The sequence below is a fragment of the Dama dama genome, chromosome 7 (genome assembly GCF_033118175.1).
Source record: "Dama dama isolate Ldn47 chromosome 7, ASM3311817v1, whole genome shotgun sequence".
Lineage (NCBI taxonomy): Eukaryota > Metazoa > Chordata > Mammalia > Artiodactyla > Cervidae > Dama > Dama dama.
The window spans coordinates 31,675,680-31,747,768 of NC_083687.1; the positions used below are offsets into that span (position 1 = coordinate 31,675,680).

General features: G+C 35.5%; 3 protein-coding genes and 1 pseudogene across 3 annotated transcripts; all 4 read left to right on the top strand.

Moving 5' to 3' along the window:
• Nucleotides 1–9,456: 9,456 nt before the first annotated feature.
• LOC133059135 (olfactory receptor 2W1-like) lies at nt 9,457–10,419 on the top strand. Its single transcript, XM_061146169.1, has one exon. It carries the CDS (start codon nt 9,457–9,459, stop codon nt 10,417–10,419), a length of 963 nt encoding a protein of 320 aa, XP_061002152.1.
• A 13,701-nt stretch (nt 10,420–24,120) lies between these two features.
• On the top strand, nt 24,121–25,083 carry LOC133059136 (olfactory receptor 2W1). The gene has a single exon (XM_061146170.1). The coding sequence runs from the start codon at nt 24,121–24,123 to the stop codon at nt 25,081–25,083; it is 963 nt and encodes a 320-aa protein (XP_061002153.1).
• A 16,012-nt stretch (nt 25,084–41,095) lies between these two features.
• Nucleotides 41,096–42,052, top strand: LOC133059297 (putative olfactory receptor 2W6). The gene has a single exon (XM_061146286.1). It carries the CDS (start codon nt 41,096–41,098, stop codon nt 42,050–42,052), a length of 957 nt encoding a protein of 318 aa, XP_061002269.1.
• A 2,710-nt stretch (nt 42,053–44,762) lies between these two features.
• Nucleotides 44,763–52,199, top strand: LOC133059298 (olfactory receptor 2J1-like; annotated as a pseudogene).
• The last annotated feature ends 19,890 nt before the right edge of the window (nt 52,200–72,089 follow it).

Consider the following 72,089-nt stretch of genomic DNA (forward strand, 5'->3'; position numbering starts at 1 on the left):
GGCAGCAAAAGCAGTCTAAGAAGGATAAACAGAAATATTAAGAAAAATAAAAGATCTACATAAACAACTTAACATTGCACATCAAAGAAATAGAAAAGAACAAACTAAGTCAAAAGTTAACAAGATGATGACCTAGAGGGGTGGAATGGGGGCATGGAAAGGAGGTTTAGGAGGGAGGGGATATATGTATACTTACAGCTGATTCACATTGTTGTACAGAAGAAACTAACACAATATTGTAAAGAAATTATCCCCCAATTAAAAATTTAAAATTAATTAATGAATTAAAATAGCAGGAAAAGAAGTTAACAAGGAAGGATGTCAAAGATCAGAGCAGAAATAAAATAGAGACAAAAATGGAAAAGATCAATAAAACCAAGAGCTGGTTCTTTTAAAAGATAAACAAAACTGATAAACTTTTAACTGGGCTCATCAAGTAGAAAATGGAAAAGACCCCAATAATCAAAATAACCAATGCCACAGAGATACAAAAAATTCATAAGAGAATACTATGAGCAGTATTTGCCAACAATTAGACAACCTAGAAGAAATGCACAAATCTTTAGAACATACAATCTCCCAAGACTGAACCAGGAAGAAATAGTAAATATGAATAGATCAAGTACCAGTAATAAAATGGAATCAATAATTTGAAAACTCAAACAAACAAAAAACCAGGGCCAAATGGCTTCATGAGTGAATTCTACCATACATTTAGAGAAGAATTAATGCTTATCCTTCTGAAACTATTCCAAAAAAACTGAAGAGGAAGGAACACTTCCAGACTTATTCCATGAGGCTACCATCACCCTAATACCAAAACTAGACAAAGACATGACCCCCCCCCCAAAAAAAAAGTAACTTACCGGACAATATCACAGATGAACATGGATGCAAAAATCCTCAACAAAATACAAGCAAATAAAAAATATATATATAAGCAAATCAAATTCAACAATACATTGAGAGGGTCATACACTATGATCATGTGGGATTTATTATAGGGATGTAAGGATTTTTCAATACCCATAAATCAATCAATGTTATACATATGAACAAAAAAGAATGAAAACCATATGATCATCTCAATAGATCCAGAAAGAACTTTTGATAAAATTCAACATCCGTTTATGAATTTTAAAAAACTCTTTAGAAAGAGGGCGTAGAGGACACATACCTCAACACTATAAAGGGCATATATAACAAATCCACAGCTAACATCATACTCAATGGTGAAAAGCTGAACACATCCCCTCTATGATCAGGAACAAGACAAGGATGCCCACTTTTACCAATTTTATTCAACACAGTTTTGGGAGTCCTATAACAGCCATAAGAGAGGAAAAAGAAATAAAAGGAATCTAAATTAAGAAGGAAGAAATAAAACTGTCACTGCAGATAACATGATACTTTATACAGAAAAACCTAAAGATGCTACAAGAAAAGAAAAAGATGTTTAGCAGAAAACTACTAAAGCTCATCAGTGAATTTGGTAAACTTGCCAAATTTCTGTACACTAACAAACTCTCAGAAAGAGAAATTAAGGAAACAATCCCATTTACCATCACATCAAAAAGAATAAAATACCTAGGAACTGTTGTTGCTCAGTCCCTAAGTCATGTCCTACTCTTTGCAACCCCAAATACTCTGATTGCAGCACACCAGGCTCCCCTTTCCTTCACTATCTTCCAGAGTTCACTCAGATTCATGTCCAATGAGTTGGTGATGCTATCTAACCATCTCATCCTCTGTTGCCCCCTTCTCCTTTTGCCTTCAATCTTTCCCAGCATCAGGGTCTTTTCCAGTGAGTCAGCTCTTTGCATCAGGTGGCTAAAGTATTGAAGTTTCAGCTTCACCATCAGTCCTTCCAATGAATATTCAGGGTTGATTTCCTTTAGGATTGACTGGCTTGGTCTTCTTGCAGTCTCAGGGACTCTCAAAGTCCAGCACCACAATTTGAAATAATCAGTTCTTCAACTCTCACAGCTGTACATGACTACTGGAAAAACCATGCTCAGTTGTGTCTGACTCTTTGTGACCCCATGGACTATAGCACACCAGGCTCCTTTGTCCATGGAATTTTTCAGGCAAGAATAGTGGAGAGGGTTGCCATTTCCTCCTCCAGGGGATCTCCCCACCCAGGGATCTAACCCATGTCTCTTGTACTTCCTGCATTGGCAGGCAGATTCTCTACCTGCCAGGAAAAATCATAGCTTTGACTATATGGACCTTTGTCAGCAAAGTGATGTCTCTGCTTTTTAATATGCTGTCTGGGTTTGTTACAACTTTCCTTCCAAAGAACTAGGATCTTTTAATTTCATGGCTATAATTACCATTTGCAGTGATTTTGGAACCCAGGAAAATAGAATCTGTCACTGCTTTCACTTTTTCCCCTTCTATTTGCCATGAAGTAATGGGATCAATGCTAAGATCTTAGCTTGTTTAATGTTGAGTTTTAAGCCAGCTTTTGCACTCTCCTCTTTCACCCACATCAAGAAGCTCTTTAGTTCCTCTTCACTTTCTGCCCTTAGAATGGTATCATCTGCACATCTGAAGTTGTTGATAATTTTCCCACCAGTCATGATTCCAGCTTGTGAGTCATCCAGTCCAGCATTTCACATGATGTGCTCTGCATAGAAGTTAAATAAGCAGGGTGATACTATACAGTCTTGTCATACTCCTTACTCAATTTTGATCCAGTCAGCTGTTTCCTATTCTAACTGTTGTTTCTTGGCCTGCATACAGGTTTCTCAGGAGACAGGTAAGATGGTCTGGTATACCCATCTCTCTAAGAATTTTTCCGTAGTTTCTTGTGATCCACACAGTCAAAGGCTTTAGCATAGTCAACAAAGCAGATGTTTTCCTGAAATTCCCTTCCTTTCTCTATGATCCAACAAGTGCTGGCAATTTGCTCTCTAGTTCTTCTGCTTCTTCTAAACCCAGCTTGTACCTCTGTAAGTTCTCAGTTCACATACTGCTGAAGCCTAAATTGAAGGATTTTGAGTATACTGTTAATAGCGTGTAGAATGAGCACAATTACTCAATATCTTGAACATTCTTTGGCACTGCTCTTCTTTGGGATTGGAATGAAAACTGACCAGATCCCACATGCCACAAATAAGACCTGATGCAGCCAAATAAATAAATAAATAGATATTAAAAAAAAAAAAAAGACTGACCTCTATGAACCAGGATGCAGATCTTCACCAGATACTAAATCTGCCAGCATTTTGATCTTGGCATTCCCAGCCTCTAGAATTATAAGAAATAAATGTTTGTCTTTTAAGCCACCCAAACAGCCTAAGACAATATATTAAAAAAGCAAAATGTGTAGACTGTTGAGGAAAAATATGAAAACATGATAGAGAAAACTGGGGTGGGGAGGATCTTTGTTTAGATAATCAAGAAAGCCCTCATTGAATAGATGACAGCTGGAAAAGTGAAAATAAGGAGCACAATTTGGGGACAGAATATTACAGGTAAATGGGATAGTGCAAAGGGCTTCTAAATGCTTGCATTCCTGGAGAAACACAGGGATGGAGGGAATGGGAGAAAGTGGGTAGAATAACAGAGGTTAGGTCTTGAAGCAATTGATAGGTCATGGTAAGGAAGGAGTCTGAACTTTATTTCAAGGTCATAACGAGTCTTGAAAGATTTCAAACATGTAAATGAAAAAAAAAATTAAGAACACTTCTGGCTGCCACGTGGAGAATGGATTGAAAGGAAAAAAAGCTAGAGCAGGGAATATTTGGAAGTCATTGGATAATGCACGGGGCCAGGGTCGGGGAGAGACAGTGCCTCAGTGTTTGGCAGTAGAAGTAGAAATGGAGAAAAGAAGTTAAAACTTGAAATGTTCAAATTTTCAGGGAGAGGAGGGCAGGGAAGTAATTAAGGATGACTTAGGTTTCTGGCCAGTGACAGGTAGATGTTTGTACCATTTACTATGATGAGGAACACTGCAGTGATATCAGATTTGATGCAGTGGGAATCAAGGGTTCTATTTTAGCCATGTTTAGATTCATATTTTTGTTAAACACCCAAAAATGGGTAAAATTAGGCAGCTGGAAATATAAGTTTGATGCTCAATGGAGAAGATTAGAAATACAAATTTGAAAGCCATCAATATGAAAATGACATTTAAGCCTTGGAACTATATAATATTATCCAGAGAGGTAGTAAAAACAGAGAAGACTAGAACCCCTGGTGAGGCCATAAGATTCAGACTCTGTATTTGTAAAATTTCCACATATCCCAGTTATTCTGAAATGCAGCCAAATGAGGAAGTACTGCTAACAATTTCATTTTAAATGGCTCCCATAAGTAAAGGACTAAAGCAAGAAAGGGAGAAAAATTAAATAAAAAGCAAACAAAAAAACACATCTTAATTTAGTCAAGTGGGTTCAAAAAGACATTGTATTGTATGTCTAAGCCAAACTCTGGATTTACCAATTCCTGAAAAACCACTAGGAAACTTTTAAAAACTAAAGAACCTAGGGACTTCCCTGCTGGTCTAGGGGTTAAGAGTCCACCTTGCAGTGCAGGGGACATGAGTTCAATTCCTGGTCAGGGAACTAAGATCCCACATGCCTCATAGTAACTAAGCCTGCATGCTGTGAAGGTGCAAGTGGAGAGCCTGTGTGCCACAAGCCAATGCAGCCAATAAATAGAAATAAATATTTTTTAAAATTTTATTTAAAGAAAGTAGATGATTTCTCTGTAATTTTGCCAAAGTACCAAACTCATGGAATATACTTACAGAATATGGAGCGAGGGACTAGGGAATAGTCAGTTCAGTAATATAGTCAGTTCAGTAATACAGTCAGTTCAGTAATACAATCAAAATAGACACATATACATGACAATTTATATACAACAAAAAGGAGAGTGACAGAAATCTTACTAAAAGAGAGGAGAAAAAATTAGTGAACTTGAGATCTTTAGTCAAAGTGAGCAATTTCAAGTTTCCATATGTTTAAAATTTTAATAGGCAAAAATGTACCATTGATTGATTTTACATTTCTTTCTATCATTATTAATAGAGAATATACACATACACTATATGTATATAGTCCTAAAAGAACTGGTTGAAAAAGGGAAGGTGTTCACCAAATGTTTTGTCAAATACCTGTTTGAGATCTATAAAAACTGATAAAAATGAATATTTTTACAGCATCAGTTCAGTCACTTAGTCATGTCCAACTCTTTGCAACCCCATGGGCTGCAGCACTCCAGGCTTCCCTGTCCATCACCAACTCCCGGAGCTGCCTCAAACTCGTGTCCATCATGGTGGTGATGCCATCCAACCATCTCATCCTCTGTCATCCCCTTCTCCTCCCACGTTCAATCTTTCCCAGCCTCAGGGTATTTTCCAATGAGTCAGTCTTCACATCAGGTGGCCAAAGTACTGGAGTTTCAGCTTCAGCATCAGTTCTTCCAATGAATATTCAGGACTGATTTCCTTTAGGATTGACTGGTTTGATCTCCTTGCAGTCCAAGGAGCATACTTCCCCCTGAATTGACTGAAGTAGTAATAGCTAATACTTGTTTGAATGCTTATCATGTGTTAACCAGTTTTATAATATTTTACATACACTAAATTTACCTAATCCTCATACTAACCCTTTAAAGTATGTATTACTATCTCTCTGTTATAGGTAAGAAATCTGATCACCAAAAAGTTAAGCAATTCCCACAAGTTCACACAGTTGATAACTAGAAACACAGGGTTTCAGTCCAGAACACCTGACTCCATATGCTTTACACTACACTGTGTTTCAAATATAGAATATAAAGATTACTATCATACAGAGGCAGATAATTTAAATTGTTTTATGACTCAGAGATGAGAATCATAACATTTAAACATGTACATATCATGAGGCAATCAATTTTTGCTTATATATTTTATTAAAGTAATCATTGGTGATATGTAATTTTAATTCAAGGGAGTTCTTACAGTTTAAGACCATGAGCCAACTCATTTTAAAATGCTCTAAATACTACTCAATCCAGAATCAAAGGTTTGAATAGTGACCTCCAAGACGTAAGCAGAATCATTATGCTGAAATATTTTAATTACTTATCATGGTCATCAAGACAAAGACACATTAGAGTTGAACAAAAATATAGATCTTATGAAACTCAACTTACTGTTTAGGGCTTTGCAAATTGAATATCTTCTCTTTTACAGATTACTTTGGGCATTAGATAACTATTTAAAGTCATTTAAATGATATCTGCTGCAGTAATTTTATTTCCAAATCAATATGTACTAGTAATGGTTAAGATTAATACATGTTATAATTTGAGTGTTAGAAATGCATGTTATTTAACAGCAAAGTTTATTTGTAGTATGTTCACTACCTAGAGAAAAAATATATCTAAATAAACATTTTCCTCATTTCTCATCTTACGGTTTTTTTCATAGCGAATAACTTTTGTGTTTATTAAATTTCTCCTAATAAAATACCAGAGTATTTTCTAATTCTGAAACTGTTTTATTTACAGGCTTTTTCTATGATACTTTACTGAAGTCAGTTGGATGTAGTGTGGATGGCTTAGAAAATCTTGATGATCTAGGTTTTCAGGCAACATTGGGAACTTTGTCCAATACGTTCACAATAATGAACTAATAGCTGCTTTTTATAAAGTTTCTCTAGGGCAAAGACCTATTTGCATGTTGTTTTAAAGTCAGAAAAAGTAGTAAGAATTTCTGACAAGTTTCATCCCCTTACCTGAAGTCACATATTCAAGGGGGAGGAGTCCTGTTGAGAATCTATACCTTAACACATATCAGGGAAAACAGAATTCACAGTGGCACTGCAGGGAAAACATGAGTAAGCTGCAGCCCTGGAGAGCAAATGTCCACAGGATCTATATATTGTCCACAGTGTGGGCTCCACGCTGCTGAAAAAAGGAGAATATCTGAGGAACTCTCTCTGGATCACAGTAATGTTCATCTTTAATATCTCTTGGAAAATAGTGTGCCTGAAAAACAACTTGTGGGAAGTAAAAGAGAATTTAGATCTGTAAGTTCTGATCCTTCTTTCCTTCAGAATGTTTAGAACAAATAGATATTGTAAATCTCTGTAAAGAAATTCTCCTTTTTAATCTCTATTATGAAGAAAAGATTAAATTTATTCTCTATTATAAATTGAGGACATGATGTTATTGCTTTTTTTGAAGTATGGTTGATATACAATACGATACATTCCAGGTGTAGAACATAATGATTCACAATTTTGGAAGGTTGTAATCCTGATACTGTTTTTGATTTGTGATATCAGACATTTTGCTCCAGTATCAAAAAAAAAAGAGAGGGAAGTGTAGATTAAATTGATAATGAAGACTTGAAATACACTATTTTAAATATGAAGACTGTAGAGCTAGAAAGGACTCAGATTTTTTATCCATTTCTAAATTTCATCATGTTCATGAAAAATTATCTGAAGATCTCCTATGTCAGATTTTTAATAGGTAGAAGGATGTTTTCCCCTCCTAAATTAATCTTTGGAGGCTAGAATAATAATGGAAATAGTTAAGAAATTAACTGCATGGCATTGTCTTTAATTTTTTTAATATTTATTTATTCGGCTGTGCCCGGTCTTAGTTGTGGCATACAGAATCTTCAATGTTCATTGTGGCATTTGGGATATTCTAGTTGTGTCATGTAATCTAGTTCCCTAACCAGGGATCAAATCCAGGCCCCCCTGCATTGGCAGCCTAGAGTCTTAGCCAATGAACCACTAGGAAAGTCCTTCACTGTCTTTAATTTTTAAAGAATTTTCATTTGTTATCCATATATTTTAACTGAAGTTCTGCCTTATTCAGAGTTTGGGCATAATTACATAAACAACATCTGTCAAGAAAATAAGCATTAATTGCTGATTCATCCCCCTAATCAGACATTATAGAATTCAAATAGTATGTGAAGACTTGCAATACATTTCAGTTAATTTTTTTCTTACTGTCCAACTTGGTCAACGGCAAAACCTAGACTCAAATGATTCTTGGGAAGCTAATTCTGAAGAAATCACCAAATGACTCTCTCGAAACAACTATCTCAACTAGCCTACCAGTTAGTGTCCTGCATGTGTCCACTTGTGAATCATGGCCACAGTCTGAAGCAATTTCTTCAAAATATTCAGGAAATATATTTGAAATGAACAGCGCAACTTGTTGTTCTATACAAAAAGTTTGATCTTTAACTGTTAATTTTCATTAATGTATTTCTCTAAGTTTTGTACCTTTTTATTCAACTTTTTTAAAGAGAAGTTTCAAGTTTATAGCAAAACTGAGAGAAAGGTACAGATATTTCCCATACATGGCCTCCCTACTCATACGTACAACCTTCTCATTGTGAATATCATTCATCAGAGTGGTACTTTTTTGAATTAGAATAGTGATAGAGGACATTTTTTAAAGTGAGAGAATGGTTAACAGATACTTTTGTATGAACAATGTACCAGTTTTGGTGCTATATTAGGTATTGAAATAAGAAAAATAAAGATACTAAGGATAAATGCCAGATCTACTACATAATATACTGGGGGAAAAAGGTATAAATCAAATTAGTAAACAAGATACGGAAATAGGACCACTCCTTCATTCCAACATAAGCCAAATAATTATGTGTTACAAATAAATCCACTGACTCAATTAGGAGTAAGTTTTCCATATCACACTAGTGATATTTTAGATGTGACATCATAGAGTCACATCATCTTAGAAATAGTTCTAGTTCAGACTCCAAATTAACATGTGAGAAACTTCAGACCTTGATTTTAAAAGTGAACTCCCCAAGGTCATATAGATAAAAATATAATATTAAATTTATTTATTAAATATAATATTAAATTTATTTATTTGGGGGGAGATTCAAGAGGGAGGGGATGTAGGTATACCTATGGCTGATTCATGTTGATGTTTGGCAGAAACCAACACAATACTGTAAAGCAATTCTCTTTCAATTAAAAATAAATAAATTTAATTATAAAAATATAGATGTATTTATTTTTAATGTATATTAAAATATAATATTAAATTTAACATAACATTAAATTTATTATCTAGTTAACATTAAGTTTATCATAATATTTAAATTATATTGTTAATATATAACAAATATTTATTAAATATAATGTTAAATGCCATTTATTATTGATATAATATTAATTTTAAATTTATTTATTTATAAAAGAAACTACCACAAATACCAGGTTAGTTGGCAACACTTTTACCATTAATTTTTTCAATTATTAATTAAAATGAATACTCTCCCTTTGTTTACTCCTGTATTTCATTAATTTACTTAGTCTGTGCTGACCAATTTCCTTCTTCTTTTCTTCTTCCTCTTCTCTCCACCACCACCACTTCCTTCAACCGTTTCCTCTCTCTCCTTCTCCACTCCCCTCTTTCTCTTGCTCTTCTCATTCTAGGATTTGACACTGAAGGACCATGGACCAAAGAAATTATACTTCTCTACGTGGCTTCATTCTGCTTGGATTCTCTGACCGTCCCAAACTGGAGATGGTCCTGTCAGGAGTTGTCACTGTCTTCTACTTAATTACCTTGGTCGGTAACACAGCCATCATTCTTGCATCTCTCCTGGATTCCCATCTCCACACACCAATGTACTTTTTCCTCCGGAATTTATCTCTCCTAGATCTATGTTTCACAACCAGCATCGTCCCCCAGATGCTGGTTAACTTGTGGGGACATGATAAGACCATCAGCTATGTGGGCTGTGTCATTCAGCTCTATGTTTACATGTGGTTTGGCTCCATTGAGTGCCTTCTCCTCGCTGTTATGTCCTATGATCGTTTTACAGCTATTTGTAAGCCCTTGCATTATTTGGTCATCATGAACCCACATTTATGCCTCAAGATGGTTATCATAGTCTGGAGTATTAGTCTGGCCAATTCTGTGGTATTATGTACACTCACCCTGAATTTGCCTAGATGTGGAAACAACCTTCTGGATCATTTCTTGTGTGAGTTGCCAGCTATGGTCAAGATAGCTTGCATAGACACCACAGCAGTTGAAATGTCTGTTTTTGCTTTAGGCATTGTTATTGTGCTTACACCACTCATCCTTATTCTTATATCCTATGGCTACATTGCCAAAGCTGTGCTGAGAATGAAGTCAAAAGCAGGCCAGAGAAAAGCAGTTAATACCTGTGGATCTCATCTCACTGTAGTGTCCATCTTCTATGGAGCTATTATCTACCTATACCTGCAACCAGGTAACAATGCCTCCAAAGAGCAGGGTAAGTTCCTCACTCTTTTTTACACCATCATCACTCCAAGTCTCAACCCTCTCATTTACACCTTAAGAAATAAGGACATGAAAGATGCACTGAAGAAGCTGATGAGAGTTGACCACAAACCGACAACACTGAAGAGAAACTGGAAGTCATAGGGAAAAAATTAGCGTGGATAAGGCAATAAAATGCTTTCTAATTGCCTTTCACTTTAAGTGAGGCAAGGAATCCCTAGATCACAGAGGTCAATTAACATATTAATTCTTGTAGGCAGACATTTTGTGGATGCAAACAATATTATAATCATCCTACTTTTTATGCCTCTGATTATGACATTATTATCATCATCTTGAGTAAAAGGTCTTTGTAACTTAAGTCTATTACCTCTTTATCATGATACAGAAGAGCGAGAAGACACAAATTAAGGGATTTTAAAGGTGACAACAAATTTTTATTCATTTTTCATTCATTCATGAAAGATTTATTTCATGACTGTCTTTATCTCACTGAAAAGAAAATATGACACCTTTGAGATTAGGTAGGCTTTTAACATAGATCTATAGAATCATGGAATTTATGTAAATTTTGAGAAATGTAATATTTGTATGTAGTGGAATTTCATAAAATGAATAATATTTTAGTTTTAATTTAGTATGATACAGTATTTAATATTTTATGGGAAATGCAATGACTTTTGAGTTAAATTTTGATATTTTCTATTATTTGATACCTATCTCTAAAGGATACCATTATTTAGTAATTATAATCTTTATTTAATAATTATAATCTAGATAGATTTGGAAGGATACATTGCCATATTCTAAGTAACATAATATTTTCTCCTATATCATTTCATAATTCTTAAAATGTGAAAAGGGAAGAGTCACTGGATAATTTTTACTTTCTCAGTGAGGACAGTAATGACTTGCGAGCATGCATGCTCAGTCACTTCACTCGTGTCCAACTCTTTGCAACCCTATAAACTAAAGCTGCCAGGTTCCTCAGTCCATGGGATTCTCCAGGCAAGAATAGTGGAGTGGGTTGCCATGCCCTCCTCCAGGGCATCCAGGGATCAAAGCTGGGTCTCCCACATTGCAGGTGGATTCTCAACTGCTGAGCTACCGGGGAAGCCACCAGTGATTCACATAAAATACACTTAATATGATTTAGAATAGTGTAGATATTCTTGTTGTCCACATAATACCTTTTTACAGTTGACTTCAGAAACAGTTCACTAGCTCATAAAAAATTTTCACAGAGAGAATTTAAGTTCTATGGTAAGTTTGCTCTTAACTTAGTACAGTTTATAGTTAGTAGCATTAAGAAATACATTCTTTGCTATCTTCAATTATCTAAGTACACAAAAAAATATAATAGTAATGGACTCAGCAGAAAATTACATGTTATGTTATGATTGTTTGTTTTCTTATTTAACTACTTTTTTTTTTCCAGTGGGTTTTGTCATACATTGACATGAATCAGCCATAGATTTACACGTATTAAACTACTTTTATTTTCTTCTTAAATCCCTTCTGCATTTGGGTTGCAAATTAAAGCAAAATTTCAAATACTTAATCTCCCTTTTATTTCTCAATAATAAATGTGGATATACTTGGAATTTACATTAAATTACAATAAATCCTTTAGGTACACTGAGTTTCTATAAACTAACCAGAATTTTTATAATTTAGTAAGCCTGACCTCACATTTGTACACTAATATGTTCCTTGAAAATGTAACTGATCAGTGTAATTAACATTAATAATAAGAAAATGTAATTAAATTTGAACAAGGGTTACTTTCCTAACCAAGTCTCACATCAATACTTACAAGAATTTACCACATATGGTCTAGTCATCTAACTTAAGTACTCTTCTAGCACAGTGTCAATATTTTTGAAGTAATATGAAAGGTTAATTGGAGGAAAAAATGTATGATACAAACATTAGACTAGGACTCAGAAGACTACATACACCTAATCTCAAAATTACCTTGAGAAAAAAATTAATGTTTCTAAGTCTTAGTTTTCTTAAATCTAAAATCGATATTATAATGAGCTCCCTATTTTCCTGTCACTTCTTTCACTGATTTACTAAATTTAGCTTCACTATCTTCATCTCAGCATAAAACAAACAGTAGTGGATATCCCTGGTGTGTAGGGGGTGGGGAGTTTTTCCAAAATAGGACAGTGCTGGGTACCAGGCTCTCACTTGAAGCCAGAAAACTTCTTAAGGTAAACAAATGATGAATCTGACAGAATTGATTTTGTGCTTCCTGATCCCTGTATTATAAATTAAAATGGAGAATTATGCATATAAGCAAAAATGACACCATCTTATCTGTTTGAGAAAACAACATTACATAATATAATTAGAGGATATCTATACCCAAATTACTTAAGTTTAAGTGTTAAACTGCTTAACATAGATGGTTAGTACAAAGGCTCTCAGGAAAGTAATGGATAAGTCTGATTAGGAGGAAATGGAAATATATTTATGAAGTAGATGGCACTAGAGTTAAACTCTAAAAATTCTGTAATATCTGAATATAGCAGAAAACATTCAAGTGAAAATGGTGTGATAAAGTATGGAGGCTAAAAACCAGCATGGATGGTTTTTAGAATGAAGTGTATAAGTAAACAGCCTTTAAGGAGATCAAAAGTGTATTGGTAAACAGAAACCAGATTAAACAATCAATAAGAAAATATGTATGAAATGCTTACTGTGTGAAAGGCACTATAAGAAAAAACCTCATGTGTTTGAATATTATATGGTTAACATTTAGGAACCACTGTTTTTGCCTCAGCAAATAAATATAATAGATAAAGAAAATGTGGGGGGGGTGGTGTATACACAATGGAATATTATTTAGCCATTAAAAAAGAAGATTCTGCCACTTGCAAAAAAAAAAAAAAAAATGGATGGAACTTGAAGGCATTATGCTAGGAGAAATAAATCACGCAGAGAAAGATAGTGTATGGCTTCACTTACATGTAGAATCTAAAAAAACTGAACATATAGATACAGAAAACAGATTAGTGGTTGCCAAAGGCTGGGCACAGGGGGAAAAGGATAACGGGAGACTGGCAAAACAGGTAAAGGTGGTCAGAAAGTGCAAACATCCTGTTATAAGTTCTGTAGTATAATGGACAGCATAGTGACTATAGTTGACAATGCTATACAGTGTACTCTATATTTGAGAGTTGCCCAGAGAGTAAATCTTAAAGATTCCCATCACAAGGAAAAAAAACTTGTAGTTGTATCTGGTGATAAAAAGTTAACTAACTTATTATGGTAATAGGTAATATGGTAATAGGATTACCATAATAAGTTAGCTAACTTTTAGGTTGCAAAACTAATACAGTGTTATATGTCAATTATATCTCAACAAAAAAAATAATAAAGAATAATATCATTTTTAAAAGAATATATTAACATTTCTAAAAAATACTCCTCCATTAACATCATTCACTAATCAAGTACCTCTACCTGAAGCGAGTCCAGAAAAGAAAATCATTAAATCAATGACCCTTCAACACCATTGAATCCAAACACCCATGTGAAACTTAGTTTATGTAATTTGTTATTATATAAATACACAAAATGATGGACTGCCATAAATTTTCAAGCATGCCTAGTGTTTTGATTTTGAAAAGAAAGACAAATATGTCTGCATAGTAGATATATTAACTAGAAATACATATCACATTGATCAAGCATCAGAATATTTAGACCTAAAAAAAAGAATATTTAAACATATTAAATTTCAATTAAATTACCTTAAGTATGAAACATTATGCCTGTCAGACATTATGATGGATTGGAAATATAAATTTTAAGAAAAATTCTTTCTGTACTATTCCAAGTTAACAAAAGATTTACGTATATGAAAAACAAAAAAACCTGCACTACCACACACAAAATTTCCCTTTTCTCTACATCCTCACCAACACTTGTATTTCTTGCCTTCCAAATGCTAGCCATTCTAACAAGGTGGATGGTGATACGTCATGATGGTTTTGATTTGCATTTAAGTTTTGTCTCAAGTATATGTCATAGGTTGGATGAAGCTTAATAAATTAATAAAATTAATCACCTTAATAAATGGTAATGATTATAAAATGTAAAAAAACTCAAAATGGCAATAATATACCAGATATGCAATAGAGAGAAACTGTAGACATTGTGAGCAGAATTCTTTCTTACAGAGTGGCTTGTGTGATTTTCCCAGTTCCCTGGATGTTAAAGAGAAAAACTACAGACTCAAAATGGCAGTCCTTGTGCTAAAGCCCATGATACCAAACCTAGATTTAATACCTAACCTAATTGCAGTTACAACCTTCACCACAAATGTAATCTTAATCAACCAGTATGGAACTTTGTTGTCAGCAAGAATGAAGTAATCTGTCACACAGCCCGTCTTCATTCTCCCAGAGGAAGAAAAGGCAATCTGCATGATAAAACCCTTGCCATTTTCTTCCTCCCAAAAACATTTCTGGCCTAAAAATAATCCTTACTTTTCTTTCCTAATAGCTGCCTTACCACATCCTTCTTCCTATAAAAATCTTCCTGGTACTTCCTTAGTGGTCCCATGATTGAGAATTCACCTCACAGTGCAGGGGACCTGGGTCCAGTCCCTGGTCAGGAAACTAAGATCCCCCATGTCACAGAGCAACTAAGCCTGCTGGCTGCAACTATAAAGCCCACATGCCCCAACTAGAGTCTGTACTGCAAAGAAAGATCACTCATGACACGAAAAAGATCCTACTTGCTGCAACTAACATGCAATGAAGCCAATAAATAAATACTTGAAAAGAAAAAAAACTTCCTTTTTGTTCAACCCCTTGTAATGCCTTTCTGATTAGATGAGATGCTGCTCAGTTCACAATTCACCTAATAAAATCAATTAGAACTTAAAATTAGTCAGTTAAATTTTGTTTTTTAACACCTAAGTAGATTCCTAAGGAATCATCTCATGAATTGTCATTAAAACAACTGGAAATAGAGGACATATAGATGTATTATCAAATATTAATATATTGAGCTATAAAGTTCTGGGGCGAAATAAAGGAGCTCCTATCCTAATCTCTTCAGACACATATTAACAAATCTCTGGAAGAGTGGACCAGAATAATGGCAAAGTAGACCATCTTAACTAAATGTTTGGATATGACACCAAAAGCACAAGTAACAAAACCAAAACGCAACAAGTGGAACTACATCAAACTAAAAAGCAAAAGAGAAAATTTACAAAATAAAAAGGCAACCTACAGAATGGGAGAAATTTTGCAAATCATATATCTGAGAAGTGGCTAGTATCCAAAGTTTATGTGATAATGCAAATTGATACAGCCACTATGGAGAACAGTATGGAGATTCCTTAAAAATAAACTAGGAATAAATCTATCATATGACCCAACAACCCCACTACTGGGTATATACCCTGAGGAAATCATAACTGAAAAAGACACATGCACTCCAGAGTTGATTGCAGCACTATTTACAATAGCTAGAACATGGAAGCAACCTAGATGTCTATCAACAGATGAACAGATAAAGAACTTGTGGTACATATACACAATGGAATATTATTCAGCCACAAAAAGGAACACACTTGACTCAGTTCTAATAAGGTGGATGAACCTAGAGCCTATTATACAGAGTGAAGTAAGTCAGAAAGAGAAAGACAAATATCATGTATTAATGCAAATATATGGAATCTAGAAAGATGGTACTGATGAATCTATTTGCAGAGCAGCAATGGAGACACAGACATAGAGAAAAGACTGGTGGGCACAGGGGAGAAAGGAGAGGGTGAGACAAATTGAGAGCGTAGCATTGAAACATATATATTAACATATGTAAAATTAGATAACCAGTGGAAATTTACACTATGACGCAGGGAGTTCAAATCTGGTGCTCTGTGATAATCTAGAGGGGTGGGAGGGGTAGGAGGTGGGAGTAAGGGTTCAAGAGGGAGGGGACATACATATACCTACGGCTGATTCATGTTGATATATGGCAGAAACCAACACAATGTTGTAAAGCAATCATCCTTCAATTAAAAATAATTAATTTGTTTAAAAAAAAACTCACACAACTCAATAGCAAAAAAAAAAAAAATTCAATTTCAAAATGGACAAAAGAACTGAATAGAAAATTTTTCAAAGAAGGCACACAAATGGCAAACATGTAAATGAGGAAGCGCTCAATGTCAGTAATCATCAAGGAAATGCAAATGAAAGCCATAATGACAAAGCACCTTACACCTGTTAGAATGACCAGTATCTGGACGGCAAGAAATACAAGTGTTGTGCACCACAACTAGAGAGTCTATGCACTGGAAAGAAAGACCAGATGCAGCCAAATAAATAAAGTTCAGAAAAACAAAAGACTGTGTCTCAATTAGTCCTCCCCATTACAAGTATTTTCACACTCATCCAATGTGTAGAAGTTACACAAGATGTCTCTGGATTTCTTTCAGAGGGAATTGCTCTATGTGCTGCTGTACAATGGATGTGTCCATAGGAAGAGTGGAGATCAGGAACTTGCTTTGTTTTAATTTTGGTTGACTCCTATCTCAAGGAGTCCACATTATGTTCTAAGTAAATAGCAGTCTTGAAAGATTTCAGACAAGTAAATGAAAATATTTTATTTAGATTTTTTTAAGAATAATTTTGGCTGTCATATAGAGAATGGATTTAGCAGGGAGAAAGATAAGAGGCAATTGAGTAACCCAGGAGGGAAAAAAAGACAGATGCTCAGTGTAAGTAACAGTAGAAATGGGGAGAACAGGCAAAGTTTGAAATAGTTCAGACTTTCAAAGTGAGGGCAGGGAAGTAATTAAGGATGACAGGTTTCTGGCCATTGACAGGTAGATGTTTATACCATTTACTATGTCTAGGAAGACTGAGGTACTATCAGATCTGGTGCAGTGGGATCAAGAGTTCTATTATAGCCATGCATGCCGTGCACGTGCTCAGCAGTGTCCGACTCTTTGTGACCCTATGAACCGCAGCTGGCTAGCAGCCAACCAGGCTCCTCTGTCCACAAGATTTGCCTGGCAAGAATATTGGAGTTGGTTGCCATTTCCTCCTCCAAGGAAGCCCATTTTAGCCATGTTAGGTTCATAGTCTTATTAGACATTCAAATTTGAACAAAATTAGGTGGTGGGCATTACAAGTTTCATGCTCAATAGAGAAGACTGGAAATAAAATTTGAAAGCCATCAACATGTAGATGGCATTTAAAGCCCTGAAACTATATTATCCAGAGAAGCAGTAGAAACAGAGAATAATATAGCCTCTGGTGAGGGCATAAGAGTCTCAGATTTTGTATTTCTAAAATTTCCACATACCCAAGTTATTCTGAAATGCGGCCAAAGGGGGAAGCTAATAATCTCATTCTAAATGGATCCTATTAGTAAAGGGCTAAAGAAAGCAAGGAAAAAATGGGGAAATAGAAAGTGATCAGAAAAACATCTTGATTTAGTCAAGGGGTTCAAAAAGACAGTATATTGTCTATCTAACACAAAAACACCTGCTTCACAATCTGAATCTACCCATTCCTGGAAAACCAATGAGAAAATTTTCAAACACTAAAGAATCCAGATGATTTCTCTGTAATTTCTCCAGAGTAGCAAACCCATAGGAAGTAATCACAGAATAAGGAGCAAGGCAACCTCGTGCTCTGTGACAATCTAGAAGGGTAGGAAGGGGTCCGGCATGTGAGAGAGGCTCAAGAGGGAGGGGACATATATATACTTACAGTTGATTCGTGTTGGTATATGGCAGAAGCCAATACAACATTGAAGCAATTATCCTCCAAGTAAAAATAAATTTAAAAAAAAGAACAAAGAGCAGGAGACTAGGAAAGTTACTGTGCAAGAATGGAATTAAGTATATATGACATATATATGACAATTCATATACATTTTTGTTTTCAAACAAAAAAATGAGCATTTTTGATGTTTGGGCTCCAATTATAAAGTTAAATTACAGCTTTAAAGAACTTTTTTTAAAGAAAAAAGAGAACTATATAAAATAAAAAGGGAGAAATGAAAATACATGTTTAAAATTGAGATCTTTAGTCAAAGTGAATATTTTCAACTATATGTTTAGAATTTTGATAGACAAAAAAATCCCAATTAATTGATTTTGTTTCTTATTATCCTTATTTAAAACAATATATAATAATATATATACAAAATACATATGCAGTATGTCTTTAATTCTAAAGGAAGTGGCCAAAACAGGGAATATGCTTACCAAACATTTTATCAAGAATCTGTATTAGCTCTCCCAAAATTGATTAAAATGAACATTGTTATAACATACAGACTCCCTAAATTGATTAAAATAGTAATAGCTTATTTATTTGAATGTTTACTGTGTGTCAACCAACACTGTAACATTTTACAAATGGTTAATTCATTTAACCATGGTTCCAAATAGGAAAAGGAGTACGTCAAGGCTGTATATTGTCACCCTGCTTATTTAACTTATATGCAGAGTACATCATGAGAAACGGTAGGCTGGATGAAGCACAAGCTGGAATCAAGATTGCCAGAAGAAATACCAATAACCTCAGATATGCAGATGACACCACACTTATGGCAGAAAACGAAGAAGAACTAAACAGCCTCTGATGAAAGTGAAAGAGGAGAGTGAAAAAGTTGGCTTAAAGCTCAACATTCAGAAAACTAAGATCATGGCATCTGGTCCCATCACTTCATGGCAAGTAGATGGGGAAACAGTGGAAACAGTGACTGACTTTATTTTTTTAGGCTCCAAAATCACTGCAGATGGTGATTGCAGCCAAGAAATTAAAGACACTTACTCGTTGGAAGGAAAGTGATGACCAACCTAGACAGCATATTAAAAAGCAGAGACATTACTTTGTCAACAAAGGTCCGTCTAGTCAAGGCTATAGTTTTTCCAGTAGCCATGTATGGATGTGAGAGTTGGACCATAAAGAAAGCTGAGCGCTGAAGAATTGATGCTCTTGAACTGTAGTGTTGGAGAAGACTCTTGAGAGTCCCTTGGACTGCAAGGAGATCCAACCAGTTGAACCTAAAGGACATCAGTCCTGAGTGTTCATTGGAAGGACTGATGTTGACGCTGAAACTCCAATACTCTGGCCACCTGATATGAAGAGCTGACTCATTTGAAAAGACCCTGATGCTGGGAAAGATTGAAGGTAGGAGGAGAAGGGGATGACAGAGGATGAGATGGTTGGATGGCATCACCGACTCAATGGACATGAGTTTCGGTAGACTCCAGGAGTTGGTGATGGACAGGAAGGCCTGGCATGCTGCAGTCAATGGGGTCACAAAGAGTTGGACAAGGCTGAGCAACTGAACTGAACTCAATTTATTTAAACTCATACTAACCCTCTAAGTATGTATTGTTACTATCTTCCTATTATCGATAAGAGCTCTGAGGCACCAGAATGTTAAGTAATTTTCCCAGGTTTACACAGCTAATAACTGGAATCCCTGGAATTTCAGTCCAAAACATCTACTCCATCTACTTCACACTATACTATGTCTTAAATATAGAATATAGTGATTACTATCATACAGAAATGGATAGTTAAAATTGTTTTATTGCTCAGTGATGAGAAGTCATCACTATTAAACAGGTATCATGAGGCAGTCAATTTGTGTTCATATATTTTATTAAAGCAATTATTGATGGTATGTACTTCTAATTAAAAGGAGCTCTTATAACTTAGGATCAATCATAAGCCAACTTATAAAAAGTTCATTCCATAATCTAGGACTTAAATAGTGACCTCTGAGACATTGAATTGTCATGAACACTGAAGTATCTGAATTACTTACCATGGCTATTAAGTCAAAGGCACATTAGGACTCTTTAATAAAAATATAAATCTTATGATCTTCAACTTATTGTTTTAGAGCTTTGGAAACAACATTCTCTTCCACAGATAACTGTTTTGACTTTGGATATCAGAGGCAATTACTAGAGACACTTTATTTAAATGATATCTGCTCAGAAAAAAATTATTTCAAAAATCCATAGGTGTACTATTAATGGTAAGATGATTTTACAGAGTTACATGCTATAATTTGAATATTGAAAATGCATATTACTTGAAAGCAATTTTTATTTAAAATACATTCTCTACCTAGAGAAAAAATTCTAAAAATACTTTTTCTCATTTCCCTGTACTGATAGCTTTTCTTTATACTAAGTAACTTTTACATCTGTTAAATTTCTTCAGGTGACACATCAGGATATTGACTAATTCTCCCACTCTCTCTTTTACAGGATTTATCTGTGGCACTCTACTAAAGTCAATCAGATATGGTCTGAATGGTTTAGCAAACTTTTCTGAATGATCTAGGTTTTCTAGGAACACTGGAAATTTTGTTCAAATTGTTCAGAATAGTGAATTAATAGTTGCTTTTTAATGCTTCTCTAGGGCAAAGACCTATTTGCAGGTTGATTTAAAGTCAGAAAAAGCAGTAAGAATTTCTGACGAGTTTCATCCCCTCACCTGAAGTCACATGTTCAAGAGGGAGGAGTCCCGTCGAGAATCTATACCTTAGTATATATCAGGAAAAGCAGGATTCACAGTGGCACTGCAGAGAAAACATGAGCAAGCTGCAGCCCTGCAAAGCAAATGTCCACAGGATCGATTGTCCACAGTGTGGGCTCCACATTGGTCAAAAAGCAGAACATCAGTGGAACTCTCTCTGGATCACAGTAATGTTAATCTTTAATATCTCTTGGAAAATAGTGTGCCTGAGTTGGTAAAACAACTTGTGGGAAGTAGAGAGAGAACTTGGACCTACAAAGACTGATTCCTCTGATTTTCTTTCAGGATGTTTAGAATAAATATTATAAATCTCTGTATAGAAATTCTCCTTTTTATCTTTATTATGAAGGAAATATTACTTTATTTTCTACCATAGTAAAGAGGAGGACATGAAGTTATGTCTCAATTCGTGATTTCAGACATTTTCATCCAGAAGAAATAAAAGAGGGAAATGTAGATTAAATTAAAAATAAAGAACTGAAATGTAATATTTTATTCATTAAGACTTTGAAGCTAGGAAAGAGACAATTTTGTTCCATTTCTAAACCTCATAGATGCATGAAAAATAATTTGAAGTTTCCCTATGTTGAGATTTTAATAGGTAGAAGGATTTTTTTTACCTTCCTGAATTAATCTTTGGAGGCTACAGTGATATTGCAACAAGTTAAGAAATTAACTTGTGGCATTGACTTAATTTTTTAATTTTTAGATTTTCTTTTCTTATAATTTTAACTGAAGCTCTGTTTTATTCAGAATTTAGGCTCAGTTACACACACAGACCTGTCTGTCAAAATAAGTATTAATTAGTTATTCATCCCTGTGCTTAGACATTATATTGCTCTAATGGTGTGTGACAGCTTGCAATACATTTCAGAGTTATTTTTTTCTTTCTATGCAGGTAGGTCAATGATAGAACCCAGGCTCAAATCATGATTCTTGGAGAGCTATTTCTGAGAAAATTACCAAATGACTCTCTCAAAACAGCTATCTTAACCAGTATACTCAATTACTCTTCTAAATATGTCCACTTTTGAATCATGGCCACAGTTTTAAGTAATTTCTTCCTAATATTCAAGAAATATATTTGAAATGTATAGCAAACAAAGAAAGCACAACTTTTTCTACTACATCTATACAGAGAGAGAGAGGTAAATAAGTGTGTTATTTAACTTGTTTTTCAATCATGTGTTTTCTTTCAGTCATTTTTAATGGAAGAGTTCTGGATGTTATTTGTTGAGAAGTGATCTTTTTATACTCAGTGATAGGGGAAAACGTAGGTGGACTATTGATAATCTTCAACTGTTAAAAGTTTTGACAGTTCTGATACACTCATGCATGTCTAAAGGAACTCTATCTGTATCACACTACTAAATCATGATGAGTTTACTATTCCTTTGATTGGAAACTAATATTTTCAATTATTTTTCACCAAAATAAATAAATGTTATTTGCAACTATATAGATTAAATGAAAATCTTTTCCATTCATCTGCCACCTTCTATCATCCTATTTAGACAATCATAAAATAGCAGCCTAAGTCTTTGTCGCTTAAAAAGAAAAAGTACTTACTAACAAAGTGATTGAATCCACCTGCCAATGCAGGAGAGTTGAGTTCAATCCCTGAGTCAGGAATATCCCCTGGAGTAGAAAATAGCAACCCACTCCAATATTCTTGCCTGGCAAATTCCATGGACAGAGGAGTCTGGAAGGCTCACTAAGAGTAGGACATGACTGAGCAACTAACACTTTCACTTCACTTTCACTTTCAGTGAAGTGAAATCACTTTCAGTGATTTTTCATCATTATTCATAGTGTGAAAATTTTTATTCAAAAATTATGCATATATAAGGGGATATACATATATATAAACATATACATACTTAGGTGAAATGCATTAGGTATTATAGACCACAGTGTAGATGGGGGGAGTTGTTAAACATTTATCCACATGGTGCATGATTATAATTTCTTCTTAGAATAACTGTAGTAACTAATGATTATTGAGACATCCTACATTTCAAGCATTGTTCTAAGAACTTTACACTCATTCAGTCTTCACCCCAACTCCAAATGATTTTTGTCCCCATTTTTACAGATGAGAAAACTGAGCCCAGAAGTGTGATGTAACTTGTCTGAGATTGCACAGCTAAATAATTTGCAGAAATATAAACAAAATCTCTCTGCCTATGCTGTCATACTCCACGCTACACTGGCCCTCTGTAAATCTCTCTGTACTTGATATAAGATATCAAACAAAAAAAGATTATGAGTTCAGGCAATCCCTCTTTAAACAATGAACATTCAGGAGGTAGTTAAAAGAATGAGCAGAACTTGCAGAATAAATAGGAGTCCAGAAAAGGAGAAGGGTTCCCAGGGCTTTAGACAGGAATGAATCTGACTTGTCAAAGTGAGAGAAGGCTAGTAGTCAATATGTGTAAAGTGATCTGTGAAATGAGAATGAGGTCTTGTGCAGGTTCATCTAGGCCATCTTAAAAAATTAGAATATTTCCTAAATGTAATGGAAAATGACTGGCTAGGTTTGGGCACATGGATAATGTAATTTTACTTAATCTTGTAAAAATGTAAAGGCATAAAACTAGATGTAAGGAATAAAGATTATTGCCAGAATCTAGAATATAGATGACAGTGATTTGGACTAGGGCACTGATCATGTAAGTTTTTAGAGTGAGAGGACAATTAAAATATATTTTTGCATTAAAACTTACAAGTTCTGGTGATGTTAGGTATTGGGGATGAGAGAGATAAACGTGCCAAGGATAAATGCCAGATCTCCTGCATAACGAACTGGAAGACCAAAGGTGCTATTCACCAGGATATGCAAAAAAAGGAATATTCTTCCTCGTTCTAACATTAGCCAAATAATTATATCATATAGGTGAATTCACTGACCAAGTAAAAGAGCATGTTCACTGTACATAGTCAATGAAAATTATAAATAATCATAGGAGCAAATCTATTCCAAAGTTTCAAATTTACACATGAGAAAATTCAGACCCTTAGTAAAACTCCCTAAGTTTAATATAAAAATATATGAAACTCATCACCATAAAAGAACCTACAACAAATATCAGATTACTTGGCTGTAATTTTTACTAGTAACATAAACTTGCTACCTTTGTTTAGTTGTATATTTCTTTAAATTATTCAGATAGTCCTTGTTGACAAGTTTCTCCCCTTCCTTTCCCTTCTCCTTTTCTTCCTCCTCCTCCCATTCATCTTCATCTTCCTTCACCTTCTCCACCTGCTCTTCTCTTGGATTTGACACTGAAGGACCATGGACCAAAGAAATTATACTTCTCTACGTGGCTTCATTCTGCTTGGATTCTCTGACCGTCCCAAACTGGAGATGGTCCTGTCAGGAGTTGTCACTGTCTTCTACTTAATTACCTTGGTCGGTAACACAGCCATCATTCTTGCATCTCTCCTGGATTCCCATCTCCACACACCAATGTACTTTTTCCTCCGGAATTTATCTCTCCTAGATCTATGTTTCACAACCAGCATCGTCCCCCAGATGCTGGTTAACTTGTGGGGACATGATAAGACCATCAGCTATGTGGGCTGTGTCATTCAGCTCTATGTTTACATGTGGTTTGGCTCCATTGAGTGCCTTCTCCTCGCTGTTATGTCCTATGATCGTTTTACAGCTATTTGTAAGCCCTTGCATTATTTGGTCATCATGAACCCACATTTATGCCTCAAGATGGTTATCATAGTCTGGAGTATTAGTCTGGCCAATTCTGTGGTATTATGTACACTCACCCTGAATTTGCCTAGATGTGGAAACAACCTTCTGGATCATTTCTTGTGTGAGTTGCCAGCTATGGTCAAGATAGCTTGCATAGACACCACAGCAGTTGAAATGTCTGTTTTTGCTTTAGGCATTGTTATTGTGCTTACACCACTCATCCTTATTCTTATATCCTATGGCTACATTGCCAGAGCTGTGCTGAGAATGAAGTCAAAAGCAGGCCAGAGAAAAGCAGTTAATACCTGTGGATCTCATCTCACTGTAGTGTCCATCTTCTATGGAACTATTATTTACATGTACCTGCAACCAGGTAACAATGCCTCCAAAGAGCAGGGTAAGTTCCTCACTCTTTTTTACACCATCATCACTCCAAGTCTCAACCCTCTCATTTATACCTTAAGGAATAAGGACATGAAGGACGCACTGAAGAAGCTGATGAGAGTTGACCACAAACCTACAAAATCAAGGAGAAACTGGAAGTCATAGGAAAAAAATTAGTGTGGATAAGGCAATAAAATATTTTCTAGTTGCCTTTCATTTTTAGTGAGGCAAGTAATTCCTAGATCACAAAGGTCAATTAATAAAATAATTTTTGTATACAAACATTTTTTGGATACAAACAATATTACAACCATCCTACTTAGCTCTTTCACGCCTCTATATGCATGCTCAGTCACATTGACTCTTTGCAACTCCGCAGACTGCAGTCTGGCAGGCTCCTGTGTCCATGGAATTCTCCAGGCAGGAACACTGAAGTGGGTTGCCTTTTCCTATTCCAGGGGATCTTCCCAACCCAAGGATTTCGAACCCTGGCAGGCAGATTTTTTTTAACCACTGAGCCATTTAAAAAGCCCTTTATGCCTCTAATCTTTGGCATATCTTCAAGAAAAACAAGTCATAGAAATTGTATTTTTGCTTGTAATATAACACAGAGGGAATGTAAACATAAACTTGAATGCATTTAATTTATTGGGGTCACAAAGAGTTGGACATGACTGAGATGACAACTGAACTGAACTGAAGCCCCATTAAAAACTGTTCTGGTTATCTAGCTATGTATTTTCAATGCTAATGCTTAGATCTTCAGAAATACAGACCTGAATGAATAGCTTTATATATGTTATGAGTTATATATAAAATAATAATATGCTAATGGTTTTCTGCATTAAATCTCTTATGATGCCATTCAAACATATATACTTCTTTTGTGCAGACAATGCAATCTACAAGGTAGTAATTTGTCATAAGCACCACTTGAAACAATTCACTTTTCTTCAATGAAATTTGATCATCAACAGCATGAGTAAAAGATCTCTGTTTTTTAAGTCTGTTACATCTTTATAATGATAAGAGGAAGTGAGAAGACACCAAAAAATTATTTTAAAGATGACAACACAGTCATATTCACTTCTTATTCATTTATAAAACATTTTGTTCATGATTATCCATCTCAATGGAAAGAAGAGTATGGCTAGTTTGAGATTAGTTAGGCTTTTGGGGAGATCTGTGGACAGTAGAATTTATGTGATTTTTTAGAAATATAGATTTGTAAATTTGTATGTAGTAGAGTTTCATACAATGAATAAATATCTTCACTTATCTTGATATAGCTTTTTAGTTTTATATATATTATGAAACTTATTGTGAAACTATTGTGATACTTTTGAATTAAATTTTGATATTTTCTATGCAATACCTTTCTCTAACAGACTCCATAATTTAAAATTTTAATCAATCTAAATACATAGTATTTCCTCCTCTATCACTTCATAATTCTTGAACTGTAGAAAGAAAGGAGTCACCAGATAATTTTACTTTCCCAGGCAGAACATGATGACTCACATAAAATATATTTAATATGATAGAGGATATTGTCAGTGTTCTTATTGTCCATCTACTACATGTTTTAGAGTTACCTTCAAAAACAGTTCACTAGCCTATAAAAAAGTTCACCAGTACACAAATGTAAACTATGTGATCCTGATTTATATAGTCTGGCCACCCCACCCATTACATTTAACAAGAGGAAAAAAAGTAAACCAAAATAGCAGGCAGAAACATAAGGGAAAAATAAACAATAGAGATACAGAGCAAGCAGAAAATAAAAAATAAAACAGCAGTACTGAATCCTCATTTATCAATAATCACCCTAAATATAAACGGATTGAATTCACCAATCAAAAGACACAGAGCATCTTGAGGGATTACAAAATAGGACCTAACTATATGATGCCTCCAGGAGATTCACCTCAGCCCTAAAAACAAATATAGACTCAAAGTGAAGGGATGAAGGATGATACTGTAAACAAATGGCAGTCAAAAGAAAGCAATGTAGCCATAAATATGACATCAGATAAAATAGACTTCAGGCAAAAAAAAAAAAAAAAAAACAAGAGACAGAGATCAACATCATAGAATGATAAAGGGGACGATTTACAAGAAGACATGATAGTTACTTATATATATGAACCTAACATAGCAACACCAAAATACAAAAGGCAATTATTAACAGACTTATAGGGAGAAATTGATAGGACTACAATAATAGTAGGGAACATTAACATCCCACTTAAGCCATGGGTAGATCATCCAGATGAAAGAAAATAGGGAAAGGGCAGCCTTAAATGAAATGTTAGACCTGTTGATTCAATAGATTTATACAGAACATTTAATCCAAATTCAGAATAATATACATTCTTTTCAGGTGTACATGGAAAATGCTTAAGAATAGACCATATGCTGTGATGCAAGTCTCAATAAATTAAGAAGACTGAAATCATATCAAGCATCTTTTGTGATCATAATGGTATGAAACTGGAAACACTACAAGAAGAAAGCTGAAAATATCACACAAATATGTGGAGACTGAAAAACATGCTACTGAACAACTACCTGGTCAATAAAGAAATCAAAGAAGAAAGCAAAAAATATCTGAAGACACACAAAAATGAAAATATGACATGTCAAAATCACTGGGATACAGCAAAAGTAGTTTTGAGAGGGAAGTTTATGGCAATATAGGCCTACCTTAAGAAATAATAAAAATCTCAAATAAAAAAGATAATCTCTTCAATAAATGGTTCTGGGCACTCAGCCATAAAAAAGAATGAAATGATGCTATTTGCAACAACATGGATAAACCTAGAGATTACCATAATAAGCAAAGTCAGACAGAAAAAGACAAACTCCATAAAATAGTACTTATATGTGGAAGCTACAACAAGATACAGATGAACTTATTTACAAAACAGAAACAGACTCACAGACAAAGAAAACAAACTTTGGCTACCAAAGGGGAAAGGGAATGGGAGAGGGATAAACTACAAGTTTGGAATTAGCAGAAAGAAACTAGTATATATAAAACAGATAAACAACAAGGTCCTACTGTATAGCACAGAGAACTATTTTCAATATTCTGTAATAAAACAAAATGGAAAAGAATACGTATGTGTGTGTGTGTATATATATATATTCTGAATTGCTTTGCTGTATATCAGAAACTAACACAAAATTGTAAATCAACTATATTTCAATAAATAAATGAATAAATATTTTTTTAATTTAAAAAATAAATGTTGTTGGGAAAACTGCACATCAACATGCAAAGAAAGAAACTAGACCACTATCTTACACCATATAAAAAAATCAACTCAAAATGACTTAAAGAGTCAACGTAACACCAGAAATCATAAAACTACTAGAAGAAAGCATAGGCAGTATGTTCTGTAACATTGGTCTTAGCAATATTTTTCTGGATATGTGACCTCAGGCAAGGAAAACAAAAGTGAAAGCAAAGATGTGACTACATCAAACCAAAAACATTCTGCACAGCAAAGGAAATCAACTAAAGTAAAAGACAACCTGGCAAATGGAAGAAGATTTTTGCAAATCACATATATATTTGCAAAATATATAAAGAACTCATACAACTCAACAACAAAAAAACCTGATTAAAAAATTGTCAGAGTACCAGTGCAAGTTTGATCCATGAAGCAGGGCACTCAAAGCTGGTGCTCTGGGACAAGACAGAGGGATGGGGAGGGAGATGGGAGGGGGGTTCAGGATGGAGGGACACATGTGCACTCATGGCTGATCCATGTCGACGTTTGGGAAAAACCACCACAATATTGTAAAGTAATTAGCCTCCAATTAAAATATATAAAAAAATTTTTAAAAGGTCAGAGTATCTGAATAGACATTTTTTCCGAAGAAGACAAACAGGTGGCCAATAGGTACAAGAAAAGATGTTTAACATCACTAGTTATCAGAGAAATGCAAATAAAGACCACAATGAGATATCATCTCATAGCCATTAGTGTGCATATTATCGAAAAGGCCATAAGTAACAAGTATTGGAGAGGATGTGGAGAAAAGGAAACCCCCATATATTGTTGGTGAGAATATAAATTGGTGCAGCCACTATGGAAAACAGTATGGAGATTCCTTTTAAAATTAAGAATAGAAATACCATATGATTCAGCTATTCAACTTCTGAATATTTATCTGCGAATATTAAAATAGTAATTTGAGAAGATATATGCACCCCTCTGTTCATCACAGCATTATTTACAATAGTCAAGATACACAAACAAGGGATGAATGGATAAAGAAAATGTATAAATATATGACTGAATACTACTTAGCCATAAAAAAGATGAAATCTTGCCACTTGCAACAATATGAATGGACCTTAAAGGTGTAATGCTAAGTAAAATAACTCAAATGTTGAAAAACCTATACTGTAAGATTTCCACATATGTGGAGTAAAAAAATGAATAAATAAATAAAAATAAATGAAGAAACCAAACCAAACAAAAATATACACATAGATACAAAGAATAGAGTGGTGGTTACCAGAAGGGAAAAGTAAAATGGGTAAAGTGGTATCAACTGTATGATGAATAGAAATTACACTTTTGTAGTGTATATAAAAGTCAAAATGTAATATGGTACACATGAAACTTATATGTTATAAACCAATGTTACCTCAAAAAATAAAAATTTTTAAATAAAACAAAAATACTGATTAATCAATTCACTTAATATGATAATATTGTGGGTTTCTCTTAACATACCACAAGACAGTCATATGATGATAATTTTTAAAACTAGATGATGGATCCATGGTGTCATAGTATTTTTCACTCTATTTTTGTACATATTAGAAAGTATCTATAATAAAAGGATTTTAAAAGTCTTAAAAATCTTTTGAATATATTAACAAGCTCTTCAACAGTTGGAAATTTCTTCTTGAAGCCATATTTCCATTGCTCTTCTCATTCAGAATTTTACAGTAATGTATTATATTTGTTCCTTTGCAAGTCTTTTGACTATTATTCCTCTCAGCAACAAGTACATAAATTAATTGAAATTATTTTTTAAATTTCCTGTGATCATAAATCTTTCAGTATTCAAATTTTTCTTCTGGATTAACTTTTCAGCATTCATTTAGATGATTGATTTTTTTTTAATGAAGGACAAAATGAGATAAACAGACTATGCCAAGCTTTCGCAGAACACATCCTAGGAAATTTCTGAATGCCTCACCTTGACCTGCATCATAATGATGTTTAATTACTTTTGTAGGTCACCAATCCTCAGGGCCTTAAAAATACTTAGAAATCAAGTTACCAACTTTCTTAGATATCATACACATGAACTATCTTTTACCCATCACACTTCTCTTTTTGTAAGTTTAACAAATACCTAAAATATGCACAATAAAAACATAATTTCTAACCTCAATTATTCTCAGGGTGGAAAGACAGAACACAATATAATAGCTTTTATTCCATAGTCCCTTTTCCTAAGATCATCTCCATATTTTTCTCTGATTGGATCTAATTAACTACCCAGGCAGTTTATAATGGCTGGTTCAGACCAGGAAATTCATAGTGACTTAATGTTCCAAATAAAAGCAACCCTACTAACTAAACTAATCATTGCAACTTGAGGAGTGGTGGACTAAGAAAGCCAAGTGGGAAAAAGATATTAAGTTCTTCACTCAGCAGATAAGTGATTAATTCTTTCAACATCTCTCTTTTCATAAGACTGTAATCTAAACATACATCTTTCAAATTCAGAGATTCACAAACATAAAGGGAAGATGAAATGTCATCTTGACTATGATTGGTTTCATTTAAAATCATTCTTGGAATTCTCTGGCAGGCCAGTGGTTAAGAGTCTGCACTTTCATTGCTGTGGGTGTGGGTTCGATCCCTGGTTGGGGGACTAGGATCCCACAAGCTGCCCAATGTAGCCAAATAAATAAATAAATAATTTTCTTAAATAACTGAGTGAAGTGAAAGTCATTAAATCGTGTCCAACTCTTTGCGACCCCATGGATTATACAGTCTGTGGAATTCTCCAGGCCAGAATACTGAAGTGGGTAGCCTTTCCCTTCTCCAGGGGTCCTTCTTAGCCCAGGCATCAACCTGGGGTCTCCTGCATTGCAGGTGGATTCTTTACCAACTGCACATTCCCTCATTTGTTGAACAAAAACCATATCATAAATAGATTAAATTTGAAGATGCTGTGATATTCAATACTTGAATAGTGATAGATTTTATAGAGTAATAGTTACTGCAAGTCAAATACACATATACACGCTTTGTCCAATATCAAGCCCATTGAAAAAAAATTATATTCTTGTTTATCTTTGCAGTATATGCATAGATTTGCCTATCTTTCAGTGAATATTTTCTATATTTTTTAATTAATTTATTTACTTTAATTGGAGGCTAATTACTTTACAATATTGTAGTGGTTTTTCCCATACATTGACATGAATCAGCCATGGATGTACATGTGTCCCCCATCCTGAACCCCCCTCCCACCTCCCTCCCAATCCCATCCCTCAGGGTCATCCCAGTGCACTGGCCCTGAGTGTCCGGTCTCATGCATCGAACCTGGACTGGTGATCTATTTCACATATGATAATATACATGTTTCAAAGCATTTCTTTCAAATCATCCCACCGTCACCTTCTCCCACAGAGTCCAAAAGTCTGTTCTTTATCTCTGTGTCTCTTTTGCTGTCTCACATATAGGGTTGTCATTACCGTCTTTCTAAATTCCATATATATGCGTTAATATACTGTATTGGTGTTTTTCTTTTTTACTTACTTCACTCTGTATAATAGGGTCCAGTTTCATCCACCTCATTAGAACTGATTCAAATGCATTCTTTTTAATAGCTGAGTAATATTCCACTGTATATATTCGACAGCTTTCTAATCCATTCGACTGTCCATGGACATCTAGGTTGCTTCCATGTCTTGGCTATTATAAACAGTGCTGCGATGAACATTGGGGTGCACGTGTCTCTTTCAGATCTGGTTTCCTCAGTGTATATGCCCAGAAGTGGGATTGCTGGGTCATATGGCAGTTCTATTTCCAGTTTTTTAAGGAATCTCCACAGTGTTCTCCATAGCGGCTGTACTAGTTTGCATTCCCACCAACAGTGTAAGAGGGTTCCCTTTTCTCCAGCATTTATTGTTTGTAGACTTTTCTCATAGCAGCCATTCTGACTGGTGTGAGATGGTAGCTCACTGTGGTTTTGATTTGCATTTCTCTGATAATGAGTGATGTTGAACATCTTTTCATGTGCTTGTTAGTCATCTGTATATAATTAATACTAGAAAATATGCAATTACAGTCTTCAACAAATATTAAGTAAGTCCCTACATTTTGTCACTACTAAAATAGATACTGGAGGTACAGCAGAGAACAAAAATCTGCTGACAGATTTTACAGAAATATCATTCAGTTCAGTTCAGTCACTCAGTCGTGTCCGACTCTTTGTGACCCCATGAATCGCAGCACGCCAGGACTCCCTGTCCATCACCAACTCCTGGAGTTTACTCAAACCCATGTCCATCAAGTTGGTGATGCCATCCAACCATCTCATCCTCTGTCATCCCCTTCTCCTCCTGCCCCCAATCCCTCCCAGCATCAGGGCTTTTTCCAATGAAATATCATTAGATGAATCAATAAACAATTTTCCTAACTTGGAAGAAATTCTTTTTTAATTTCATGCTACAGAGTAGGTTTTTGATATGCTAATTGCTGATCTATAATTAAATGTATAGATAAATGGTTGAAAAATCAGGAAATTATAATCTGAGAATCTCTTATGTTTAAGAGAAAAAGGTGTCTCTAAGAAGGTAAAACCATTTTATCAACAAATTCATTTTCTCATAGCAAGATTTATTCTGATGTCATTTTTAAAGGATGATATATAATGGAATCATCTATAGGATTTTTTTAAGCCACACAGCTATGCCACCTCCCACAGAAATGAATTTTATTTGCCTAAAGACTAGTGCTCAGCCAAGATTGAAAACAAATGCCCTATAAAATTAGAAAATCTAGAATAGAATGTTCAGAAATTTGGGTCAATCCATCATTTCATGTACTGTTTATATTTTTGTGGGTTAACATCTTGTAGTGTAGTGCCAAAATTGCAGGTGCAAAGAAAGAAATAGATATAATGACTCTGATGGAAGCAAAGATGTTGAAAGTAACATTTTTACTTTAAAAAAGTAAAAAAGATATTTTAAGTATGGGCCGTGAAATGCCCACTGAAAGTCTGCAATAAAAAAAACTCACTAGCAAATAATCCTATGTCCAAATAAATTGTCTCTTATATATGAAAGAAACAGAAATTTTCTGATATGAAATAGCTCAGATAGTAGACAATTCATGTAATTCCTTAAATTTTTCAGAATTAATGCAGTCAAGCAAAAGATCGATGAAAGTGTCAAATATCCAAGAACCAATAGACTAAAGAAAAATTGTTACCAGTATGTGAAATGTATTGTTGATTCATACTCAGAATCCCCTTTAGCGTCCCACTGTCTGGTTTCCTGTACTATAAGGGCTAAAAAGTGAAAACTATTAGATATATTCATGTACGAATTTAAAGGGGGAGGCAGGTAGAGACCATTCTCTGCAGTGTTCTTTTCTAGAAAGTGAAGATGTAAAGATACCAGTATTTCATCTCTAGATTAATGGTTGTCAAGATGCAGATTGGATGGAAGTATCAGCCAGATTTTCTGTTTCAGTGTCCTTAATTAATTTAGTAAAGACTAGTTACAAAAAAAACCTTGAACTAACACTATGTTTAATAATGAAATAATGAATATTTTCCTCCTGAATTCAGGAACAAGGTAAACACAAATTCAATTTAAAACTGTAGTAGAGACTGTAACAAGAATTAATAAGTGAAGTTGAATGGTGGCTCGATGCATGGTGAAAATTTAAACCGAATTCTATTTCTATATGAGCAATAAACAATTGAAAGTTGAAAGTGTAAAATAATGGCAGTTACAATAGCATTTTAAACAGAATAAATTTAAATGAATGATGTACAAGACCTCTACTTTGAAAACTACTAAACATCACTAAGAGAACTCAGAGAAGGCCTAAATAAATATGGAGCTAGACCATGTTCATGGATTGGAAGACATAATATTGTCATAATGTCAATTTTCCCCAATCTGATCTCCAGATTGAAAACATCTCCAACTAAGTAGGAAGAATAATGGCTCCCCCAGAGAGGTCCTCATTCTATCCCTTTGAACTTGTGAATATATTATGTGATGCAGTAAGAAAGAGTTAAAGTTTCAGATGGAATTACAGCTGCTAATCAGAAACCTTAAAATAGGGAAAGTGTTCTGAACTATATGGATGGACCCAATACAACCACAGGCATCCTTAAATGAAGGAAAAAGGATGCAGAAGCGTCAATGTCAGAGTGGTCAATGTGAGAAAGGCTAGACTGGCCATTCCTAGCTTAAAGAGGGAAGGATCGATACACCAATGACCATGGCAGCCCCTAGAAACTGGAAAATGCAAGAAAATGAATTCTTCCTAGAGCCTCCAGAAAATAATGCAACCCTACCAACACCTGGTGATTTTCTCAGAGATACCCATTTTAAACTTTCAATCTCCAAAAATGTAAGATAATAAATTTGTGTTATTTAAAGCCACTAAGTTTTTGGTAGTTCGTAACAGCAACAATAGGAAAACAATACATCAACCAATTTTTTTTTAAGAAATTCACCAGCTGATTGTAAAACTGACATGGAAATGCAAAAACCTACACTACCCCCAAGTCTTCTTAGAAGAACAAAACTGGAGGAATGACATCACCTGATTCCTAGATTTACTATAAAACTGCAGCAATCAGGACAGTGCAGTATTGGCCTAAGCATAGACAAATAGGTCGATAGAGAGCTCAAAATTGATGCATAGGGTCAACTGACTTTTTGCAAAGGTGTCAAAATTTAATAAGGAAAAGATAATCTTTCAATGAATGGTGTTGAACTTACTGAATATTCTATGGAAAATACTGAAGTTCAACTTCTACCCCACATCATACAGAAAACTTTAACTTGAAATGAATCACTGACTAAAAATAAAAGCTAAAATTACAAAGCTTCTAGAATAAAATATACAGAAATATCTTCATAAGCTTTGAGTAGGTAAAGACTAATCATAGAAGAAAAATTCATGTGTTGAACTTTTTAAAATTAAAGCTTTGTCTCTTCCAAGGACACCACTAAGGGATTAGAAAAGCAAGCCATAGTCTAAGGTTCCTGCATATTCAGGATGATCTGTGCAATCACCAACAGACAACACTGCCTTTCTGAAACTCTGGGAGTCCAGTGAGAAGTACCAGCACATCATTGGAGCAGAGACAAATACAAGATGGACACACTGATGAGGTTAAGAAGAACAGTTTTACTTTACTACCTACCACCTCTCTCCCAAGGTGTCACAGCTCAGCGCCAAAGGAGACATCCTTAGCCTGTGATTTCTCCACTGGGAGAACGTGAGAGTACCTGAGTGAGCAACCGGCTTCCCTAGTTGTGCAACAAAGACACTGACAAACAAACTGACTTCTTTCTCACCATATTCAGTATGCTGAGATGTGCTGCAAGACTCGTGGGGAGTGGTGACTGTGAGGAAGGAAGAGCCTGAAAAACCAGCAGCTTCGGCTCTTGGAGGGCAACAAAAAGATGCAGTTCCTACTAAATGCATTGCAGATTCCATCAGCAAAAAAAGACAGAGGACAAAAATAAATAAAATCATTTAAGAGACATTACAACTGATACCACACAAAATAGATAGGATCAAAAAAGACTTTACCAATAAATTGGACTACTTAGAAGAAATGGTTAATTTCCAAAAACATACAACCTACCAAGATTGAATTAGAAAGAAATATTGGTAGAAAATCTAGCAGACCAATTACTAGTAAAGACATTGACTCATATATGACAAGCCCAGAGCAAACACCATACTCAGTAGTACAAGGTTGTAAGCTTTTCCTCTAATATCAAGAGCAAGACAATGATGACCACTCTTGCCACTTCCATTCAATATGGTTGGGAAGTCCTAGAAAAGGAAAAGAAATGAAAAGCATCCAAATCAGAAAGTGAGAAGTCAAACTGTCTCTGCAGATGACATGATCTTTGACATAGAAAATCCTAAACACCTAATAAAAAAAAGCTCTAAGAACTAATAGACAAATTCTTCAAAGTTGAACATAGAAAAAATACAAGCTATTTTGACATTCTGCACATATGTAGGGGAGTGTATCAATATATAAATTATATCCTAATGTAAGTACGTGATGAACACAAAATTCAAGACCGTGATTCCCCTGGGAGTTAGGCAGGAAGACAGACTGGACAGTGTAAAGCCATATAGGCAGCTCTAAGCTATTTGAGCTCTAAGCTCTTGAACAGAATGGCAGGCTGAAACGTATTCACAGTATTATCTTTAATTTATTGAAAATGAAACAATGATTATATGGCTCATGAAACTAGAATTTTAATTATTCCATGATTTTTTAATCAAATATTTTATTTCCTATGGACACAATAATTGCCCATATTTCTCCAACTACACTGATATCTTACCATTGAATAAACCAAATTTCAATTAAATGTGTTATTTTAATAAATATGGTTTACATTATATTTATAATATTCAATAGTAAATTAATACAATACATAAATTTACCTCTAAAATTAATTTCCATGGAAGCAATCTAAATAGAAGTGAAAAGATAGATGCCAATGTCTTAAGGGAAATTTTTGTAAAATTGTTGTTTGGATAAGATTCTGACCATAGTCAAAGATTTGTTAATCACCTCCATGGGGCACCAGTCCCCAAGGTCTAAATCACATCCACATAGTAGCCTTTAAAATTACACACAAATATTTCCCTGCTACATCATTACAATTTTTGTAGTACACGTTGACCAACATAGCACTCTCTTTGTTTAATTAGGCAAAAATCTATCTACAAATGCATTTAACAAAAGTATACACTAAAAGACTACAAAAACACTATCAAAAACACATTTAACAAAACCTAATTCATCAACTCTTCAACCAATCCCACATCTAGCTTTTCTCCAACCCACATTAGATGGAGACATCTATTTAATCTCAGTTCAGCTTTTGTATTTAAATATGAATGTGATTGTCATGTTATTAATAGGATAAGAAACTGGTGGCTATTCCAATATTTCATAGACTCGGTGACTTGCCACACAATTTCTCTGAATTATCAATGAAATGAAGGATCATCAAAGTGTGCACAGAAGTAAATATGGACTACTACATAAGAGCAAGACAGCCGTGAATTCTTCCCTCATGAAAGTATAATTACATTCTAATATTTTTTTCTTCTGGTAAGTATGCCCTGCTATCTCCAACAGAAGACATGGAGTAGAAAACAGATCCTAGGTAACACAGATGTTAGATCTCAGTCTAACATGAAAGCAAATATGTGACAGATATGTGAGATAAAAATAAACCCTAATATAGTAATTCCCTCTCAGGAATGAAGATTATATTAAATTTCAACAAGAGCAGTTAGCGAATATTTTAACTTTGTAAATGTTCTCTATGCTGAGCATCTTACTAAACAGTTTATATGCAATATATCATTTAATTATCCTCACAAACCATTCTATGAAGCAGGTGCTCTAGAATAACTATTTTACAGATGAGGAAACTCTGGCTTAAAGAAGATAATTAGTTTGCCTCAGTTCACACAGCGAGAAAGTAGCTGAAGGGTGTTCTAATACCATCACGGATGGTCTGACTGAGTCGGGGGTCTTAACTACTTTTATATTGTATTTTTCTGCTTTGGCTTTGTATGGTTACAGCAATGTACATCTTACTTTACAGTTATAAAAATCAATTTAATATCTTTTTATTTTTTTATAAAATTTTACACAACTATGAAATTTTATGTATCTAGTTTTATCTCCATATCATTGTGTACACTCAAGTTATGTTTAAATATGTCTGGTTCATTTGTCTTAGATTTCACTGAAGAAAGGAAAATGTAAAGTTATGCTACATTATTAGAAACTGAAGTTCATACTATGAAAAATGAAAGTGAGTTTTAATTAAAATATAGCATGGCTCTTTTTAACATCTATTTCTTCAACTCATGTTCTAAGTCTCTTTTTTATATCATATTGACCTTTAAATTTAAAATGATATCTAAATTTTGAGACTTCAAGGCTTAAACCAAAATACTAAAAAGCATAAAATGAAGTCTTATATTTGGGTTCACAAGAGTAAATTACATAAAGTATAATCCTTGTCTTGACAGCACTTCTAACAAGGGGCCTTATATAATCCAAAGCTTAAATTAAGACTGCAATGTTTTCCACCTGCTAAAACTGGCTAAAGTATTTTAGAAAGCTTGTATAAATCATAGACTGTCACCATCCTCTTCAACAGTGTAGCACACCTGGTGCACTATGTTTACTTCTCAACTCACTATTCTGAGGCATTTGATAAACCATGGTGCATCCAATGGACAGCAGCCAGAAGAGCATAGTAGCTAAAGATTCTTCAGTGACTTATGCACTTGGTCTGGGAACATAAATGTAACTGTATATTTAACAATAGATTCTAATATTAAAAGAGACTTAAAAGACATATAAAAATTCTTAATGAACCAAATTAAACAATAGTGTCTACAGATGCACATTTGATTAATTAAACTAGTAAAATACAAGGAGGTAGTTACTATAAACATCAGGATAGTGGATACTTTCAAGGACAGAGAAGGGTTATGACTGGAATGAGGCACAAAGAGAAGCTCCTGGGGTGGCTGGCAGCATTCTGTTTCTTGACCTGGGTGTCAATGACAAAAATATTCACCTTAGCTCACCAAGCTTTTATTTTTCTTTCTGTATATATGTCTTATTTTATAATAAAACTACCTTTATAAAACCATGTCAAATTGACTTATTCTGTATTTATTTCCAGAAAAAAGAAAAAGAGCCAGTACCTGGATGTTATAAAAGGCATCTTTGAGTTCTACATAAGTAAGTAAGAGACACTGATTAAAGAAAGAGGTTGCTTCATGTGCAAATGACTTTCCTGTCACTGAATTTATGACAGCAGGAGTGGAAGTGAATCCTCCTGTGGAAGGATTTCCTGTGCAGGATAGAAGGCTGGATTCATGGTGCCCGAGGTTCATTTCAACTCTAAAATTCTGTGGCCTTTAATTCCCAACACTATCCCAACCTGAAGTGGTCAACACAAGCCAAGTGCATTCTGTAATCAAGTCATCTTGGAAACCAAGTCCTCTCCTCCTTCTGAAGCTTATTGGTTCAATCTGTACACTGTGTTTGAAAGTAAATTTGTGTACATAAGTATGATTGTGCACCTAAAAATGATGCCAAAAAAATATTTAAGCATTCCAGTTTAGTTGTAGACCACATAGTGAATCACCAGCATGAAAAACAAAGGAAATAAGGGATAAATAGAGTAACAATTATTTGGGGGTAGGTGAATATAGCTTTTCATTTTTAGAATTAAACGTGAACGAAGGCTTTCTGCCTTTCACTGGAAATCCTTCCACAGAAGAAGGATTCACTTCCAAGTGCCTTCACAAATATTAACCTTCACAATCTCCCTTTACATAATACATAGAGAACCTAGTATACAGACAGGTTAAATAAATTGCCCAAGGACACATTGCTTCTAAGTGGTGAAGCTGGAATTTGATCCCAAGCACTCTGAGTCAAGAACTCGTGCTCTTAAGCAATATGCTTAACTTAGTCTGACATCTACTCCATAGAAACTGGACACTCATAATTAAATTAAATTTCCATTTTATATTGAGAAAAACTACACCTCTATTTCATACTACTTAATAATAACAGTTCTTTCATCATGATTATAATATATAATGTTCTAACTAAAATGCTTATAACAATGATATACTGTAGGTAATTTATCTTTACCTTATCTTACTATAACTGTAACAAATAGGTAATTATTCCTTGACCCAAAGACACTAGAAGTGCAAAGTATACATTTAGGACTGAAGTTCACGGTCTGAGATTATATACATTAAAAAATTCATAAACTAACTCAGTAATTAGACATTCCATCTGTTTAATGATATGATACATATCCAGACAAAGTAAGACTGATATAATTATATCCCTAATCTGCATTTTTTTAGAGTTGAAACTAGGTGATAGTTTTACCTATAGAGTTCCAAAGCAACCAGAGGATAAGCTCATGTAATTAGTAAATTCCATGGGGAAAAACAACTCATTGATTGTTTAATAAACTTTTTGTTTCAATTAACTGCCTTGTTAATTTTGCTGAAGGGACAGGTAAATAGGAGCTAACGCAGATTGCTACCATGTGTATGTGGGGACCAAAGCCTTCTGGAATTAGTTCAACTTTTAACTCTGCAACAAAACAATAAGACTGCTGAGATGGTGTAATAAGATTCATAAAGGTGTTCAAAGAAATCTATAGCATCTGTACAAGTAAATAAAGGTTAATAAAAAGGATTTTTTTCCTGGCACCAAAAACATATTGCACAAAAAAAAGGCAGGACAGTAAAGAACATCATTTTAATGCAAACAACAGTGTAATGTTGAAAAGCAGGAATAAGTGGAAGAGGATGCTGGTTGTGATGATAATTGTTATTATACTTATAAAGGTTGAGATATAGACATTTGTAAGTGAATATGGAAAGTGATTGTTAGCAAATGGTAGAGTTTACCCCAGGAAAATGTCATTTAACTTTTACCTTAAGCTCAACAGCTTTGTAAGAAAAATATTTGTGTGACTCAGTGGTCAAAAATTATCTTTAGAAGCATTCTGGGGAATTCTCTGGCGGCCCAGTGGTTAGGATCCACATTTTAACTGTTGGGGTACCAGGCTAGATCCTTCGTTAAGGAACTAAGATCCTGGGAGCCACATGGCATAGCAAAAATAAAAAATAAAACTACACTTGATATGATTAAATATGTAGAGATTTGGGGAAATGAACACAGCAGATATGTTAAGAGGTGTTCCAAAATGGGAGAAAGCATGCAAATAAGTGGCCTTTGGATATTCATGACAAACTTCAGAGGTTTTTAGTTCTACCTAAGGCTGACACTATTTTTTCTTACCATGGTACAGCCTCCTAGTTTTGCAAAAGGAGCAATGGGAACCAGCAATGGAAGTTCCAGAACAGACTTCATCCTTCTGGGCTTTTCTGATCGGCCCCAACTGGAACACATCATCTCTGTGGTTGCCTTCATCTTCTATATTATAACACTGGTAGGAAACACAACTATCATTCTTGTATCTTACCTAGACACCCAGCTCCATACACCCATGTATTTCTTCTTATCCAATTTGTCTTTTTTGGACCTCTGTTACACAACTAGCATTATCCCCCAGATGCTGGTAAATCTGTGGGGTCCAAAAAAGTCTATTACATATGGAGGGTGTGTGCTCCAATTCTTCTTTGCCCTTGACTTGGGAGCCACAGAATGCCTTCTCTTGGCTGTGATGGCTTATGACTGCTATGCTGCTGTCTGTCAACCTCTTCACTACACAGTAATAATGCACCCTGAGCTTTGCCAGAAGATGGTGTTGATTGCCTGGTTAGGTGGTCTTGGCAGTGCCTTAATTCTTTGCTCTTTGACTTTGAAGTTGCCAAGATGTGGGCACCAGGAGGTGGATAATTTTTTCTGTGAGATGCCAGCATTGATCAAGATGGCTTGTGTCTATTCAAAAGTAATTGAAGTTGTTGTCTTTGCTCTTGGAGTGGTATTTCTTCTGGTACCTCTGTCACTAATTCTTATCTCATATGGAGTTATCACTCAAGCTGTCATGAGGCTCAAGTCAGCAGTAAGATGGCGAAAGATCCTTAATACATGTGGTTCCCATCTCACAGTAGTATCTCTGTTTTATGGAACAATCATCTATATGTACATGAAGCCACATACTAGTACCTCGCAAGATGAGGGGAAGTTCCTTACTCTCTTTTACACAATTGTCACACCCAGCCTTAACCCTCTGATATACACTTTAAGAAACAAACATGTAAAGAGTGCAATAAAGAGAATATTGTGGATTTTAAAAAATGGCCAGCAAAGTCATGAATTAAATTGAAAAACCAGAGTGTAGAGAGTTAAAGAAATAATATTGACCTTTCCCAACAGAAGATCAATCAGTACATTTATTCAAAGAGCACTTCTTGGGTGTTTACCATGTACCAAGAATTGTACTAGGTACTGACTGTAAATAAATAGGAAGTAGGGATAAATGATAAGGAGACAGACAAATAAAGATACATAAATAAAATGTAATTCATACTTTTAAAAGCTTCAAGATTAATCAGGGACTACAGATAAATAATATGAAATGTGGTAAGTATAGCAATGTACAAAATATTGAGGAAATATTATTAATAAGCATCTATTATAGATAAGATTGTACTGATTTTTTTTCTTCCCAGACATATCACTTATATTAGAAATAACACTCTTTCATTCACCCGATTTTGCCAGAGGACACTTTGTGTTAATGACTAACAGGTCACCAACACCCATTCCACCTTCTGCCTCAAGCTTTTAAAAGAGCAGAGAGCTACTATGCTGGGGCTTTCCCTGGTGGCTCAGTGGTAAAGAATCCGCCTGCCAATGCAGGAGACACAAGTTGGATCCCTGGGTCGGGAAGATCCTGTGGAGAAGGAAATGGCAACCCACTCCAGTATTCTTGCCTCAGAAATCCCATGGACAGAAAGTCTGGCGGGCTACAGTCTATGGGGTTAAAAAGAGTCAGACACAACTTAGTGAATAAACAACAACTATAAGTTGACCATTTATACTGAAGTCAATACAAAAGGCTATTCCTTATTTAACACAATCTGCTTGCACTTTCGCTTTATAATGTTCTTTCTTTTCTTGAATTACAGTGGTCAGTTCAGTTCAGTGACTCAGTCATGTACGATTCTTTGCGATCCCATGACTGCTGCTCACCAGACTTCCCTGCCCATCACCAACTCGCATTAGAAGATGGTAATTTGGGGGGAAGGTTTTGATGCTCTTACTTGACAAAACAAAAATTTAGTAACCATATGTTTAATCCCATTTTTACTTTATTTTACTGGTAAATACATTCAAAATCTGGGGATCTCTATGCTGGAGAATAAATTAAACTTCTCTACAAGTTGATCATTCCAGAGACTGAAAATCATCTCTGCAAATGAAAGTCCTCACATCTACAGTGCCACTGCTATGTCATTTCAAGTGCAAATGAATCCACCATCTGCCTGAAGTAACAAATATTTGGGAAAAACTGACATTAGGCTATTTCTCACCTGTACTTTCAGTTCTGTTAAACAAAAGCAAACCTTTGTTAGGAAAAACAGTTCCTTTCTGAGAGAGAATAATATTAGCTATTTGACATTTTTCAGAAACAGCAGGTACTTCTTGAGGAAGACACTAATTATTACCACTAGTCTAGAAAAATACAGGTTTTTCTTTGGAGTTGAGGATTCAAGAGAATTTATAATTTTTTTAAGATACAGTAGTAGCATCAAAGGAAATAACATCAAAGAATAACATAACTTTAATGTATGTTTATCTAATATTTTAAGTGCACATTCACAGTAGCCACATGAAAATGATGGGTTTTAAGTTCTTGTGCGCCAACCAAAATATCAAAAGAAAAGTTTCCATCCTTGCTGTCCTGCTGGTAAGAAACATTTCATGAACTTAAATATGGCCCATTGCTTTTCTTTATTGTCATTATTTTGCAGTTTATTCATCAGCCCCCAATTGCAATGTTAACAGAACGTTGTCTCCATTTTGCGCGGCCTTTCCCCCAGAACGATCTCTAAACCTGAAATTCCCAAAATGAGTTTATATCCGTTCGCATACCCGACCAGGAAAGGACTGGTAGCTAAGTTCACTACTGCCATTTCGGCTTACGGCCACAAGGTGGTGCTATGAAAAACGGTCCTTCAAGATACAAGCACTGACATTCTAGTAAGAGCTAAGGAGGTTTTGCCATACAATATTGTAAAGTAAAATAAAAATCAAAAAGAGCTAAGGAGGTCACATTGGTTCTTATAAGGAAACTGACTCTCCCCTTTGCTTTTTCATAACAATTCTGTACCAGTGAGCCCGGCCTTCTGTCTCCCTTAGTGGCAGATTTTTGTTTCCAGATTTTCCAGTTTGAAATTCACCCATCTTCATCAGAGGACGTGCAGCCCATTAACTCTGGCCGAATTTGCTTCGGCATGAGGTTCTTGAGGCCTGGATCACTTTGCTCTCTTTTTCGTTCTGGATCCCCATCTTCATAGGGTCGGACAATTTTTCCTTCATCAACCAATCCTCCAACCTACACCCGGCTCTCCAGACACACACACACACACACACACACACACACACACACACAAACTTTTATAATTAATTACACTCTTTTCCAAGAAGATGGCAAACTCTACCCACAACCTCTCGATATCCCCAGCATCTCTAATTCATAAATTTGCTGCAAGAATGTGGTGTAGCAGGCATTAGGATAAATACTGCAACATCACACAGTGAAAACCAAAGAACAAGATTTATTGGGGAAACACAGGAAACCAAGAGTCAGGAACAAGAGGCAAAGTACTTCCACCCTCTCATAATCTCAGGGAGAGGAGAATCAGCACCAGGGTCCTGACACACTAGTCCTGACACAACTCCTCTACCTTCTCAAAAGGTAAACTTGAATTCTACTTCTTAGTGAGACATCAAGACTACTTGGCTGCCAGGCAGTCTGGGTTTAGATGCCAACTGTTTGAGGAAGGCCAGCTTCCTGGCACCTGAAGACCATGAATACCTGGAAAGTTGAAGCCTATCCTGTTAGGGAGTGTAAGGCACTGGTCCAACGGAAAACTGAGTTTAAGTGAGTTTAAGTGCACGGAAAACTGAGTTTAAGTCTCTCCAGGAAGAGGGAGAAACCTCAGTTCTAGCTAACTCCTTTCCTAGGCAACCTAGAGTGAGATCTCAGGTTCACTTTTGAGTAGTTCTATTCATTGCCACACAGAAGATTAAGAAAAATATTTCACACAGTGTTAGTATAGTCTGTAATTAAAGTTCTCAATATATAGTAACTATTGTAATTAGTTCTATATGACTATTATTCCTTTTATATAAACCATTAGGAATCTCATATGGGAAGAGGATCAGAAGCAGTTGACAGGGATGGACTTAGTCTTTTTTTAATCCATTAGCAAAAAGAAAAAAAAATATCTAGGAGTGCCTCAAACCTCACCCTCAACTCTGTGTGTAAATTGGACTTAAACTATGCACTAAACCAGATGGACTTAACATTTACAAAACATTCCATCCAAGAATAGCAGAACACATATTCTTCTCAAACACCCATGAATATTCTCAAGGATAGACCATAAGAACTAATATTGTTAAAATACCCATACTACCGCCCAAGGTAATCTACAGATTCAATACAATCCCTATCAAAATTCCAATGGCATTTTTCACAGAAATAGAAGAAACAATCCAACATTTGTGTGGAACCATAAAGAATCTAAATAGCCAAATCAATCTTGAAAGAACAAACTAGGAGGCACAACACTTCCTGATATTAAACTATACTACAAAGCCACAGTAATCAAAACTGTATGGTATTGGAATTAAAAACAGACACATAGGTCAACGGAACAAGAATGGAAAGCCTAGAAATAAACTCATACATATACCGATACTTAATTTACAATAAAGGAGCCAAAACCATGCAATAACCAAAGGACAGTCTCTTCAATAAATGATGCTGGGACAACTGGATAGCCACATGCAAACAAATGAAACTAGACCTCTCACAATACTTAACTCAAAGTATTACACCTCTCACAATCATTAACTCAAAGAAGGATTGAAGACTGAAATTTCATGACCTGACCATAAAACTCCTAGAAGAAAACATAGTGGGAAATAAACGGTTTTTTGGATATGATACCAAAAACACAGTTTAAAAAAAAATGCAAAGACAACCTATGAAATAGGAGAAAATCTTTGTAAAACATATATCTACTAAGAGGTTAATATGTAAAATATATAAGGAACTCATACATTCAATTGCAAAAAAAAACAATTATCCAATTTTAAAATGGACTGAGTACCTGAACAGATATTTTTCCAAAGAATATATACAAATGGCCAAAGGTACATGAAAAGATGCCCAACATCACTAGTCATTAGGAGAATGCAAATTAAAACCATAATGAAATATCACCTCATACCTGTCAAAATGGCTATTATTAAAAAGCCAACACAGGAATTCCCTGGTGGTCCAATGGCTAAGACTCTGTGCTCCCAATGCAGGGGTCTCGGGGTTCAAGCCCTGGTCAGGGAACTAGATCTCACATGCCACAACCAAAGAGTTCATGTGCCACAACTAAAGATTCTGCATGCCACAACTAAGACCCAGCATAGCCAAATAAATAAAAATATAGCAATAGTTCCTTAAAAAATAATAATAATAAATAAAAATAAATAAATAAAAAGCCAACACAAATAACATGAGATGGTAAGGATATAGAGAAAAGGGAAACCTTTGCACTACTAGTAGCAATGTAAACTGGTATAAACCATTATTTTTAAAAGTATAAGAGTTCCTTAAACATTCAAAATAAAAGTAACATATGATCCAGCAATCCCACTTCTGGGTATATATCCAAAGGAATGAAAACAGAACTCAAAATTATATCTGCACTCCCATTTTCATTGCAGTGTTATTCACAGTAGCCACAATATGGAAACAACTTAAGTGCCAATCAACAGGTATGAATAGATAAAGAAGATGTGGTATATATGATGTAGAATATATAATGGAATATTACTCAGCCATGAGAATGACATCCTGCTATTTGTGAGAATATGGATGGACCTTCAGTAAAATGTGCCAGAGAAAAACAAATACTTCATGGTATCACTTATATGTGGAATTAAAAAGAAAAATGAGTAGAAAAATGGTTGACAGGGGCTAGGGAATGGAGAAATAGAGAAAGCTTTATAAACAGTTACAAGGGGAATTCTTTGCCAGTCCAGTGGTCAGGTTCGATGCTTTCACTGTCACAGACCTGAGTTCAATCCCTGGTTGGGGAAATAAGATCCCACAAGCCACATGGTGTGACCAAAAAGGAGGGGAGGGAAATGGTTACAAACTTCAACTATAAGATAAGTAAGGTCTGAAGAGCTCATGTAAAACCTGGTGACTGTAGTTGATAACATTGTATTTTATAGTTGAAACTTATTAAGAGAGTAGAACTTAAATGTTCTCACTCCCCCTAATAGAAGAATAAATATGTGAGGTGATGGTGTATTAATTAACTAGATGGGTGGGGAAGAGGGTGATATCCTTTCATAATGCATGCACATATCAAATCACAATGTACACTTTAAATATCCTACAATTTTATACTTCAATAAAGGTGAAACTTAAAAAAGAAAGGCAAAGCAGGGAAGGGGAAACAATCATGGAAAGTGCTATTTAGAAAGGATGGTCAGGAAGTTCTGAGTGTGTGAACATGAGCAGAGACCTGAATGAAGCAAGCGAGACGGTCTTGCAAAAAAATATAGGAAAGAGAATTCCCAGGAATTGCAAAAGATATGTTTCATGTGCTTGCCAAAGAGCAAGAAAGTCAGTGTAAAACAAGTGGTAGAACTGTAGGAGATTCTTTCTACAGGGACAGTGGGGGGAGCTAAAACGAGAGGCCTTATACTTTACATTCTAGCTTCAGAATAAAGCTTATTCTGAAAGTGATCATTCAGAATGTAGGATGGTTCTATAACAGTTGTTCCCATCCTTTTTGGCACCAGGGACAGGTTTCATAGAAGACATGATTTTTCCATGGACTGGGGGGTGGGGGGGAGGGTGGCATGGCGGGGAAGATTGCAATGATGCTAGTGCATTATATTTATTCTGAACTTTATTTCTATTATTATCACATCAGCTTCACCTCAGATCATCAAGCTAGATCTTGGAGGTTGGGGACCTGTTTCCTATAAAACAAATTGCCTCAACTCTTTATTTAAACAATGCTTTGAAAAAAAAGGTGAGTGATTTGTTCCGATTCCACATATCCAACAAAAATACCACATAAGCAATAAATTCAAGTCACATAAGTATTTTAAGTTTTCTTGCAGTCATTTTTAAAAAGGTTAAAATGAATAGCCGAGATTTTAATCATGTTTAATCAATTGATATATCTAAAATATTATTTCAACATATGATCAATATAAAAACTGAGATATCTTACTTTTTTCTGTACAAAATCAAAATTGGTGTGCATTTTAACGGACAGCACATCTCAATCACATTTACAGCATTCAGCTCAGTAGTTACATGTGACTAGAGTCTACTATATTAGACAGCATTGCATTAGACAGCACTGTTGTTGTTGTTCAGTCACAAACTCGTGTCCAACTCTGTGACCCCATGGACTGTAGCCTACCAGGCTCCTCTATCCATGGGATTTCCCAGGAAAGAATACTGGAGTGGGTTGCCATTTCCACATAGTTCCAAATTAGACTAAAGAAACACAACTACTGCAATGTGTGAACCTTAATTGAATTCTGATCAATGGTGTGGGGGAAAAAAAACAGCTATACGACTTTGGAGGATAATGGGGAAATCTGAATGTGGGCTGGATGTTAGATGTATTATTGAATCAGTAATTTTCTTGAATATGATAATGGTATTGTGACTATAAAAAAGAATGCCACTATTGTCAGGAAAGCATTCTGGAGTATTTAAGGATAAGTATCATGATATCTTCAACTCATTTCCAAATGGTTGAGAGAGAGGCAAAGTAAATATGACAAAAATGCTTTATAAAAGTGGGGAGTGATGGGAAGCCACTGGAAAATTTGACAGCACCTGATTTGCATGTTCAAATAATCTGATTGACTGCTCTGTAGTATGTCTAGCATCTATCCTGTAGGGAGACCAGTGTGACATGACCTAAATGGAGACAGTGAGAAATGTATTCAGGATATATTTTAAATATAGCAATAACATGATTTGCAGGTCTTCTTGAGAGAAAAAAAAGAAAAGGAAGACAACGTTCAAGAGAGTGGTATAAACATAGGCATTTATTTTTCCCATTCCACCATCTGCCTCGAAATGACCCCATGACTACAGAAATACCATGTGTGTAGTTTATGTAAACATATTGTTGACATAGAGATGATAGCAGAGCATCATTTCATTTAACAGGATTAGAGTGAGGGTCAAGAGAAGATACAGACAATTAAGACCCCTTGCCTGAAGAATAGAACATGATACTCAGCCACAACTTAGAACAGGGAAACCAAAAGGAGTTTGCAAAAGCAAGAGGAAAGGAACAGTTATAGACACTAGGCAACCCTGAAAAATCATATGATGGAAACAAAGAATTCATTCCATTCAAAAATTATCTTATTGTGCCCCCACCACCACCACATTTACCATATTAGGTGGCATTTAATCAGAAAGGCTGTTTTCCAAGGCAGGTATCACAAAACTTCCCACTGAGCATTTCTTGATCAACAGCTAATGTCTTGCTAATTTGCATAACAATTAATGTTCAAGTGGATTATCAGTGAAAAGTAGTATCAAACATACCTGGCCTGTCTAACATATATAGAAACACTCCTCTTCTGGCATAAGAGGCATAAGAATCAAAAAGGTATGGAACCAGAATTTTAGTGACAATGCCCAAGATTTGTTTCCTAAATGGGCTTAGGAAAGTCCTGCTTTTTTTTTTTTTTTTTTGACCTGAGAGTAACAAAATTCTGCCTCTGCTGTCACATCTTCAAATAAACCTTTTATGCAAGGTAGTAGTGAGCATCTGAAATGGCAGTGAGCTGGGACTTCATGAGCTTATAGAATATATAGCACAGCTGTCTTATTCTAGCAGGTAGAATATATGCCTACCTGCTAATGTCTGCTTAATAAACCTCCATATGAGTGGTACGATTTGGTCAGTGTCACTTTCATTACAACCTGGACAAAAGGTTGTAGGGAAAATGCTAACCCTGCAGTCATCTCAAGTTTTTCAGGGACTGATTATCTACCAAAATAACCTGAGAGCTGAAGATGACCAAATTAGTTTTTATCGGGTCAGACTCCTTGTACAGCCCAATTCTCTCATTACACACTATTAACTCTTCTTAACTTGTTATAACTTGCTTCCTTGCACAGCCCATTTCCTTGTTAAGCACTATTAATTCTTTTCTTAATTTATTATACCTTGCTTTCTGCATCTATAAAAATGAAAATCTGAACTAAAGTGTTTAAGAACAAATATCAACAAGACTTTCATGTCTGTTAACAGCTGAGAGATGTACACATACACACTCCAAAATAAGAAACAAAACAATCATTATTTTGAAATAACATACCAATAATTCACTCCGTTTAAATATAGCAAGTTCATATAAAAATGATTACAGGTCCCTATAGTTTCAGCAAAAAGAGAATATACAAAATAAATATTTAAAATCTACAGCTCTCCTATCAAGTTAGCAATTAAATAAAATACAGCAATAAAGATAAAATTAAGATATGTAGAATATTTTCATGAAAAAGTTCTATTCATCTTTACCAAAGTGGGAGAACTTTAATAAATTGAGACATGCTGTATTCGTCAAAAAGAAAATTTTAAATATAAACTTTTTTAAACAACTTAAATACAGATATTTCAGACAACTTCCTATATTTTCTCTGACTTATAATAAATTGATTTCAAGATTTATTTGGAAAAATGACAGCTTAGTAGATCAAGACATTTTCTATTTAAAAAAAGGTAATAGATAAGGAACTGCTATGCCAGGCATTGAAATGTTATCAAGTAATAATTATTCAAATTATTGATTTGCAGATGATTGAAGCAAAGTGGACAGTCCCAAACAAACAGGTGGGCATTTCTAATTCTGGCAATAGGGTGATAGATCATTTTAGCTAATCAAATGATGGAACACAGTTCATTACTCAGCTTGTTAACCAAACACAAAGTGGTCAAGTAAGACATTTCCCGTAATTTGTGAGCTTTTTGTTGGTAAACACTATTCCTTCACAATATTGAGTCATCTATGTGAACAATAAAATTTTGTAATCTGTTGTTCCCCCTTTTGGGCTTCCCTGGTGGCTCAGACAGTAAAGCGTCTGCCTGCAATGAGGAAGACCTTAGTTCAATCCCTGGGTCGGGAAGATCCCCTGGAGAAGGAAATGGCAACCTCTCCAGTATTCTTGCCTGGAAAATTCCATGGACAGAGGAGCCTGGTAGGCTACAGTCTATGGGATCGCATAGAGTCGGACATGACTAAGCAAATTCACTCACTCACTCACTTTCTGGTTTCTTCATTGCCTCTTTCTACAGATGTCAAAAAGTGAAGATAGTGGACATATCCAATGCCAGCTTAGGTGGTAACTTCATTTTGCTGGGCTTTTCCAATCAACCCCAACTGGACCCCATTATCTCTACGACCATTTTGCTCTTCCATATCATGACTCTGCTAAACAACACAGCAATTATCCTGCTAACTTTTCTAGACAGCCAATTTCATACACCCATGTACTTCTTCCTCAGTAACCTCACATTTTTAGATATCTGTTACACAACTAGTATTGTTCCCCAGATGTTGATAAATCTGTGGGGGCCAAACAAATTGGTTACTTATGCAGGTTGTATCCTACAGTTCTTCTTTACCTTTGACTTCGGTGCAACAGAAAGCCTTTTATTGGCTGTCATGGCCTATGATTGCTATGCAGCAGTCTGCCAACCCCTGGACTACCTGGTTATCATGCAACCTCACTTCTGTAAGAAGATGGCAGCAGCATCATGGTTGACGGCATGTGTGGTGCCCTGACTATGAGCTCTTTTGCCTTTTCACTGCTGCTATGTGGTCACATACTTGATAACTTCTTTTGTGAGATGCCTGCCTTTCTGAAGACAGCCTGTGCATACAACAAAGTAATGGATGTTACCATTTACACACTTGGAGTAATTTACCTTGTTTTGCCACTGTTTTTCCTTCTTGTCTCATATGGAATCATCACTCAAGCTGTGACTAAGATCAAGTCAGGCAGAGGGTGGAAGAAGGTGATAACACCTGTGGTGCTCATCTCACTGTCCTTTTACACTGTTATTACCCAAGTCTTAACCCACTAATGTACACTCAGGAATACAGATGTCAAAGGGGCATTAAAATGGCTTTTGATAAGAACCCAACATAGAAGCACCCCACATATAAAGCAAATGTAACAAGTATGAAAGGGGAAAATAACAGTAACACAATAATAGTGGGAGACTTTAATACCCCCACTCACACCTGTGGATAGATCAACCAAACAGAAAATTAGCAAGGAAACACAAACTTTAAATGATAAAATGGACCAGTTAGACCTAATGGATATCTATAGGACATTTCACCCCAAAGCAATAAATTTCACCTTTTTCTCAAGTGCACACAGAACATTCTCCAAGATAGATCACATCCTGGGCCATAAATCTAGCCTTGGTAAATTCAAAAAAATTGAAATCATGTCAAGCATCTTTTCTGATCACAATGCAGTAAGATTAGATGTCAACTACAGGGGAAAAAACTTAAAAATACAAACATATGGAGGCTAAACAACATGCTTCTGAATAACCAATAGATCACAGAAGAAATCAAAAAGGAAATCAAATATGCACAGAAACAAATGAAAACGAAAACATGACAACCCAAAACCTATGAGATTCATTAAAAGCAGTGCTAAGAGGAAGGTTCATAGCAATACAAGCTTACCTCAAGAAACAAGAGAAACATCAAATAACTTAACTTTACACATAAAGCAACTAGAAAAAGAAGAAATGAAGAACCCCAAAGTTAGTAGAAGGAAAGAAATCATAAAAATCAGAGTGGAAATAAGTTGGGGGGGGGGGTGAAACAAAGGAGACTACAGCAAAAATCAACAAAACTAAAAGCTGGTTCTTCGAGAAGGTAAATAAAATAGACAAACCATTAGCCAGACTCATCAAGAAAATAAGGGAGAAGAATCAACAAAATTAGAAATGAAAATGGAGAAATCACAACAGACAACATAGATATACAAAGGATCATAAGAGACTACTATCAGCAACTATATGACAATAAAATGGACAACTTGGAAGAAATGAGCAAATTCTTAGAAAACTGAACCAGGAAGAAATAGAAAATCTTAACAGAACACATCACAAGCATGGAAATCAAAACTGTAATCAAAAATCTTCCAACAAACAAAAACCCAGGACCAGATGGCTTCACAGGTGAATTCTACCAAAAATTTAGAGAAGAGCTAACACCTATCCTACTCAAAGTTTTCCAGAAAGTTGCAGAGGAAGGTAAACTCTCAAACTCATTCTATGAGGCCATCATCACCCCCAAAAAACCAGACAAAGATGCCACAAAAAAAAAGAAAACCACAGGCCAATATCACTGATGAACACAGATGCAAAAATCCGCAACAAAATTCTAGCAAACAGAATCCAACAACATGTTAAAAAGATCATTCATCATGACCAAGTGAGCTTTTTCCCAGGGATGCAAGGATTCTTCAATATTCACAAATCAATCAATGTGATACACCACATTAACAAACTGAAAGATAAAAACCATATGATTATCCCAATAGATGCAGAAAAAGTCTTTGATAAAATTCAACACCCATCTGGAGAAGGCAATGGCAACCTTCTCCAGTGCTCTTGCCTGGAGAATCCCATGGACAGAGGAGCTGGTAGGCTGGAGTCCATGGGATTGCAAAGAGTCGGACATAACTGAGCAACTTCACTTTAACTTTTCACTTTCATGCATCAGAGAAAGAAATGACAACCCACTCCAGTGTTCTTGCCTGGAGAATCCCAGGGACGGGGGAGCCTGGTGGGCTCCTGTCTATGGGGTTGCACAGAGTTGGACACAACTGAAGCGACTTAGCAGCAGCAGCAGCAGAAGCAGCAACAGCAACACCCATTTATGATTAGAAAAAAAAAAAAAAAACTCTCCAGAAAGCAGGCATAGAAGGAACATACCTTAACATAATAAAAGGCATATATGACAAACCCACAGCAAACAGTATCCTCAATGGTGAAAAATTGACAGCATTTCCTATAAAGTCAGGAACAAGAAAAGGGTGCTCTCTCTCACAACTACTATTCAACATAGTTTTGGAAGTTTTAGCCACAGCAATCAGAGAAGAAAAAGAAATAAAAGGAATCCAGATTGGAAAAGAAGAAGTAAAACTATCTGTTGGGGTCCTTTAATGGACCAGAACCTTGTGGTACGGAGTCGACAATAAGAAAGTGAAAGAGAGAAAGACGCTGATATCCCTTGGTTTATGCAGAGGACCAATAAAGTCCTTGACACAGGACTTGCATCGCTCACGAAGGCACCAGGCGCCCTCTCGAGGGGGTCTTAGAAGCCCGGGCAGAAAAGTGAGCACGACGGGTCTCCACGCTCCAGAGAGTCAGCCAGAAAAAGAGAGAGAGAGACAAAAAAGACCCGGGGACCTAAGCTCTGATGGAGCAAAGGTGCTTTAATGATTTTTCTATGAGTATATATAGGCTGCAGTACAAGAAACTTCTTTCAGGAATGATAGAGATCAGAAAACCAAAGGTACAGCAACCGTCACCAAGGGAACAAGGGGTAATGTTAGTCACAAGGTCAGGAGACAATCCATATCTCAAGAAAGGGGAAGGAGATTAAGCTGTTTTGTCCTAAGGAGAATGTTTACTAAAGGAGACTCATGCTTGCCTCACACAATGACCTCAGTCCCTGGGAGCAGCATGCTGTTCTGCTTGAAGAGGGACAAAGGACTCATGAGAGACAGCATGTAGGAATCCTCCTGTCAAACATTCCATGACAATTCCCCCTTATTTATTTATAATATTTGTAAGAAGAGTTCTGACCATCAGAGTTTGTTTAGTTTTGACAATCTTTGCATGAAGGCAATGGTAGACAACAAATATAATTGTTAAGACAATCACCAAAATTATGGTTCCAGATCCAATGCTATGAGTAAGACTTTGAAACCATCCACGTGGGTCTAGCCCAGACAATTGATCAGCTAATTGTTTAGCTAAAGTTTCCATATCAATGGAAGAGGGCAGATTATTAGAAAAGCTTTCAAATATTTCTTTTTGTAATAATTGTACATTCAGAGAGGCATTATCATGTATGTTTTGTAAATGAAACTTGATTTGTTCCCAGTTGTAGGCACTATTATTAAAATGAACAGGAGTAACACAAAATTGAGTAGAATTCCAGTCACATTTTAGCATCACCTGTTTTTGTACATCTGTTAATTGATCTCCAACCCATTCGATGGCTGTTTTCAGTTCCTGTATTTCTTCTTGAGTTTCCTCATCTATCTGAGTCTGAGTGGCCCATATAGTATGGGCATCTTTAGTCCAATTTTGAATAAAATTATGTGTCTGAATAGAGGTTTGTAAAGCAACACCAGTGACAGCAGCAGTGGTGCAAATGGCTATTAATCCCAAAATACTAAAAATCAGCCATCCAATGAATCGTTTAGATCGCTGGAGCAATTTAGTAAGCAACCGGGAAGCAAGTCCAGCCATGGGACCTTCTTCCCAGGGCTGTTGGAGATTTATTGGTAACCATAGACTATGTCAAGATCAAAGAATTAAAAGAGAATCATATCTTAAGGAAATAGAGGAGTTAAGACAAGTATATAATCTGCAATTTATGCAAGTTACAGAACGTATAGTCTTATTGAATTGTAAGTTTCCTATAGCTATAACAAAAGGAAATGGAACACAGGCTTGTATAAAATATGCTTGATTATAGCGAAAGAAATAATTGCTATAGCTATGATTGGTCCCTGTGGAATGTCTGGTCCAAGTCCCAAGTTCTTCGGTGTTTGCAGCAAGTTTTCAGATGTTCCATTGTTTAGGCCTGTTTATCTGTTTATCAAAGATGATTCGAGGATGAGGTGGGGGCCATTCCATCATCAAGCTAGCCAAGAAGTCCTCTGTCATGGTAATGTTCCACTGATGTATTAGTAACCTTCCATGTTACTTGAGTAATATAATCATACATAGTATTGTTAATATCATCTGAGCAGTTCAATAACCACATACTATGGGGTCCCCAATTGACAATTGTATAATTAGCTATAAACATTAATTTTCCTGGTTTGGCCTGACATTTGTCCCAATGAACAGGAATATATTTAAAGTTCTTATTAGTAAACCCTTGGCATGTTGTTCTTTGTTCTTTCCCTAATTCTTTCCCTAAAGTTTCAGTAGTATAAACATGGTTCACTGACAAAGAAAGGGCAGTAAATAATCCAAGTAGTGTCCGAAAATCCTTTTCTGGAGTCAGGACAAAAGCCCAAGTTTGTCGACTAATGTTTGTACATAATTCTGCTGGGCCCATACATAAAGGAAGGACTTCATAACCTAGAACGATATTAATTAGTTTTTCTTTTTCTTCAGGATGAGAGGGCCCCTCCAGTTCCAAGGAGGGGGCATATGTGTTGACTCATTAGTGGATGTGATTGGTTCTATATCTGTCCATTTTACAACCTACAATAAAAAGGGGGGGGAGGGGTTAGGTATATAAGCCCAGTAAGTGTGATCAATCAGGTCAGCCTGAGCGGGGGAAGCAAAAGCAAGCAAAGCAAGCATAGCGAAGAAAAATATTGTTAGGATTCCGAGGCATTCCCTGTTGAGAAAACAGGTTTTCGGTTTAATTAGTAAGGGTTTTTATCTGTCCCCAAGTAGGGAGATCATAAGGTCGATGATGTCGAGTGTGGCATTTTTTGGAAATTTTTAATGTCGCCATGGCTTATATTGGAATTCTTTCTCCCTGGGTTTTTTGCTGTTTCATTTCTAGTCTGAATGCTGGGGGCCCCCTTAGGTTGAATCTTCTGAAGAGGAAGTCGTGTGAGCTCATTGGATCCATCTGAAGAAATAGAAGCATATCCTTTCCCTGTAAGATTAGTTTCTTAGATTTCTATTGATTAGTTAACCCGTCTTGATATCAAATGGGCAAAGGAAAGGAGGCATCCTATAATGTTTCAAAACTTCTTTTTTTGTTTGTTTGTTTTTTGCTTTTGTCAAAACATCTCTTTGTGGTAAGTTTAAAAACTTTAAAACAAATAAGGCTATATTAACAATAGTTATAAAAAGAGAGGAAAGTTATAATTATGAAAACATTCTTAGGAAATATTTCAGTCCAAAAGAAAAAAAAAATCATTCAGAAATCTGTTTGGGACTGGTATTTGGCTGTGGTTTGTGTTATTTGGGGCAAAGGATTAGGAGTAACCATTCAAATATGTTTTCCTAAGTGAAATTATTGAAAAGGTGATGCAGAACAACTTGACAAATGAAATGTTGCTCACATCCAAATATATTTGACCTTGTCCTTGAAAAAGAAATGCAGCTTAGCAACTGTTGAATCTCACTGTTCAGTGTGTCAAAGAGGATGACTACATTTCCAAGACAGACCTGAAAAGAAGGCAAACATTCCACATTTCTGATATTCTTAGGAACAAATAATCCATTCGGGAAATGGTGTCTTTTTTTTTTTTTTTTATGCCGTTTTCCCCCTGCTTTAAGAATCCTACACATTGGGAACAGAAATAGTCACACCAGCATTCTGGAGGTCTGTGATTCCTTTTTATTGTGGAGGTTTTACCCAGTGGGTGGGGTTGGACGATTGGCTTGTCAAGGTTTCCTGGTTAGGGAAGCTCGCGTCGGTGTTCTGGTGCATGGAACTTGATTTCTTCTCTCTGGAGTGCAATGGAGTGCCCAGTGATGAGTTTTGAGATGATGGCTGCTATCCAAAAGTCTACAAGCAATAAATGCTCAAGAGGGTGTGGAGAAAAGGGAACCCTCTTACACTGTTGGTGGGAATGCAAACTAGCACAGCCACTATGGAAAACAGTGTGGAGATTTCTTTAAAAACTGGAAATAGAACTGCCATATGACCCAGCAATACCACTCCTGGGCATACACACTGAGGAAACCAGAGCTGAAAGAGACACGTGCACCCCAATGTTCATCGCAGCACTGTTTATAATAGCCAGGACATGGAAGCAACCTAGATGCCCATCAACAGATGAATGGATAAGGAAGCTGTGGTACATATACACCAGGGAATATTACTCAGCTGTTAAAAAGAATTCATTTGAATCGGTTCTAATGAGATGGATGAAACTGGAGCCCATTATACAGAGTGAAGTAAGCCAGAAAGATAAAGATCATTACAGCATACTAACACATATATATGGAATTTAGAAAGATGGTAATGATAACCCTATATGCAAAACAGAAAAAGAGACACAGATGTACAGAACAGACTTTTGGACTCTGTGGGAGAAGGCAAGGGTGGGATGTTTCGAGAGAACAGCATGTATATTATCTATAGTGAAACAGATCACCAGCCCAGGTGGGATGCATGAGACAAGTGCTCGGGCCTGGTGCGCCGGGAAGACCCAGAGGAATCGGGTGGAGAGGGAGGTGGGAGGGGGGATTGGGATGGGGAATACATGTAAATCCATGGCTGATTCATGTCAATGTATGACAAAACCCACTGCAATGTTGTGAAGTAATTAGCCTCCAACTAATAAAAATAATTGAAAAAAAAAAAAGAAATAGTCACACCAACAATAGTTATAGGCTTAAAGACTACACTACACCAGAATCTAGCAAAGTTTGCTCTGGACAAGGAAGACAAAAGTGTTCCTGTGTATTTTCTCTTATTTAATTTTTTATTTGCAGTTACAGTGTGTAATGTGTTTGTCCAATCATGTCTTGTGTTTGTGGACTATAAGGAATGTCTGCAATCTGTTTAATAGAGAATGAATGTAAAAATTGTTTGAACTGCTTAGAAATAGAGGCAGAGTCATTGTCTGTTTTTATAGAATTAGGTGTTCTCATTATCGTGAAGTAAGTTGATAGGTGGGTTATAACATGTTGTGTAGTCTTACCTTAGAGAGGTGTTGCCCCTAGAAAAGAAGAATTTGTATTGATCGAGACATGTAAGAAGGAAGAGGAAGAAAGTTCAGGACAATGAGTTACATCAATTTGCCATAAAATTTTCCTTCATTTGTCATAAGCCTTTTTAAAATTCCAGCACTAAATATCTTTAAAAGTTAAAAGGCCAAAACAAAGTATGATAGCATAATAAACAAATGCAATGTTTATTTCAAATAAACATACCATACTTTGTGGTTTTCAACTGCATTTTCTAATATATTTGCAGTCTGAATGTATCTGCTGACCAAAGTTAATTCTGTTAAATATTGTTTTCCCAAAATTTTTCTCTTGTCTCCAATTTGGTTTAATTTGAAGAAAGAACATTTGCTGTAGCTAGAACGACAATGAAAAACTAGTCTAGTAAAGCTTATGTAAATACCACTTTATTCTATAATAAATGTTTCAACAATTAAAAACATATTTTTGTATTCATCATTTTATTTGCCATTTCTTATATCTTTCTATTAAAAGCATATATTTTACTTTTCTATAGCAACCATGAAATGTCTTGCATGTTAGCATTTTATAGACCATTGAACATATTTCTCAAATCATATTATATTATATATATATATCCATTCCTATATAAATATATATTTATATTCATTAATAGCTCAAAATCTCTTCAGCTCGTCTGCAAGAAAAACCCCTTTTAAGAGTAAGCCAATGTTCAGCAATTAACGCTTCAAAATCCTACTTCATTTGGAAATGACCCAGCCATTCAACAAACTTCTACTACTTAGTTCAGCACAACTCTAGAAACCTAAGTCACTCCAATCCCAAGAGACGGCTCCAGATTATAGATAATAGATCATTCTATCAAAAATACAATTACTTCTAATAGAGCTTATCTAAAAGTTTTCATCTCATCTATATATTTATATACATATATAAAGTTACCTTTTTGTTGACAAACTTAGTTTACCTTAAACCAAGGCATAATAAAAGTATTATATAATGTTGATGACTCAAGACATGTCCCAACTAGATTAACAGATAATTATATTTAAATCACATTCACATTTAAATAAACATTATACCCAACACTGAACACCCTTTAGTTCATGTAAAGCTGAATCCAAATAGAGCTCATTAACTCCACACTATCAAAAAACAAAGACATACATTGAGACATAGATAATTTTAGATACATAGGCATAGTTCTCCGTTTGAAATCTAAAATATCCTTTTGTTTTATTTATTTATTTTGAGCTCCACCAATTTGTTAATGGCTAGAGTCCTAGATAGAGTGGGCTGTGTATCCCAAACATGATAAGAGTTAACTTAAGGTTTTTTTCTTAGGCCTATTTTTGTTTCCCAGGCAGAACTGGAGCTCCAAAAAAACAATATTTTAACAAGTTAACCTTTTCCTAACTGCACGTGCAAGTAGAACCGGTTTTGTAATTTCAAAAAAGATTTAATTTTCATCAGTTTTTTTCGGAGTCTAAAGAATATCATAGCCATTCAGTGTCAAAAATATCATTTCTCTTTTTTGTAGCTATAGTATATTATTAATGATATATGCATGAGGGAATTGTCGTCACATAGGAAGTAAAGCCTTAGCTACAAAATTTTGACAAATACTAGGACTGTTATGGAGATGGCAATGGCATCTTATTTCAGTACTCTTGTCTGGAGAATCCTAGGGACGGGGGAGCCTGGCGGGCTGACATCCATGGGGTCGCATGGAGTAGGACACGACCGAAGTGACTTAGCAGCAGCAGTAGCAGGACTTTTAAGCATACCTTGAGGTAACATAGTCTATTGAAATCTTTTATGAGGCCCGATATGATTAGGATAAGGGAGAGAGAAAGTGAATCTCTCCCGGTCTAAAGGGTGTAAAGGTATATTTAAAAAGCAATCTTGTGAATCAGTAATAATAATGTGCCAATTTTGAGGAATCGTAATAGGTGATGGGATCTCTGGTTGCAATGTACCCATAGGTTTCATAAAAGAATTAACTTTTCTAAACTCTGTTAAGAGACACCATTTGTTATGTTTCTTTTTTATAACAAAAAGAGTTCCAAAAAGAGCAAGATTCTTCAATATGTTTCAATTTTAATTGTGTGTTTATAAGTTCTTTAGTAGCTTGTAATTTTTCTTTCGTAAGGGGCCATTGCTTTGTCTAAATAGGCTCATAATTTTTCTTAGTTATTTTAATAATTGTTTTGTTTGTTAAATGAGCAGTGGCCCCTAGGAAAAATGTGGAATGTATATCTGAGTTTGCCATTGTATAAGTAAGTCCCTTCCTATTAGATTAAAGGGTACATTTATCACATAAGGTTTTAATGTTGCAGGTTGGCCTTCTGGTCCCTCACATAAGTATATTCGAACACTTTGATAAACTTTTTGTATTTTAGTTTGAGAAATTCCTGCAATTTGGCAAGAGACCTTTTGTACAGGCCAGGATTTGGGCCATAAATGTTTGGAAAAAATAGTAATATCAGATCCAGTGTCAAGGAGACCAGAAAATCTTTTACCATTAATTTTGATATTTATATTTGGTCGGGCATACTCAGATACTAATGATGTCCACAAAGATTGTTTTTGATCTGTACTGCCAAACCCACCTGTCCGTACATTATTAGAGGAATTAATAGAAATGTAAGGTAAAAGAAGTAATTGAGCAATTTTGTCCCCCTTTTTGAATTGCCATAGAATCTGAGATGACATCAGAATTTGAATCTCTCCTTTATAATCTGAATCAATTATTCCAGGGTGAACAGTAATTCTTTTAGAAGTCAGACTAGATCAGCCAAGCAAAAGACCAAAAGTTTGTGGGGGCAGGGGTCCAAAAAGTCCGGTAGGCACTCTAGTAGGGACTGTTTGAGGGTAAAGGAAAAAATCATTTAGGGCTGGTATATTGACGGCAGCACTGCCGGATGTTGAGGGTTTGAGGGAAAAGATAGAATTTGCCCCTGGTTTTTGTTGTAGGGGACCTGGGGGGTCCCCTGTTTGGAGTTTCCCGGAATAGGTTTTCCATCAATATCAAATTTAAATTTACAACTTTTGGCCCAGTGCATTCCTCTACGGCAGCAAGGGCAAATTTTTGGCATTTTATTAGCCTTCTTAGGGCAGTCTTTTTTTTTTAAATGATTTTTATCTCCACAATTAAAGCATCCTTTATTTCCCTTTTTAAAGATAGTAGCCATTCACAAAGACAGAAATATAGATCAATGGAACAGAATAGAAAGCCCAGAGATAAATCCACGAACCTATGGACACCTTATCTTTGACAAAGGAGGCAAGGATATACAATGGAAAAAAGACAACCTCTTTAACAAGTGGTGCTGGGAAAACTGGTCAACCACTTGTAAAAGAATGAAACTAGAACACTTTCTAACACCATACACAAAAATAAACTCAAAATGGATTAAAGATCTAAATGTAAGACCAGAAACTATAAAACTCCTAGAGGAGAACATAGGCAAAACACTCTCCGACATAAATCACAGCAAGATCCTCTATGACCCACCTCCCAGAATATTGGAAATAAAAGCAAAAATAAACAAATGGGACCTAATGAAACTTAAAAGCTTTTGCACTACAAAGGAAACTATAAGTAAGGTGAAAAGACAGCCCTCAGATTGGGAGAAAATAATAGCAAATGAAGAAACAGACAAAGGATTAATCTCAAAAATATACAAGCAACTCCTGAAGCTCAATTCCAGAAAAATAAATGACCCAATCAAAAAATGGGCCAAAGAACTAAACAGACATTTCTCCAAAGAAGACATACAGATGGCTAACAAACACATGAAAAGATGCTCAACATCACTCATTATTAGAGAAATGCAAATCAAAGCCACAATGAGGTACCATTACACGCCAGTCAGGATGGCTGCTATCCAAAAGTCTACAAGCAATAAATGCTGGAGAGGGTGTGGAGAAAAGGGAACCCTCTTACACTGTTGGTGGGAATGCAAACTAGTACAGCCGCTATGGAAAACAGTGTGGAGATTTCTTAAAAAACTGGAAATAGAACTGCCATATGACCCAGCAATCCCACTTCTGGGCATACACACTGAGGAAACCAGATCTGAAAGAGACACGTGCACCCCAATGTTCATCGCAGCACTGTTTATAATAGCCAGGACATGGAAGCAACCTAGATGCCCATCAGCAGATGAATGGATAAGGAAGCTCTGGTACATATACACCATGGAATATTACTCAGCCGTTAAAAAGAATTCATTTGAATCAGTCCTAATGAGATGGATGAAGCTGGAGCCCATTATACAGAGTGAAGTAAGCCAGAAAGATAAAGAACATTACAGCATACTAACACATATATATGGAATTTAGAAAGATGGTAACGATAACCCTATATGCAAAACAGAAAAAGAGACACAGAAATACAGAACAGACTTTTGGACTCTGTGGGAGAAGGCGAGGGTGGGATATTTCAAAAGAACAGCATGTATACTATCTATGGTGAAACAGATCACCAGCCCAGGTGGGATGCATGAGACAAGTGCTCGGGCCTGGTGCACTGGGAAGACCCAGAGGAATCGGGTGGAGAGAGAGGTGGGAGGGGGGATCGGGATGGGGAATACGTGTAAATCTATGGCTGATTCATATCAATGTAAAGATAGTAGCCATTGCCTCAATCAGCATTTGCATCTTTTGAGTTTCTGATCCTAGATTGTGATAAGCTTTTAAATAATCAATAATAATTTTAGTCTCACAAATTGCAGCTATAGCTCTTTGACATTTCTGATTTGCATTCTCATAAGCAAGTAATTTTTCTAGCTGTTTTTTGGTTTCTTTTCCAATTAGAGTATGGGAAATAGCAGCTTCTAATCTAGTTTAAAAATTAGCATAACTTTTCATTAGGTTCCAACAAATGAGAGACTTTTGGAGTTGCGACTGTTGGCAGAGGAGAAGTATTTGGAGCAGCCGGGGCAGGGCTAGTAAGAAAATTTTGAGATATTTTGTATTATTTTATTTGGGCCTTTTGTAAAGTTTAATCATTTAATTTATATTTATGTAATAAGTTTTCTGTCTGTTGCTAAATATTGGAAGGGCTAGAATGTACCTTGAAATGGCAGAATTACAGTTTTAATAAGAGCCCATAGGGGCTAGAGATCAATTGGAATATTTTTTCCTTGTTTGGCTGCTCATTTAACATTTTCTTTGACCTGGAGCCAAATTTCTAAATCAAAACTGCATTTATCAGGAAACTAAGGATTATGTTCAACTACTGTTTGAAGGCAAGCCTCTATTCATTGGCGTGAAACAAGAAGTCCCTGAAATTTAAACAAATGGTGAAGTAAAGCAGAAAAATAATGGGGCTGGCCAGCCGTCTAACCCATGCCTTAGTACTTACCGACCTCAATAGGTCCCTGAGTCACTCCACCCGATATGCCACGTATACCAGTGAACCTGTTCCTTGGCGCCATTTGTTGGGGTCCTTTAATGGACCGGAACCTTGTGGTACGGAGTCGACAATAAGAAAGTGAAAGAGAGAAAGACGCTGATATCCCTTGGTTTACGCAGAGGACCAATAAAGTCCTTGACACAGGACTTGCATCGCTCACGAAGGCACCAGGCGCCCTCTCGAGGGGGTCTTAGAAGCCCGGGCAGAAAAGTGAGCACGACGGGTCTCCACGCTCCAGAGAGTCAGCCAGAAAAAGAGAGAGAGAGAGAGAGACAAAAAAGACCCGGGGACCTAAGCTCTGATGGAGCAAAGGTGCTTTAATGATTTTTCTATGAGTATATATAGGCTGCAGTACAAGAAACTTCTTTCAGGAATGATAGAGATCAGAAAACCAAAGGTACAGCAACCGTCACCAAGGGAACAAGGGGTAATGTTAGTTACAAGGTCAGGAGACAATCCATATCTCAAGAAAGGGGAAGGAGATTAAGCTGTTTTGTCCTAAGGAGAATGTTTACTAAAGGAGACTCATGCTTGCCTCACACAATGACCTCAGTCCCTGGGAGCAGCATGCTGTTCCGCTTGAAGAGGGACAAAGGACTCATGAGAGACAGCATGCAGGAATCCTCCCGTCAAACATTCCCTGACACTATCATTTTGCAGATGACATGATCCTCTACACAGAAAACTCTAAAGACACCACCAGAAAATTACTAGAGCTAGTCAATGAATACAGTAAACTTGAATGATATAAAATCAACACACACAATCCCTTACATTCCTATACACTAACAATGAGAAAACAGAAAGAGAAATTAAGGAAACAATCCCATTCACCATTGCAATGAAAAGAATAAAATACTTAGGAATAAACGTACCTAAAGAAACAAAATACCTATATATAGAAAACTATAAAACACTGTTGAAAGAAATCAAAGATGACACAAATAGATGGAGAAATATACTATGTTCATGGGTTAGAAGAATCAATATAGCAAAAATGAGTATACTATCCAAAGCGATCTATAGATTCAATGCAATTCCTATCAAGCTACCAATGGTATTTCTCACAGAACTAAAACAAATAATTTCACCATTTGTATGTAAATGCAAAAAAACTTTGAATAACCAAAGCAATCTTGAGAAAGAAGAATGGAGCTGGAGGAATCAACCTGTCTGATTTCAGACTATACTACAAAGCTACAGTCATCAAGACAGTATAGCACTGGCAAAAAGACAAAAATACAGATCAATGGAATAAAATAGAAAGCCCAGAGATGAATCCACACATCTATGGACACCTTATCTTTGACAAAGGAGGCAAAAATATACAATAGAGAAAAGACAATCTCTTTAACAAGTGGTGCTGGGAAAACTGGTCAACCACCTGTAAAAGAGAAACTAGAACACTTCTTAACACCATACACAAAAATAAACTCTAGGCTGATTCATATCAATGTATGACAAAACCCACTGAAATGTTGTGAAGTAATTAGCCTCCAACTAATAAAAAATAAAAAAAATAAAAATAAAATAAATAAATAAATAAACTCTAAATGGATTAAAGATTTAAATGTAAGAACAGAAATTATAATACTCCTAGAGGAAAACATAGGCAGAACACTCTCTGACATAAATCACAGCAAGATCCTCTATGACCCACCTCCCAGAGTAATGGAAATAAAAGCAAAACTAAACAAATGGGACCTAATTAAACTTAAAAGTTTCCACACAATGAAGGAAACTATAAGCAAGGTGAAAAGAAAGCCTTCAGAATGGGAGAAAATAATAACAAATGAAGCAACTGACAAAGAATTAATCCCAAAATTATACAAGCTGCTTATGCAGCTCAATACAAGAAAAATAAATGTCCCAATCAAAAAATGGCCCAAAGAACTAAACAGATATTTCTCCAAAGAAGACATACAGATGGCTAACAAACACATGAAAACATGCTCAACATCACTCATTATCAGAGAAATGCAAATCAAAACCATAATGACGTACCATCTCATGCCAGTCAGAATGGCTGCTATCAAAAAGTCTACAAACAAATAAATGCTGGAGAGGGTGTGGAGAAAAGGGAACCCTCTTACACTGTTGGTGGGAATGCAAACTAGTACAGCCACTATGGAGAACAGTGTGGAGATTCCTTAAAAAAATGGAAATAGAACTGCCATATGACCCATCAATCCCACTGCTGGGCATACACACTAAGGAAATGAGAATTGAAAGAAACATGTGTACCCCAATGTTAATTGCACATTGTTTACAATAGCTAGGACATAGAAGCAACCTAGATGTCCATCGGCAGACGAATGGATAAGAAAGCTGTGGTACATATACACAATGGAATATTACTGAGCTAATTAAAAAGAACACATTTGAGTCAGTTCTAATGAGGTGGATGAAACTGGAGCCTAATATACAGAGTGAAGTAAGTAAAAAAGAAAAACGCCAATATAGTATACTAATGCATATATATGGAACTTAGAAAGATTGTAACAACCACCCTATTTGTGAAACAGCAAAAGAGACACAGATATAAGAACAGATTTTGTACTCTCTGGGAGAGCGCGAGGGTGGGATAATTTGAGAAAATAGCATTGAAACATGTATATTACCATATGTGAAATAGATGACCAGTCCAAGTTCAATGCATGAAACAGGGCACTCAAAGCTGGTGCACTAGGACAACCCTGAGGGATGGAAGGGGGAGGGGGGGTGGGAGTGGGGTTAGGGAGAGGGGGAACACATGAACACCCATGGTTAATTCATGTCAATGTATGGCAAAAACAACCACAATATTATAAAGTAATTAGCCTCTAATTATAATAAATAAAATAATTTTTAAAATAAAAGATGACATATAATGGAATCATCTATAGGATTTTATAAGCCACATGGCTATGCCACCTCCCAAAGCAATGAATTATATTTGCCAAAAGGCTAGTGCTCAGCCAAGATTGCCCAAGTGCCCTACAAAATTAGAAAATCTAGAATAAGATGTTCAGAAATTTGAGTCAGTCCATCACATCATGTACTCTAGTTTTTGTTAGGGTTAACATTTTGTAGTGTAGTGACAAAATTGAAGATGAAAAGAAAGAAACAGATATAGTAACTGTGATGGAAGCAAAGATGTTGGAAGTAAAAAAGACATTTTAAGTATGGTCCTTGAAATGCCCACTGAAAGTTTCCAGTGGAAAAATTCACTGGCAAATAATTCTATATCCAAACAAATTGTGTTTTATATGTGAATGAAACATAAGTTTTTCTGATATGAAACAGCTCAGATAGTAGACAATTCATGTAATTTCTTAAATTTTTCAGAATTAATGAAGCCAAGAAAAAGATCAATGAAAATGCCAAATAACCCAGAACCAACAGACTAAAGAAAGAATTGTTAACAGTGTGCTAAATATATTATTGATTGATACTCAGAACTCATTTTAGCTGCCCTCTGTCTGGTTTTTGGACTATAAGAGCAAGAAAGTGAGGACAATTATATATATTCATGTAAGAATCTAAAGGAAGAGGCAGGTAGAGACCATTTTCTGCAGTGTTCTTTTCTAGAAAGAGAAGATGTACAGATGCCAGTATTTCATCTCTAGATTAATGGTTGTCAAGATGCAGATTGGATGGAAGTATCAGCCAGATTTTCTGTTTCAGTGTCCTTAATTAATTTAGTAAAGACTAGTTACAAAAAAAACCTTGAACTAACACTATGTTTAATAATGAAATAATGAATATTTTCCTCCTGAATTCAGGAACAAGGTAAACACAAATTCAATTTAAAACTGTAGTAGAGACTGTAACAAGAATTAATAAGTGAAGTTGAATGGTGGCTCGATGCAAGGTGAAAACTTAAACCTAACTGTATTTCTATATGAGCAATAAACAATTGAAAGTTGAAAGTGTAAAATAATAGCAGTTACAATAGCATTTGAAACAGAATAATTTAAATGAATGATGTACAAGACCTCTACTTTGAAAACTACTAAACATCACTAAGAGAACTCAAAGAAGGCCTAAATAAATATGGAGCTAGACCATGTTCATGGATTGGAAGACATAATATTGTCATAATGTCAATTTTCCCCAAACTGATCTCCAGATTGAAAACAGCTCCAACTAAGTAGGAAGAATAATGGCTCCCCCAGAGAGGTCCTCATTCTATCCCTTTGAACTTGTGAATATATTATGTGATGCAGTAAGAAAGAGTTAAAGTTTCAGATGGAATTACAGCTGCTAATCAGAAACCTTAAAATAGGGAAAGTGTTCTGAACTATATGGATGGACCCAATACAACCACAGGCATCCTTAAATGAAGGAAAAAGGATGCAGAAGAGTCAATGTCAGAGTGATCAATGTGAGAAAGGCTAGACTGGCTATTCCTAGCTTAAAGAGGGAAGGAATCGATACACCAATGACCACGGCAGCCCCTAGAAACTGGAAAATGCAAGAAAATGAGTTCTTCCTAGAGCCTCCAGAAAATAATGCAACCCTACCAACACCTGGTGGTTTTCTCAGAGTATCCATTTTGAACTTCCAATCTCCAAAAATGTACGATAATAAATTCGTGTTATTTAAAGCCACTAAGTTTTTGGTAGTTCGTAACAGCAACAATAGGAAACCAATACATCAACCAATTTTTTTAAGAAATTCACCAGCTGATTGTAAAACTGACATGGAAATGCAAAAACCTACACTATCCCCAAATCGTCTTAGAAGAACAAAACTGGAGGAATGACATCACCTGATTCCTAGATTTACCATAAAATTGCAGCAATCAGGACAGTGCAGTATTGGCCTAAGCATAGACAAATAGGTCAATAGAGAGCTCAGAAATTTATGTATAGGGTCAACTGACTTTTTGCAAAGGTGTCAAAATTTAATAAGGAAAATATAATCTTTTAATGAATGGTGTTGAAGTTACTGGATATTCTATGGAAAATACAAAGTTCAAATTCTACCTCACACCATACAGAAAACTTTAACTTGAAAGGAATCACTGAAAAAAAAAAAAAAAGAAATGAATCACTGACTAAAAATAAAAGCTAAAATTACAAAGCTTCTAGAATAAAATATACAGAAATATCTTCATAAGCTTTGAGTAGGTAAAGACTAATCATAGAAGAAAAATTCATGTGTTGAACTTTTTAAAATTAAAGCTTTGTCTCTTCCAAAGACACCACTAAGGAATTAGAAAAGCAAGCCATAGTCTAAGGTTCCTGCATATTAAGGAAGATCTCTGCAATCACCAACAGACAACACTGCCTTTCTGAAACTCTGGGAGTCCAGTGAGAAGTACCAGCACATCATTGGAGCAGGGACAAATACAAGATGGACACACTGATGAGGTTAAGAAGAATAGTTTTACTTTACTACCTACCACCTCTCCCCCAAAGGTGTCACAGCTCAGCGCCAAAGGAGACATCCTTAGCCTGTGATTTCTCCACTGGGAGAACGTGAGAGTACCTGAGTGAGCAACCGGCTTCCCTAGTTGTGCAACAAAGACATTGACAAACAAACTGACTTCTTTCTCACCATATTCAGTATGCTGAGATGTGCTGCAAGACTCGTGGGGAGTGGTGACTGTGAGGAAGGAAGAGCCTGAAAAACCAGCAGCTTGGGCTCTTGGAGGGCAACAAAAAGATGCAGTTCCTACTAAATGCATTGCAGATTCCATCAGCAAATAAAGACAGAGGACAAAAATAAATAAAATCATTTAAGAGACATTACAACTGATACCACACAAAATAGATAGGATCAAAAAAGACTATACCAATAAATTGGACTACTTAGAAGAAACGGTTAATTTCCAAAAACATACAACCTACCAAGATTGAATTAGAAAGAAATATTGGTAGAAAATCTAGCAGACCAATTACTAGTAAAGACATTGACTCATATATGACAAGCCCAGAGCAAACACCATACTCAGTAGTACAAGGTTGTAAGCTTTTCCTCTAATATCAAGAGCAAGACAATGATGACCACTCTTGCCACTTCCATTCAATATGGTTGGGAAGTCCTAGAAAAGGAAAAGAAATGAAAAGCATCCAAATCAGAAAGTGAGAAGTCAAACTGTCTCTGAAGATGATATGATCTTTGATATAGAAAATCCTAAACACCTAATAAAAAAAAGCTCTAAGAACTAATAGACAAATTCTTCAAAGTTGAACATAGAAAAAATACAAGCTATTTTGACATTCTGCACATATGTAGGGGAGTGTATCAATGTATAAATTATATCCTAATATAAGTACGTGATGAACACAAAATTCAAGACCATGATTCCCCTGGGGGTTAGGCAGGAAGACAGACTGGACAGTGTAAAGCCATATAGGCAGCTCTAAGCTATTTGAGCTCTAAGCTCTTGAACAGAATGTCAGGCTGAAATGTATTCACAGTATTATCTTTAATTTATTGAAAATGAAACAATGATTATATGGCTCATGAAACTAGAATTTTAATTATTCCATGATTTTTTAATCAAATATTTTATTTCCTATGGACACAATAATTGCCCATATTTCTCCAACTACACTGATATCTTACCATTGAATAAACCAAATTTCAATTAAATGTGTTATTTTAATAAATATGGTTTACATTATATTTATAATATTCAATAGTAAATTAATACAATACATGTTTACCTCTAAAATTAATTTCCATGGAAGCAATCTAAATAGAAGTGAAAAGATAGATGCCAATGTCTTAAGGGAAATTTTTGTAAAATTGTTGTTTGGATAAGATTCTGACCATAGTCAAAGATTTGTTAATCACCTCCGTGGGGCACCAGTCCCCAAGGTCTAAATCACATCCACATAGTAGCCTTTAAAATTACACACAAATATTTCCCTGCTACATCATTACAATTTTTGTAGTACACGTTGACCAACATAGCACTCTCTTTGTTTAATTAGGCAAAAATCAACCTAAAATGCATTTAACAAGAGTATACAGTAAAAGACTACAAAAACACTATCAAAAACACATTTAACAAAACCTAATTCATCAACTCTTCAACCAATCCCGCATCTAGCTTTTCTCCAATCCACATTAGATGGAGACATCTATTTAATCTCAGTTCAGCTTTTGTATTTAAATATGAATGTGATTGTCATGTTATTAATAGGATAAGAAACTGGTGGCTATTCCAATATTTCATAGACTCAGTGACTTGCCACACAATTTTTCTGAATTATCAATGAAATGAAGGATCATCAAAGTGTGCACAGAAGTAAATATGGACTACATAAGAGCATGACAGCCGTGAATTCTTCCCTCATGAAAGTATAATTACATTCTAATATTTTTTTTCTTCTGGTAAGTATGCCCTGCTATCTCCAACAGAAGACATGGAGTAGAAAACAGATCCTAGGTAGCACAGATGTTAGATCTCAGTCTAACATGAAAGCAAATATGTGACAGATATGTGAGATAAAAATAAACCCTAATATAGTAATTCCCTCTCAGGAATGAAGATTATATTAAATTTCAACAAGAGCAGTTAGCGAATATTTTAACTTTGTAAATGTTCTCTATGCTGAGCATCTTACTAAACAGTTTATATGCAATATATCATTTAATTATCCTCACAAACCATTCTATGAAGCAGGTGCTCTAGAATAACTATTTTACAGATGAGGAAACTCTGGCTTAAAGAAGATAATTAGTTTGCCTCAGTTCACACAGCGAGAAAGTAGCTGAAGGGTGTTCTAATACCATCACGGATGGTCTGACTG

Coding starts and splice junctions, on each gene's coding strand:
- LOC133059135 (XM_061146169.1), top strand. CDS start 9,457: ATGGACCAAAGAAATTATACTTCTCTACGTGGCTTCATTCTGCTTGGA.
- LOC133059136 (XM_061146170.1), top strand. CDS start 24,121: ATGGACCAAAGAAATTATACTTCTCTACGTGGCTTCATTCTGCTTGGA.
- LOC133059297 (XM_061146286.1), top strand. CDS start 41,096: ATGGGAACCAGCAATGGAAGTTCCAGAACAGACTTCATCCTTCTGGGC.